This window comes from Stegostoma tigrinum, chromosome X, assembly GCF_030684315.1.
Source record: "Stegostoma tigrinum isolate sSteTig4 chromosome X, sSteTig4.hap1, whole genome shotgun sequence".
Lineage (NCBI taxonomy): Eukaryota > Metazoa > Chordata > Chondrichthyes > Orectolobiformes > Stegostomatidae > Stegostoma > Stegostoma tigrinum.
The window spans coordinates 17,127,098-17,199,186 of record NC_081404.1 but is presented as its reverse complement, the minus strand read 5'-3'; the positions used below and the strand labels follow the sequence as shown (position 1 = coordinate 17,199,186).

At 47.2% G+C, this 72,089-nt stretch overlaps 1 protein-coding gene across 1 annotated transcript; it reads right to left on the bottom strand.

Moving 5' to 3' along the window:
- Positions 1 to 40,112: 40,112 nt before the first annotated feature.
- On the bottom strand, positions 40,113 to 66,835 carry rdh5 (retinol dehydrogenase 5 (11-cis/9-cis)). The gene is made up of 5 exons (XM_048523531.2): positions 66,667 to 66,835; positions 47,646 to 47,976; positions 45,763 to 46,021; positions 43,872 to 44,035; positions 40,113 to 43,150 (listed from the first exon to the last, which is right to left on the bottom strand). The coding sequence occupies exons 2-5, from the start codon at positions 47,956 to 47,958 to the stop codon at positions 42,927 to 42,929; spliced, it is 960 nt and encodes a 319-aa protein (XP_048379488.1). The 5' UTR covers positions 47,959 to 47,976; positions 66,667 to 66,835; the 3' UTR covers positions 40,113 to 42,926.
- Positions 66,836 to 72,089: the final 5,254 nt, after the last annotated feature.

Below are 72,089 nucleotides of genomic sequence, written 5' to 3'. Positions count from 1 at the left end.
TGGCCGTGGGGAATGGCGCCGCAGTGCGGGTTAGGGTGGATTGGCCGTGGGGAATGGCGCCGCAGTGCGGGTTAGGGTGGATTGGCCGTGGGGAATGGCGCCGCAGTGCGGGTTAGGGTGGATTGGCCGTGGGGAATGGCGCCGCAGTGCGGGTTAGGGTGGATTGGCCGTGGGGAATGGCGCCGCAGTGCGGGTTAGGGTGGATTGGCCGTGGGGAATGGCGCCGCAGTGCGGGTTAGGGTGGATTGGCCGTGGGGAATGGCGCCGCAGTGCGGGTTAGGGTGGATTGGCCGTGGGGAATGGCGCCGCAGTGCGGGTTAGGGTGGATTGGCCATGGGAGGCTCTTCAGAGGGGTGGCAGAGCATGCAAACTCCACGCAGATGGTTACGTGAGGTTGGAATTGACCTGGGTCCCTCATGCTGTGAGGCAGCAGTGCTAACCGCAGAGCCACCGCACTACCCCAATGTGGAGAACACAGCAGCCAATTTGTACAGAGCAAGCTCCCACAGACAACAGTGACACTGCAGTACATGTTTTTGTGATGTTAGTTGAAGTGATAAATATTGGTCGGGACAGAATGATGAACTTCCTCTTTGAAATAGCAGCATCCTAGGCAGTAGGGTTTAACATTGCTTGGAAGACAGTGCCTGACAACACAGAATTCCCTCAGTCCCGATATATTGGTGAAGACTCTGAAGCAAGACTTGAATCAATAGCCTTCGTAGCTGAGGCGAGTGTGCTATGTCTAAGCCTGGGATGACACCTCCAACCGTATATAATGTGGGACACTTCAGGAAAGGAGGCACTAGGTTAGCTACGGGCCCAAGGTAGGGCCAAATGCGTTTGGCTAGTCCGCTGCCCCCCTCTGGGTCTTGCTCCTCAACCTCTGCAGTTTCTGAAATGGTTACCTTCATGATGGAAGTTTTTTTCCCATCAGCAGTGCGATCCCTTTACTTACCAGCTCTGTTACGAGTCAGTTCTGATTGCCAGGTTAGTGCATCAGACAAGACCATTTGGAACTAGTGCAAGAAAAATGTGACTACTCACCTCACCAATGGTTGACTGTGTGACCCACTTGGGCATTGATTTTTTGATGAGCGCAAGTAGGTCAGCTCCTTCAGTTCGCTGCATTTCGAGCAACTCGCATTTCTAAGATCAGGCAGTTTACAAGTAAATGAATGAAGCAGAGACTTTGACAGCGAGCTAGTAAACTCAGTGGAAGTGGTACAGTATCATCACAGAGCTTTTGGGCCCAAGGTTGTATGAACTGGGAGCAGGAGTAGGCCATTCAGCCCCTCGAGCCTGCTCCGCCCTTTAACACGACCTCACCTCAGCCTCAATTCCACCTTCCTGCCCGCTCTCCGTAACCCTGCAACCCGTTACTAATTAAAAATATGCCTATCTCCCCCCTCACTCAATGTCCCAGTGTCCACCACAGTCCAGGGGGAGTGAATTCCACAGGTTCACAACCCTTTGACAGAAGTAATTTCTCCTCATCGCTGTTTTAATTCTGCTACCCCTCATCCTAAAACTGTGACCTCTCGTTCTGTATTGTCCCACACAAGGAGACATTCTCTCTCCATCTATATTGTCAATCCCCTTTAGAATCTCATGGACCTCAATTAGATCTCCCCTCAGCCCTCTAACCTCCAGAGTATAGGTCCAAGAGAGTTACTTGAAGAAAGAGGCTTCTCACTGAAAAAAAACCACAAGCAATGACCACCTGTGTACAGATCCTGTAAGTTCTGAGATGTTTCTGTAAATAAGGTGTTAAAACAGATGTCATCATAGCATTGTTCTGGGATAATTTAGGCAGTTAACATAAACAGCAAACCCAGCAAATACATTACAACATCCCACCCAGACCCATACCCCCACCTCTGCACTTCCCATGTCTAACCCACTTAATCTAAACATCCCTGGGCACTATGGGCAATTTAGCATGGCATGATGTTTTGGCAATCAGCATGTGTTGAATCCAGCAATAAATCTACAGGCTCCTCCACTCACAGCGGGGTGGTGCTCCTGAGATGCTGCTGGGCCTGCTGTGTTCATCCAGCTTCACACTTTGTCATCTTGGATTCTCCAGCATCTGCAGTTCCCATTATCACATTACAACAAACTGCCTGAGTTCTGTCATGTCGCAATGTCACTGCCGGGATCACACTGTGATCACCAAAACGGTTGCTTTTACAGTCGTGGGAAGTCCAGTGGTGATCTGTACAAAGCATCAAACAGACACTTGGGAGTCCGTCCATGTACATAGATGATTAAAATATCAGTGACACATACAGAAAACAGTCAGGAAGACAAATAGAGTGCTGGCCTTTATGCATGAAGTGGGGAAGTGGGGTACAGTATTTAAGAGAGTTGAATTCATTCTTCAGCTGGTTAGACCCCACATCTAAGAGACACTGTGAACAGTTCTGGGCCCCACAGCTTCAGAAAGAGATACTGACACCAGAAGAAGAGACCAGAATGATACCCAGTCTTCTAAGGTTTAAATGACAAAGGAAGATTACAAGACCTGTAATCCCCTGGGATTTAGGAAATGAAGTGGCGATCTGATCAAAGTTCTCGAAATATTAAGGTCAGGGAGATAGGGAGGAATGAATTCCTCCCATCTGAGACTCTTGGGATATGAGAAGTAAAGCCAGATCTTTCAGGAATGAAATTTGAGCCCTCATCTGCCAGATCAAAGATTAATTTTAAAGCCCAAGCATTGACGCCTCCTTCCATGAAAGTTGGTGTTTCCCATTCAAGTGCCTCCCAGTGACACAGGGAGAACCCGTCCAGTGGCTCCACTAAAGTACAGGAATGAGTTGCTGCAGACGTCTCCCCGCTACCAAATGGTTTGTACAGCAAATGGTTGAGCTTGTGGCTCTCTCTGTCTGAGCAGAGACTCGAAGCCATTGCATTCGGGGATGAGGATTTGCCATGACCATATTCACAGAACCCCTACAGTGTGGAAACAGGCCATTCAGCCCAACAAGTCCTAATGGCCCCTCCGAAGCACATCCCACCCAGTCCCATACCCCCACCTCTGCATTTCCCATGTCTAACCCACTTAATCTAAACATCCCTGGGCACTATGGGCAATTTAGCATGGCATGATGTGTTGGCAATCAGCATGTGTTGAATCCAGCAATAAATCTGCAGGCTCCTCCACTCACAGCGGGGTGGTGATGGTCTAGTGGTATTATTACTGGGCTTGTTAATCCAGAGCCCTGTGTAATGCTCTGGGGGACCTGTGATCAAATCCTGCCACAGCTGGGCTTTATCTGGAATTAAGAATCTAGTGTCAGGAAAAGCTCATCTGGTTCACTAATGTCCTTTGGGGAAGGAAACTGCCATCCTTACCTGGTCTGAATTACATGTGACTCCAGACCCACAGTAATACTGGCCTAGCCTGCGGTGAATATTTTTTTAAAAACTTTTCGGCCACAGAACTCCAGCTGTTATAAATGCACCCCCACCATGTAAAATTCCAAGAGGCTGGAAAGATGTTAGTTTTCAGCCTGTTGTGAGCATTAATAGATTAGGTGGCCTCATGGAGGATCGATGATGGTGAGGGCAGGTTGAGTCCTACCCATTCTGTTCTCATACTCAGCCACTCCTTTTTTCCCATCATTTTCTTGCCCAAAGTCGCCCTTTTACCTTTCAATCTCAGCGATTCTTCAGCACCCCTACTCCCAAGTTTTGAACTGACGCAGACACGATGGGCTGAATGGACTCCTCTGTTTCGTAAATTTGCTACACTCAAAATAACCACGTAGGTGCTTTCAGCGATGCTCCATATTAATGTTCTAAGGATCTGTCCAAGATGCAGACTATGCGAGAATCCCTTTGCCTACAACGGTGACGGGCGCTGACTGGCACCGACAGACACCATTTGATGCCGACAGGCATTGGCAGATACCAGCAGAGATTGGCAACCTTGGATGGGCGTTTGCCAGGCTTTGAACTATTCGGTTGTCTGAAAACCTGGCCCTGAACCAATTTCCATGGCAATCGGGTATTCATCTGCTTGCTACTTTACCAGAGGGTCAGCGTGCTGTCCATTCTGGCCCAAAATTTGACCATCAGAAAATGGCTTCCATCGGAGGTGGGTGATGGGTGCAGTGCTACTGTCACTGGGGTATTAAGCCCCAATGTTCTGGGGACTTGGGTATAAATCTCGCCATTGCAGATGCCACTCTCCCAGATACTGAAGCAGCCCGTGTCCAAATGAACAAGATCTGGACAATATCCAGGCTTGGGCTGACAAGTGACATTCGTGCCACACAAATGCCAGTCTATGACCATCACCAATAAAAAACAAGGTAACCACCGTCCCTTGACATTTAATGGTGTTACCATCACTGAATCCCCCACTATCCACATCCTGGGGGTTACCATTGACCAGACTCAGCTGGGTTAGCCATACAAATAGATTGGCTGTAAGAGCAGGACAGAGGCTAGGAATACTGCAGTGAGTAACTCTCATCCTGACTCCCCAAAGCCTGTCCCACCAGCTACAAGGCACAAGTCAGAAGTGTGAAGGAATACTCCCTGATTGCCTGGATGGGGGCAGCTCCAACAAGAAGCTTGACGCCATCCAGGATAAAACAGCCCCCGCTTGCTTGGCACCACATCCACAAGCATCCGCTCCCTCCCCCACCGACACCTACATCAAATATCATCAGTACCTACAGCGCATGGACTGCAGCGGTTCAAGAAGGCAACTCAGTACCACCTTCTCAACGGTTAATGAGAGATGGGCAATAAATGCCGGGCACAGGCAACAATGCCCACATCCTATGAATGAATGGGAAAATAGATACTTGCTGAGCTGTATGAAGCAAAGGTACCCATTCAGGCACTGAAGCTGAATTTGCATGGGCTGACGCATATTTGTGCAAGTAGGCAAGCCTTCTAAATCAATAGATTCTGAAAGCAGATGGGAGATTTCTTCAAATGTTAGTTTGTTCACAATGTAAATATTGTAAATGCTTGCAATCAATATAAAACAGTAACCAAATCGAAAACTGACTGTAATGATTGCTTTGCAATCCACATACACAAAGCTCAAAGACAATAGAAGTTTCCTGTTACATTGTTTTGTCCATTACATCTTCCAGCCAATGAAATGCTTTTGTTTTGAAGTGTACTCACCTCTTGTCACGCAGGAAGTGGGACAGTCAATTTGTGAATGGTACGATCCCACAAACAGCAACATGATGGAAACAGAAATGGCCAGATATCTGAAGAAGGGTCCTGACCTGAAATGTCAGCCTTCCCGCTCCTCTGATGCTGCTTGGCCTGCTGTGTTCATCCAGCTCCACACCTTGTTATCTCAGATTCTCCAGCATCGGCAGTTCCTACTATCTCTGGCCAGATATCCTCAGCAGGTCATAGAGTCATAGAATGATACAGCACTGAAACAGACCCTTCGGTCCAACCAGTCCATGCTGAACATAATCCCAAACTAAACTAGTCCTACCTGCCTGCTCCTGGCCCATATACCTCCAAACCTTTCCTTTTCATGTACTTATCCAAATATTTCTTAAATGCTGTAACTGTACCCACATCCACCACTTCCTCAGGAAGTTCATTCCACACACGAATCACCCTCTGTGTAAAACATTTGCCCTTGTGTCTTTATTAAATCCCTCTCAGTGGAGAGAAGCAGCGTTAGTGTTTTATCAGGGCTATTTCGTGATGTTGATTGAGGGATAATTACTGGTCAAAAATACTGGGGAGAACTGCCCTGTTCTCTCCCCATGGGTGAGATGGAATCTTTTACACTAACTTCAGAGGACACACACAGAGTGGCGTGCCTAAACCTCCTAAAGCACAATAGATCTTTAGGTTCAAGCCTGAACTTGGAACTTGAGGCAATACAGTGTGGAGTTGGAGGAACGCAGCAGGCCAGGGAGCATCAGAGGGAGCGGGAACGTTGACATTTTGGGTCAGGAGCCTTTTTCTGAAGAAGGGTCCCGACCTGAAACGTCAACTTCCTTGCTCCTCTGATGTTGCCTGGCCTGCTGCGTTCCTCCAACTCCACACTGTGTTGTCTCTGACTCCAACATCTGCAGTTCTTACTATAACCTCGAACTTGGCTGTGCTCAAACCTTGCTCTCTTCTGCAGAATCTTTTCTTCCCCTTCCCCCAAATTTCTCCCCACTTTAACACTTGGCATTATTGACCTGTAGCCCATGAAGACAGCGATTGCAACAGGCAATTGCATCACAAGAGGGTCACTCCTTGCTGAATCTCAGCTCATCCTCATGCCTTTATGAGCTCAACTCCCACTCCAGCAGTGTCCCAGCCTGAGGCTCCAGGTGAGGGAGAACTGCATTAGCAGGGGCACTGCCTTCCATTAGCCCACTGGCCCACAGCTGCCTGGCGACAGGATGTAAAATGAAATGATGGCAAAGACTTGATGAGTTAGTAACCAGTCCAGGATGATGCCCTGGGTTCAAAGACCCACTTTTTAAAATGACCACAAAGCTTGTGGGTTGAAGCAGGTGATCGAAAGTGTAACTTCAACGCAGGGGGAGCTCAGCACTGCCGGTGGAGGGGGCGGGGGGGGGGGGGGGGTGGCACACCTTCTCTCAATGAGATAGTAAGGAGAGGCCTTGCCTGCTTTCTTGGAGTGTGCAGAAAGACCCTAGTATCGAATTGATGAGCCAAATGGCCTCCTCAGTGCCATTCAAGCAGAGAAACTAGGAGCGGGAGTTGGCCATTCAGCCCTTCGAGCCTGCTCCCCAATGCAATATGTCCCCTATTCCTGCTTTCTCTCCCACACCCTTTGATCCATTTAACCCTAAGAGCTACATTGGGGTGTTACGGTGGCTCATTGGTTAACACTGCTACCCCACAGCACCAGGGACCCGGGTTCGATTTCAGTTTTGACTGACTGCGTGGAGTTTGCACATTCTCCCCGTGTCTGTGTGGGCTTCCTCCGGGTGCTCTGGTTTTCTCCCCCAGTCCAAAGATGTGCAGGCTAGGGGGACTGGCCATGCTAAATTGCCCGTAGTGTTCAGGGATGTGGAGCTTTGGTGAGATATAGGGGGATGGGTTGGTGTGGACTTGTTGGGCCGAAGGGTCCATTTACACTTTGTAGGGATTCTATGAACTATTATCTAACTCCTTCTTGAAAACATTCAATGTTTTGTCCCTCACCTGATTTCTGTGGCAGAGAATTCCACAGGCTCCCCACTCTCTGAGTAAAGAAATTTCTCCTCATTTCAGTCTTCAATGGCCAACCCTGTATCCTTAGACTGTGACTCTCCGGGAACATCCCTCCTGTGTTTACCCTGTCAGGTCCTGTTAGAATTTTATAGATTTCTATGAGATTTCCCCTTCATTCTTCTACGCTCCAATGAATGTAGTCCTAACCGATTCAGTCTGTTTTCATATGTCATAATAACTCAATGATTGAGTGGTTCTCCTGGTCTACATTTGTCCCTCAAAAAGGCACAAATTTTGTGCCACTTATCAGTTCGTGGGTACTTGCTTGTGATCAAGTCACATGCTGCCGTTGAGTAGATAACAAGACTGCACTTTAGAAGTAAATAATTAACTAGGAAGCACTTTGGAATATTCTGAATGTGTAAAAGGTATGTTATAAATCAACATTCTTTCTTTGTTTTGGGCATTATCAGTTACTAGGGAAGATCGGGCCTACTGAAAGGCTTCATAGTAATTCCTTACTTCTCTCCCCCTCTGCCAAAACAAAAAGAACTCAGATTGTGGGACATTCCCAAGCTTTTTACAGCTGCCCAGGTACTTTCTTAATGCGTAGTCGCTGTTGTGATGGAGGAAACTCAGCTGACAATTTATACACAGTAAGATCTCACAAATAGCAACATGATAGCAACCGAAACATCTTGGGTTTTTCTAAGCAATATTGGTTGAGGGATAAACATTGTCCAGAGCACCATGCTGTTGTTTGAATTGTGGCCAATACATTTACCTGAGACCAGACATGGCCTTTGTTTAACCCGAACGAGCACACCTCTGTCAGTGCAGCAGTCCCTCAGTACAGCACTGGCTTTGTCAGCCTGGACTCCCTGAGGCGGAAACCTGACTTCACAGCCATCAAACACTGCCAATGGGCCACAGCTTTGGTTTTAGTGAAGTCACCAGCATCCCACTCTGTCACTGGAGAGTGACAGTCAGTGCTGAAGTTCACCGCACGAGGGGAGAGGTCGAAAAGGAGGGGCTTTCATGGTAATCTTGGCCAGTGTAGGAATTGGACCCACACTGTTGGCATCTCAAACCAGCCATCGAGCCAACTGAGCTAACCAACCCCAGTTCTTCTGTGTTACGCCACTGTTGTCTGGCGGACTCTCAGAGGGCAGATTGGTTCGATCTGTCTATTCTGGTACCACCAGTCCTGACAGCCGTGAGCTTTGAGAGTCGAAGGTCGAGCGTGCGCTGCCGACAGATTGTCCCCTCACGCTGCACTGTCTCCACTCTCTGAGTGTGCTTCCTTACCTGAGGGAGAGAGACTATTGTCCGACTCTCAGGAGATCCGACAAACTCTTCTATTTACACATTATGCTGATCTCGAATACCGGTTCACGCTGCCCTCTCTACGCCATGTTGACAACATTTGACGGCACATGTCAGTGCCGTGTCGAAACACGTAAGATCCTGACAAAGACGCAGGGCCAATCTTGATGAGTAGTCCAGGACAATGCCCTGGGTTCAAAGACCCACTTTTAGAAATGGCCACAAAACTTGTGGGTTGAAGCAGGTGATCTACAACGTTACTTCAACGCACAGGAAGCCCAGCATTGGTTGGGGGAGGGGGTGCAGCTTCTCTCAGTGAGATGGTCAACAGATGTCTTGCTTGCTTTCTTAGGGGAGATGGGAAAGGCTGTTTCCCCTTGTGGGAGAGTTTAGGACCAGAGGATATCATTCAAGTCTGAGATAAGCAAATTTTTAATCAGGTAGGGAATCGAGGGTAATGGGGGAAAAGGCAGGTAAGTTGAGTTGAGGATGATCAGATCAGCCATGATCTCTTTGAAAGGTGGAGCAGACTTGATGGGCTGAATGGCCTACTTCTGTTCCTAACTCTTAAGGCCTCACTGTTGATCTGAGGCAGTGCATTCCCACCATCCACTGCTGGAACACGCCTTTCCTCCTGCCACCATTGGGTCTTCGCAATGTCCTCTTAAATCCTAAACCTTCCACCAATGGGAGCCATTTCTATCATATTCATGGAGTCACAGAGTTGTACAACACGGAAACAGGCCCTTCGGCCCAAACAATCTGTGCTATGCATCATCCCGAACTAAGCCAGTCCCTCCTGCCTGTTCCAGGCCCGTATCCCTCCAAACCTTTCCTACTCATGTACTCGTCCAAGCCACACTGTAGTTGTACCCACATCCTCCACTTCCTCTGGATGTTCATTCCATGCCTGAACCACCCTCTGTGTGTTAAGTTTGCTCCTCGTGTCTTTTTTAAATTTCTCTCCTTTCACCTTAAAACTGTTCCCCCCACTCTTGAAATTCCATCCCAGGAAAAGACACCGACCTCACCAAACGTCCATTACAACCTCAACATGATGTCCCAACTCCCTATACTTGAAGGACTGAGCAATGAAGGCTAGTGTGCTAAATGCCTTTTAACTACTCTATCTATTTGTGACTCAAACTTCAAAGAATTATGTACCTGCACCCCAGGTCTCTCTGTTCTACAACTCTACCCATGGGCGGTACGGTGGCTCAGCGGTTAGCACTGCTACCTCACAGCACCAGGGACCCGGGTTCGATTCCACCCTCGGACGACTGCCTGTGTAGAGTTTGCAAATTCTCCCTCTGTCTGCATGGGTTTCCTCCGGGTGCTCCGGTTTCCTCCCACAGTCCAAAGTTGTGCAGGTTAGGGTGGATTGGCCACGCTAAATTGTCCATCATGGGTTAGACATGGGAAAATGCATGGGTAGAGGAATGAGTCTGGGTGGGATGCTCCTCTTCGGAGGGACAGTGTGGGCTTGTTGGGCCAAATGGCCTATTTCCACACTGTAGGGATTCTATGACTCTCACAGCTTCCTTCACTGCGGCTTGTCACACCCCACATCCTGCAAGGACTCCATCCCATTCCCCCACTTCCTTCGCCTACATTGTATCTGCTTGGATGATGCCACGTTTCAAAACAGCGTTGCTGACATGCCTTCCTTCTCCTGTATCCATGGTTTCTCACCCACTGTGATTGACCAGGCCCTCAACCACATCCAACGTCTCACCTGTGTATCTGTCCTTGCCCCTTTCCCATCACTCACAACAGCATGATCAGTGCCCCCCCACCGTCCTCACCTTTCATCCACATTCAAAGGATCACTCTCTGCCATTTCAGACAGTTCCAGCAGAACGCCACCTCCCTCACTCCCACTGCCTGCATTTCACAGGGATCGTTGCTTCTGGGATATCCTCGCCCATTTCACAAACACCAACACCACCCCCCCTTCCTATGTAACAGCAGAAGGTGCAACACCTGCCCCTTCGCCCCCCCCCCCCACCCCGCTGACCATCCAACCGCCTAAACAGTCTTTCCAGGTGAAGCAGCATTTCGCCTGTCCATCCTTCAACCCTGTGTACTGTACACACTGCACCCAATGGGGCCTACTCTACATCAGAGAGACCAAACGCAGACTGGGTGAACGCTTTGCAGAACACCTCTGGTCCGTGCTCGAGCAGGACCCCTGACCTTCCCACTGCCATTCATTTTAACTCAGTGTCCTGCTCACGCACCCATTTGTCTGAATCGGCTCCAGTGAATCACAGCACAAACTGGAGGAACAATATCTCATCTTCAGACTCAGCACCTTACAACCCTCTGGGCTCAATATTGAGTTCAACACCTTCAGATTGTGAACCCATTCCTTCCCTTTCTTTTAGCATCACTTTGTTCCATTCTCTGTCACCATTTCTCCCCTCCCCACACCCCAATGGGACAGTCTGTCCTTCCCACTCTGGCTGTCAGACACACCATTGTCCTGCCATTCTCACATTCCCATCACTTCATATCAACCATCAGCATCTTTTCTCCCCCAGCACTCCAACTCTCCCCCGCCACAACTTTTGCATAAATGCTGTCCCCTTCACACTTCATGTCAGCTCTGATAAAGAGTGATCTCGATTCGAAACGTTGACTTGCTGTCTCTCCCTGGATGCACTGACCCACTGTGATCTCAGTATTTGTTGTTTTCAGCGTGTTTCTTTGGTTGTTCGTTGAAGACAGAGTGCAGACTGTACTGAACTGGGCCTATTTGCAAGGCCCAAAGCCAAATGCATGCTGTCAGATATGAGAGAGACAGTGCGCGAGTCAGGCAGCATTTGACCACCTTAACACCCAATTCAAGATGATCAGTTCACGGCAGTCACGCATCAATGACATTGCTATCGGTCTGGAGTCACAGTAGGCCAAAGCAGTTAAGGGAATGGTAAATTCAATCACTGGAGAGTAGCACGGTGCCTCGCCAGGGGCCTGCGTTCGATTCCAGCCTCAGGCAACAATCTGTGTGGAGTTGGCACATTCTCCCCGTCCTCCCACAGTCCACAAATGTGCAGGTTAGGGTGGATTGGCCATGGGAATTGCAGGGTTACAGGCATAGGTTGGGTCTCGGTGGGATGCTCTTTGGAGGGTCAGTGTGGACTCGATGGGCTGACTGGCCTGCTTCCACACTGTAGGGATTCCATGATTCTAAAATGGCCTTCCTTTAAGGACATTATTGAACAAGATGGATGCTTTCCAACAATTCATGATTGCTTTATGGTCACTATCACCTCAATTCCAGATTTATTAACCAAATTTTAAAGTTCTATGAACTATAGTGGTGAGATTTGATCTCATGCTCCCAAAGTATTATCATCCACTAAGATGACCACTGTCACCATTTCTGCTGGGAACCACTTGCTATTTTAGGTGATGCCAATAATCACATGGTCCCTATTCTACAAGGGGCTGGGGAGTTAATCCCAGTGTCCTAGGGAGCCACTATTTACACATCAATCAATCAATCTTGTGACAATCATGAGGATTTACTCAGCCGCCTCATTGCTGTGTGTACAAATTTCCCTGCCTTCCGATCGTGCAAACCTTCAGGAGGATTCCAAAGGCTGGAAATCTCTTTGGGATGTCATGAGATGAAGAAAGTTGCCAAGAGAACGCGTGTCCAGCTTTCCCTCCACACAACAAGCTTCGTCTCTGCCCCTCCCCTCGCCCCTGCCAAACTGTGCAACAGTTTAATCAAACCACATTTTCTCTCCTTGCCCCCACTGCGGGGGTGAGAGCTCATGGTGTTTGCAATGGATTTGTGGGGTCCCACTCTGTGCTTTGAACAGAAAGTAGCACTACGTTCGAGGACATAATGGGGTCAAAAGTAAAAGGAAGGGAAAATATCTTTACAGTACATTTTTGATGCGGCACTTCAATCACTGGAGCTGAAGTTCCTTTGCAAAGACAATCAGCAAAGGACTGATCTCTGGAAACTGGTGTTATCACTTTTACAGAGATAGTAGGAACTGCCGATGCTGGAGAATCTGAGATAACAAGGTGTAGAGCTGGATGAACACAGCAGGCCAAGCAGCATCAGAGGAGCAGGGAAGCTGACGTTTCGGGTCGAGACCCTTCTTCAGAAATAGGGGAGGGGGAAGGGGGTTTGAAATAAATTGGGAGAAAGGGAGAGGTGCATAGAAGATGGATAGAGGAGAAGATAGGTGCAGAGGAGACAGACAGGTCAAAGAGGCGGGGATGGAGCCAGTAAAGGTGAGGAGGTAGGGAGGAGATAGGTCAGTCCGGGGAGGACAGACAGGTCAAGGGGACAGGATGAGTTTAGTAGGTAGGAGATGGGGGTGCGGCTTGAGGTGGGAGGAGAAGATAGGTGAGAGGAAGGACAGGTTAGGGAGGTGGGGATGAGCTGGGCTGGTTTTGGGTTGCAGTGGGGGAAGGGGAGATTTTGAAGCTGGTGAAGTCCACATTGATACCATTGGGCTGCAGGGTTCCCAGGCGGAATATGAGTTGCTGTTCCTGCAACCTTCGGGTGGCATCATTATGGTACTGCGGGAGGTCCAGGATGGACACGTTTCTCCTGCTCCTCTGATGCTGCTTGGCCTGCTGTGTTCATCCAGCTCCACACCTTGTTATCTCTTATCACTTTGACAGCAGCCTCTGCATAAACCAGTCAACAACTTCCTCATTCTCTGAAGTTACAACTGTCACTGTACTTCAAGGTCATGCATTGTCTGCAAACTACCTTGAAGTATCCTGAGTCATTGCATAAACATGTGATTTTTTTGTGTCCTTTCCCCCCCCCCTCTTTCATATCTGTTATGATTGCCTCACTGTTTGCACTTTATTTGGACTGCAGCCAGATATAAGCTCTGGCCCTCCCTCCCTTAGCTCCACTCCATTAGTGTCAAGGAGCTAAGTCCATGATTTAGCAAGTCAGTCTTAGAATTGCAGAGATGTGCGTATTCCAGCAAGAGGAGGAGGCATTGTGGCCCTTCAAGATCATGCCAAGCTCCCTGTACAACTGTGAGTGAGTCTGGCTGAGATGGAGTTCAATCTAGGTAAATGCAAGGTGTTGCATTTCGGTACAACAACCGAGGATAGAGCTTATGCAATTAATAGTAGGGCCTTGGGTAGTCATAGATCATAGATTCCCTACAGTGTGGAAACAGGCCCTTTGGCCCAACAAGTCCACACCGAACCTCAAATCATCCCACTGAGACCCACCCCCCTAATCTACACATCCCTGAACACTACGGGCAATTTAGCACAGCCAATCCAGACAGCACCTTCCAAACCCATGACTACTCTCATCTAGAAGGACAAGGGCAGCAGATACATGGAAACACCATCCCCTGCCAAGCAAGTTCCCCTCCGAGCCGCTCACCATCCTGACTTGGAAATATACTGTCATTCCTTCAGTGTCACTGGGTCAAAATCCTGAATTCCCTCCCCAAGGTCATTGTGGGTCAACCCACAGCGCACAGGCTGCAGTGGTTCAAGAAGGCAGCTCATCACCACCTTCTCAAGGGGGCAACTAGGGACAGGGCAGTAAATGCTGGGCCCAGCCAGTGATGCCCATGTCCCATGAGGAAATAGCAAAATACAAGCTTCTGAGTCAGAGCTGACAGCAGCTACTTTCCTTTTTTATTTTCTGGATATGTTAGGAATGTCCCAATCTCTGACTATCAGCTCAGAAATGTCCCCAGAGGAGTGACATAAAGCGGCCGTGTATAGAGGTCACATGCTGATGATTCAAGTCGATGAGACGACTTCAAAGAGACCATTCAGCGGGAGCAGAGGCTGGTCCTGGCGACTATTCCCACCCTGGGTACACACTGCTGAAAGCAGCTGAACTGGGAACACAGCTCATTTCTGTTTGGCTTGGCTCATAGTCAAAATGGTCACCCCGTTTGCCAACAAACATCGCACTTCCAGTTAATTCATGATCTGCAAAGAAGTCCCAGCTGTTTCTGAAACACAATGAAGGTGTCACGTAAACAGAAGTGTAGGCTCCTGGTTCTGACCTGCACACCTTCCTGCCTCTCCAGCACATCTTGAATCCCTACACAATAAAAACAGCTTTCGCTCTCTCTCAGATAACAAAGTGTGGAGCTGGATGAACACAGCAGGCCAAGCACCATCTTAGGAGCTCAAAAGTTGACGTTTCGGGCCTAGACCCTTCTTCAGAAAAAGTTTTCGCTCTCTCTCTCATATTTTCTAATTGGTCCAGTGTCATCAGCTTGCACTGGACAGAGAGAGAGAGGGAGACAGAGAGACAGAGAGAGAGAAAGAGAGGGAGAGGACAGAAGGGATTTACAGGAATGGTTCCAGGAATGAGAAGCATCAGCGATGAGGATGGATTGAAGAAGTTGGGGCTATTCTCCTTGGAGAGAAGAATGCTGAGAGGGAGATCTGTTAGAGGTTTTCAACATCATGAGCGGGGGCTGGACACAGTAAACAGGGAGAAGCTGTTCCCACGTGTAAAAGGAACTAGAACGAGAGGGGAGTGGATTGAAAATGATGAGATGGAGAATGGAGAAAACAGGAGATTGGCGCTGGGTAATGATGCCTACCTGAAGAGCTGGCACAATGTGCTGATGTCTGTAATAATTCTGAGATTGGAATTGGCTGGGCCAGTGACATAACCACACCAATACAATTTCACCTGTTTGTAAGAACGATCATGTATTTCAGAGCAAATAATATTTCAGAACTGGACGATGAAAACAAAGGAAGCCACGGTCAGATGAAGACAATTTCTGCGAACGAGAAAGTGACTGCCAACAGAGATGCGCTGCTCTGCAGCACGGTGGCTCAGCGGTTGGCACTGCAGCCTCACAGCGCCAGGGGCCCGGGTTCGATTCCAGCCTCGGGTAACTGTCTGTGTGGAGTTTGCACATTCTCCCCATGTCTGCGTGGGTTTTCTCCAGGTGCTCCGGTTTCCTCTCTCAGTCCAAAGATGTGCAGGTTAGGGTGGGTTGGCCATGGGAAATTGTCCCATAGTGCCCAGGGATGTGCAGATTAGGGTGGGATTGGCCGTGGGAAATTGTCCCGTAGTGCCCAGCGATGTGCAGATTAGGGTGGGTTGACCATGGGAAATTGTCCTGTAGTGCCCAAGGATGTGCAGGTTAGGGTGAGCTGGCCACGGGAAATTGTCCCATAATGCCCAGGGATGTGCAGGTTAGGGTGGATTGACCATGGGAAATGCAGGGTTACAGGGATAGGGTAGAAGGCAAGTTCCGTTGAGGATTGAAGAGGGAATTGGATGGTTCTTTGGATAGAAATGGGGCACAGGGATATGGGGAAAAGGTGGGAGATTGGCACTGGGTAACGATGCTCATTTAATGGGCCAAATGGCCTCCCTGTGCCATAGTGATTCTGTGTCGAGGTGTATTACAGCAGTCTCACTTTCTCCATCCTGGAATGAGCTAACTCATCACAGACCAGAGATTAAGCTTGCTCCTACACACCTCAGTATGGCCATTTCACCTTGGAAAACCAGCCTCAACTTGACACAGCAGTCACAGCAAACCAGACACAGCATTCTTTCAGGAGACAGTCAAAAGGATGATATCTCCAAAACCCGGAAGAGCCTAAAAACACTGACTCACTCAGCTCAGAAGTGCCAGTGGTTCAGAGATGGGGAAGGGGCATGTTACCTGATGGAGGTGTTTCAGTCGAGAAGTGATTGAATTCAATTATTTGTGACAGAATTATTCTGTTAGCCTGGGCTTTGATTTGATTTGATTTATTTATTGTCACGTGTATTTTGTTATAAAAAACAATGAAAAGTATTGGACAGTGTTGCCGGTCTCTGACGCCATCTTAAAACACAGAAAAACAACCCAAAACATAGAATATAAAGGCAGCAAAATAAAGAAATAAAGAAAAGATATCCAACTTTACAGTCCTTCTTTTTACATGCTTCGTCATGGGCCTAGTGACCAGGCACAACTCCCCTTCACTGTGCCACTGTCACTGGAACAAAAGTTGCCCACTCTGGGTGCCATCTTGCCTCCACCGATGCCCTGGCCACTGTGTGTCCTCGCTAGGCCTCACCAATGCAGGTGCCACCGATGCCGCCCCGGCTCAAACCTGACTCCACCATTGCCATATGTCCGCTTTGGGGCCCGCCACGCCACTGCCCGCAGGGTAATTCAGTTGAATGGACAGAAGGACCAGGAACCATTGCACAGAGGCTACAGGTCAGCAGTTCCTTCATTTGCCAGCGAAGGTGGGCTGAGGAAGCTGGCTGTCACCATGATGATTTCATCACATGCAGTTCCTGGCTGGGCCAGAGATAATTGGATATAAAAGATGGGTGGAACAATAAATAAAATAATTTGTGGTCAGCGCTTCTGTCTTTGAGAAGTTCCGCTTACTTAAGCGGGTGGAGTGCAATTTTCTAGATTAAGCAAGTGGGGAGTATTCCCTCACACTCCTGGCCCGTGCCTTGTAGATGATGGACTGGTTTTGGGGAGTCAGGAGGGGAGTTATTTGCTGCAGGATTCCTAGCCCCTGACCTGCTCTTGTAGCCACAGTATTGATGTAGCGAAAAACCGAAAGAACTACAGAAGAACTGTAAATCAGGAGCAAAAACAGAAATTGCTGGAAAAGCTCAGCAGGTCTGTGGAGAGATATCAGAACGTTTTGGGTTGAACGACCCTTCCTCAGAACCAACTGTAGCTAGAAAAATATTAGTTCACATGTAGAAGATAGAGTGGCGAAAGGGGTAAGGAGTAAATGATAGGTGGGGTTAGAGCCCAAAGAGAGAGAAGAACAGTTGGAGAGACAAAGGAGAGAGTAAAGATTAGTTTGGGGGGATTAATAGCTGCCAATGAGGGCCAGTGGTTGCGGACAATGGGTTGTGCGCAGTAGTAGCCCATGTGATGACAAGGTCTGGTGTGTGGGGCTGGGGTAAGGACTAGACTCAAGCCCTAACATTGTTGAGCGTGATACTGAGCCCAGAAGGCTGCAGAGTTCCCAATCGGAAAATGAAGTGCTGTTCCTCCAGTTTGCATTGAGCTTCACTGGAACGCTGCAGCAAACCTGAGGCAGAGATACTGGTCAGGGAACAGGGTGGTGTGTTGAAATAGCAGGCAACTGGAAGCTCAGTGTCATTTTTGGACACAGAACGTAGATGTTCCGCAAAATGGTCACCCAGTCTGCTCTGCGTTTCCTCAACGTAGAGGAGACCATCATAATGGTAATGCCATTGAATATCAAAGAGAGATGGTACTGATTCTCTTTTTGTTGGAGATGGTCATTGCCTGACACTTCCAGAGTGTGAACATTACTTGTCACTTGTCAGCCCAAACCTGGGTATTGTCCAAATCTTGTTACATTTGGACATGGACTGTTTCAGTCTCTGAGGAGTTGCGAATGGTGCTGAACATTGTGCAGTCATCGGCAAACATCCCCACTTCTGACCTTATGATGGAGGGAAGGTCATTGACGAGGAAACTGAAGATAATTGGGCTGAAGATACTTCTTGGACGAGCTGGAAGTTTAAGTGAGGTCGTGGGCCACCTGAGAACTGCTCTCTAATCCATTGATGTTTCCTATTGGGTGAGTTCATCAATAACGTCTCTCTATAGTGGATGGAATTGCTGACATTCACAGTCTGTACTTCTGCACTAGGAACAGGAATTGTCCATTCAGCCCCTCTACCTGTTCGACCAACCAACAAAACCATGACTGACCTCTGAATCTGAGCTCACATGCACAATGTGTGTATCAGCAAAGGATTATGCCAGGGAGAGGAGGGCAAATAATGCCTGTGGCACTGCCCATCAGCCAGGATTTGGAACCTTGAATACAAGACGGGAGAAAGCTGGTTATTTGCAGTGAGGGACAGCTGTAGGAGTAGGGAGGAGATTTACATAACAACCAAGAATATTCCCATCGAAACTGTCTGAGTGTCTCATTGCGGTCTAATTCACGCAGTCCATGGTCAGAACCATTGATGTGTGATATTACCAGTATGGACACGCTGAGCCGAATAAGCCAATGGGATTGATTGTGACAGATCTCCCCTAATGAGAGTCCAGGCAGACAGAAAGTAGCAATCATATTCTCAATTACACGGTTGCATAATGTGCCTTTCAGTTTTGCAAACCTTTACAGCAGACACTGTTCTCTTCCACTTGTAGGAGCAGACGCATTGCATTGAGGCCACAGCCCAGCAACATCAGTATTTGTGTTAACGCCTATTCCACACGACCCTCTATTCCTTTCTCTGCCATGTGTTTATCTCGCCTCCACTTAAAATGCATCTGTACTATTCACCTCAGCTGCTCTGTGCCGTAGATTTCACAGTCACACTGGACAGATTGAGGCCGTTCACTCCATCCAGTCCTTACTGGCTCTCGAAAGAGCGATCCAGTCAGTCTTGCTTCCCTTCCACCGTGGTGCCAGTGTAGTGACACTGCCACTAGACTAGTAACCCTCGGGCGTAATGCTCTCATTGGTGAGTTGGAGGACATGGGATCATATCCTGCCACAACAACAGGTGGAATTTTAATGAAATTAGTATATCTGGAATTGAAAGCTTATCTCAGTGATGGTGTCCATGATAAGTACCATCAATTATTATACAAAACCCATCTGGTTCACTCATGTCCTTTAGGGATGGAAAATCTGCCCTCATTACCCAGGCTAGCCTATACATGGCTCCAGGCCCACAGCAAGGTGGGGTGACTCTTAACTGCCCTCTGAGATGGTCAAGCCAGTCATAGAGACATAGAGCATGGAAACAGGCCCTTCGGTCCAACTCATCCATGCCACCAGATATCCTAAATAAATCTAGTCCCATTTGCCAGCATTTGGCCCATATCCCTCTAAACCCTTCCTATTCATGTACCCATCCTGATGCCTTTTAAATATTATAATCATACCAGCCTCCACCACTTCCCCTGGCAGCTCTCTCCATACATGCACCACCCTCTGCATGAAAAAGCTGCCCCTCAAGTCCCTTTTATATCTTTCTCCTCTCGCCTTAAACCTATGCCCTCTGGGCTCCCCTCCCCTGGGGAGAAGACCTTGTCTATTCGCCCTATCCATTCTCCTCCCGATTTTATAAGCCTCTATCAGGTCACCCCCTCAGCCTTCGACACTCTGAGGAAAGTAACCCCAGCCTATTCACCCTCTCAAACCCCACAACCCCGGCAAATCTTTTCTGAACCCTTTCAAGTCACTCAGTCCAAAGGGCAAGTAAGAATGGGCAGGCCCAGTCAGCGATGCCCATGCCCCATGGAAGAATGAGGGTGGAAACTCGCCCGTTCTTTCTGTTCATTTCCTTCAGTGACCCAACTAATTTCATTTGCTTCTTAATCAGCTGCTGTTTCCATTTCTTCCCCATCTCGTGGGTGGTGAGTTTTTGGCTATTACCATCCACTGCATAAAGGAATCTTCCTCATATCTCCCTGAATGCTTTGCCTTTCACCTCAAATCTGTGCCCCCTAGTCCCTGTACCAGCGATTAATGGGGTCAACCTCTCATCGTCTACCTTTTCTCAACTCTGATGCGAAGGTTATAGTCCAACAGGTTTATTTCAAATCACAAGCTTTCGGAGCGCTGATCCTTTGTCAGGTAACTTTATCTCAACCTATCATGTATCTTTGGATCTTTGGGTAAAAGTAACATACTGTGAATGCTGGAGATCTGAACTAAAAACAGGAAGCGCTGTTAGAAACTCAGCAGGCCTGGCAACATCTACAGAGAGAGAAACAGCGTCGACGTTTTGCATCTGGTCTGACTCTTCTTCAGAAGAATCTTCACAGTCTTCAGTTCTGAAGAAGAGTCATTGCAGATCGAAACGTTAGCTCTGTTTCGCTCTCCACAGATGCCGCCGGACCTGCTGAGTTTCTCTGACAATTCTCTGCTGTGAGTTAAAATGCCAAACTGAGTTATTAGTGACTGTTGTCTATGTATAACCTGCCCCTGAGTTCTGGAGAAAATGTTCCCGAGGAAGCAGTCTGAGGGAATGTCCTCTCTCTCACAATAACGGTCAGCCAATTGGGAATTACATTTCTCTCCTTGATGGGGATCCATGCTTTAGAGAAGACCCCTTGCTACCTTGTTTTGCCCAAGTTGCCACACTCACTATTCGAGCTAGCTGTTTGACTGGGTGGGCCTTCGCAGCCGACCCCACCTCCCCCCCCGACCCCTGCCGACCCTCGCTCCTCCACCAAGAAGGGTGTTAACTGCATTGCAGACACAGCAAGGAGCGTGCCATCCCCTCCACATTGAGATCTAATTGCAGCTTGGCAGCCACACCCACCCGAGGCAGAGGAGACAGGATGCTGGGTTCGCAATGATGAGATCATCCCAGAAAAAAATGTAACAACTCTCTCTCTCTCTCTCTCTCTCTGTGTGACTAATACACACTAATTACAGAATGGAAACAAACTGTGGCAACATGCAATTTTCCAACACACTGCAGTTTGGGTCTCCTTATCTGAGGAAGGATGTTCTGGTGATGGAGGGAGTGCAGCGAAGGTTTACCAGACTGATTCCTGGGATGGCAGGGCTGATGTATGAAGAGAGACTGAATCGGTTAGGACTATATTCACTGGAGTTTAGAAAAATGAGGGGAAATCTCATAGAAATCTGTAAAATTCTAACAGGACTAGACAGGGTAAATGTTCCCAATGACCAGGGAGTCCAGATGCAGGGGGTCACAGTCTAAGGATATGGATTGTACCATTTAGGACTGAGGTGAGGAGAAATGTCTTCACCCAGAGAGTGGGGAGCCTGTGGGATTCTCTGCCACAGAAAGTGACTGAGGCCAAAGCATTGAATGTTTTCAAGAAGGAGTTAGATATAGTTCTCAGGGTTAAAGGGATCAAAGGGTTTGGGAAGAAAGTGTGAACTGAGCTGGATGACCATCCATGAGCAGATTGAATGGGGGAGCAGGCTTGAAGGGCCGAATGGCCTTTGCCTGTTTCTAGTTTCTATGTTTCGTTCTTCCTTAGTCTAAGCACATTTGGGAGAAGGGAAGGGATTTGCAATAAGTGAAGTGGATTGGGGGCAAGAGGGTGTTTGTGGTTGGGGGGAGTGTGGCAGGGCAATGATACAGAGCACCTCTGGATGATTTAACCCCCATCCTTCCTGCCAAAACTGTTTGTAAAGAAGGCACAGAACCACTTTCAGCTGCTGCTGCCATCCTGCATCGGCATTTGTCACATCAACCTGCTCAGGGATGTTAGGATGCACCTCTAGGACTTGAGCCTGGGCCTCCCAGCTCAGAGGTAGGGACGCTACCACTGTTACCACAAGAGCTGCTCTTGCCATCATATTATAGCGGTGGAGGCTGATTGAAGGGCTTAAAGAACAAGTGATTGGCTCCTTAAGGGACATGCTAAGTCTCTGAGAGCCAAGCCATACTCTGCTCATGGGGACTGAGTCAGAGGTGGACATGCCTATCCCACCCTGTGGTGTGCATACCACCCTGCAGTGCCCATCTCAACCTGTAGCGCCCATCCCACATTGGATAGGTAATGGTACACATTGGATAGGTAATGGTACACATTGGATAGATAATGGTGCACATTGGATAGGTAATGGTGCACATTGGATAGATAATGGTACACATTGGATAGATAATGGTGCACATTGGATAGGTAATGGTGCACATTGGATAGATAATGGTACACATTGGATATGTAATGGTACACATTGGATAGGTAATGGTACACATTGGATAGGTAATGGTGCACATTGGATAGATAATGGTGCACATTGGATAGGTAATGGTACACATTGGATAGATAATGGTGCACATTGGATAGGTAATGGTACACATTGGATAGGTAATGGTACACATTGGATAGGTAATGGTACACATTGGATAGGTAATGGTACACATTGGATAGATAATGGTACACATTGGATAGATAATGGTGCACATTGGATAGGTAATGGTGCACATTGGATAGATAATGGTACACATTGGATATGTAATGGTACACATTGGATAGGTAATGGTACACATTGGATAGGTAATGGTGCACATTGGATAGATAATGGTACACATTGGATAGGTAATGGTGCACATTGGATAGGTAATGGTGCACATTGGATAGATAATGGTACACATTGGATAGGTAATGGTACACATTGGATAGGTAATGGTGCACATTGGATAGGTAATGGTACACATTGGATAGGTAATGGTACACATTGGATAGGTAATGGTGCACATTGGATAGGTAATGGTACACATTGGATAGGTAATGGTGCACATTGGATAGGTAATGGTACACATTGGATAGATAATGGTACACATTGGATAGGTAATGGTACACATTGGATAGGTAATGGTGCACATTGGATAGATAATGGTACACATTGGATAGGTAATGGTGCACATTGGATAGGTAATGGTACACATTGGATAGGTAATGGTACACATTGGATAGATAATGGTACACATTGGATAGATAATGGTACACATTGGATAGGTAATGGTGCACATTGGATAGGTAATGGTACACATTGGATAGGTAATGGTGCACATTGGATAGGTAATGGTACACATTGGATAGATAATGGTACACATTGGATAGGTAATGGTGCACATTGGATAGGTAATGGTGCACATTGGATAGATAATGGTACACATTGGATAGGTAATGGTGCACATTGGATAGGTAATGGTGCACATTGGATAGGTAATGGTACACATTGGATAGATAATGGTGCACATTGGATAGGTAATGGTGCACATTGGATAGATAATGGTACACATTGGATATGTAATGGTACACATTGGATAGGTAATGGTACACATTGGATAGGTAATGGTGCACATTGGATAGATAATGGTACACATTGGATAGGTAATGGTGCACATTGGATAGGTAATGGTACACATTGGATAGATAATGGTACACATTGGGTATGTAATGGTGCACATTGGATAGATAATGGTGCACATTGGATAGATAATGGTACACATTGGATAGGTAATGGTACACATTGGATAGATAATGGTGCACATTGGATAGGTAATGGTACACATTGGATAGATAATGGTGCACATTGGATAGATAATGGTACACATTGGATAGGTAATGGTGCACATTGGATAGGTAATGGTACACATTGGATAGGTAATGGTACACATTGGATAGATAATGGTGCACATTGGATAGGTAATGGTACACATTGGATAGATAATGGTGCACATTGGATAGATAATGGTACACATTGGATAGGTAATGGTACACATTGGATAGGTAATGGTACACATTGGATAGGTAATGGTGCACATTGGATAGGTAATGGTGCACATTGGATAGGTAATGGTACACATTGGATAGATAATGGTACACATTGGATAGGTAATGGTACACATTGGATAGATAATGGTACACATTGGATAGGTAATGGTGCACATTGGATAGATAATGGTACACATTGGATAGGTAATGGTGCACATTGGATAGGTAATGGTACACATTGGATAGGTAATGGTACACATTGGATAGGTAATGGTACACATTGGATAGATAATGGTACACATTGGATAGGTAATGGTGCACATTGGATAGATAATGGTACACATTGGATAGGTAATGGTGCACATTGGATAGGTAATGGTACACATTGGATAGATAATGGTACACATTGGATAGATAATGGTACACATTGGATAGATAATGGTACACATTGGATAGGTAATGGTACACATTGGATAGATAATGGTACACATTGGATAGGTAATGGTGCACATTGGATAGATAATGGTACACATTGGATAGGTAATGGTGCACATTGGATAGGTAATGGTACACATTGGATAGGTAATGGTACACATTGGATAGGTAATGGTACACATTGGATAGGTAATGGTACACATTGGATAGATAATGGTGCACATTGGATAGGTAATGGTACACATTGGATAGGTAATGGTACACATTGGATAGATAATGGTACACATTGGATAGATAATGGTACACATTGGATAGGTAATGGTACACATTGGATAGGTAATGGTGCACATTGGATAGGTAATGGTACACATTGGATAGGTAATGGTGCACATTGGATAGGTAATGGTACACATTGGATAGGTAATGGTACACATTGGATAGGTAATGGTACACATTGGATAGGTAATGGTACACATTGGATAGATAATGGTACACATTGGATAGATAATGGTACACATTGGATAGATAATGGTACACATTGGATAGGTAATGGTACACATTGGATAGATAATGGTACACATTGGATAGATAATGGTACACATTGGATAGATAATGGTACACATTGGATAGGTAATGGTGCACATTGGGTATGTAATGGTACACATTGGATAGATAATGGTACACATTGGATAGGTAATGGTACACATTGGATAGATAATGGTACACATTGGATAGGTAATGGTGCACATTGGATAGATAATGGTACACATTGGATAGGTAATGGTGCACATTGGATAGATAATGGTACACATTGGATAGGTAATGGTGCACATTGGATAGGTAATGGTACACATTGGATAGGTAATGGTACACATTGGATAGGTAATGGTACACATTGGATAGGTAATGGTACACATTGGATAGGTAATGGTGCACATTGGATAGATAATGGTGCACATTGGATAGATAATGGTACACATTGGATAGGTAATGGTACACATTGGATAGGTAATGGTACACATTGGATAGGTAATGGTGCACATTGGATAGGTAATGGTACACATTGGATAGGTAATGGTACACATTGGATAGGTAATGGTACACATTGGATAGGTAATGGTACACATTGGATAGATAATGGTACACATTGGATAGATAATGGTGCACATTGGATAGATAATGGTACACATTGGATAGGTAATGGTACACATTGGATAGATAATGGTGCACATTGGATAGGTAATGGTACACATTGGATAGGTAATGGTACACATTGGATAGGTAATGGTACACATTGGATAGGTAATGGTACACATTGGATAGATAATGGTGCACATTGGATAGGTAATGGTGCACATTGGATAGGTAATGGTACACATTGGATAGGTAATGGTACACATTGGATAGATAATGGTGCACATTGGATAGGTAATGGTACACATTGGATAGATAATGGTACACATTGGATAGGTAATGGTACACATTAAAAGAGCATTTAAGCAAACTGCAAGAATTCTTCCTTGCAATCTGGTAATCAAATGAAATGGGAATGGTGGCCTAATAATGGCTAACAAGGGAAATTAGGGATAGCACTAGATGTAAATAAAGGCCATTCAAATTGACCAAAAAAGGAACAGCAGACCTGGGGAATGGGAACAGTTTAGATTTCATCTAAGGAGGGCAAAGGGACCAACAAAGAGAATGGGAAAATAGAGTATGAGGGAAAGCCTGCAGGGAACACACAAACTGATTGGAAAAGCTTCGGTAGGTAAGCGAAGAGGAACAAGTCGTGAAGGTTAATGTAGATCCGTTGCAGTCGGAAAGGGGGGAAGTTATAATGGGGCACCAGGAGCTGGCAGATCAATGAACTACATATTCTGGTTCTTCCTTCACAAAGGGGAACACAAATAATGTGCCAGAAACGTTGGGGAACACCAGGGTCTCGTGAGAGGGAAGAACAGAATGAAACCCGCATTAGTAGGGAAATGGTGTTAGAGAAATTGATGGGACTAAAGGCAGATAAATCTCCAGGGACTGGTAATCTACATTCCAGAGCCCAATCAGAAACTGCCCTAGAAATAGTGGAGGCATAGGTGGTCATCTTTCAAGATTCTGTGGGGTCTGAACAGTTCCTATGGATTGGAGGGTCACTCATGGGCCCACTATTTAAAATAAATGCGGTGGAGAGAAAACTGGGAATTATAGACAGTTTACGCAAACATCAGTAGAGGGGACAATGCTACAGTCTGTTATAAAATATTCTGTCACAAACACTCGCTTTGCCCAGAGAATGACCCCAGATTTGACTCCTTAATCCTGCTCCATCATTCAATAGGATCATGGCTGATCATCCAACTCAGTGTCTCGTTTGTACTTTCTCACGCACTCCCTTTGATCTCTTTAACCCTAGGAACTATGTCGAACTCTTTCCTAAAGACGTTCAATATTGTGGCCTCAGTCACTTTCTGTGACAGAGAAATCCACAGGCTCCCCACTCTCTGGGTGAAGACGTTTCTCCTCACCTCAAGTCCCTTCATCCTTGGACTATGAGCCCCTGGTTCTGGACTCCCTGGGAACATCCCTCCTGTGTTTATGCTGCCTAGCTGTATTAGAATTTTATAGGGTTCTATGAGATTCACATCCTCATTCTTTTAAACTCCAGAAATAGTTGAAACCTGTCTGAGACATCAGACAGTTGCTGCCTAAGTCTAAATTTTTCACATTTCAGAAATATACAGTCAGAAACCAGAATGATTGGAGAGGCATGTCCCTGAGTCATGATGGAGTGGGTGGCCTCTCCAAGCTGTGAAGCAATATATTTTTGATACGCCTTAGGGAGGTGCCATTACTCAGTTCAATTCTTGAAGGAAGCAACAATGAGGAGAGAATGGTGTTCAGAGGCCCTTATGACAGCATCCAACAACAAAAACCTTTCACATGGACTTTCGCCCACTCTACATCAGTCAATGAAAGCAAGCATGCAGGTACAGCAGGTAGTGAAGAAAGCTAATAGCATGCTGGAGGAATTGAGTATAGGAGCAAAGAGGTCCTTCTGCAGCTGTACAGGGCCCTGGTGAGGCCGCACTTGGAGTATTGTGTGCAGTTTTGGTCTCCCAATTTGAGGAAGAACATTCTTGCTATTGAGGGAGTGCAGCGTAGGTTCACAAGGTCAATTCCTGGAATGGCGGGACTATCATGTGTTGAAAGATTGGAGCGACTGGGCTTGTATACACTTGAGTTTAGAAGGATGAGAGGGGATCTGATTGAGATGTATAAGATTATTAAGGTATTGGACACTGTGGAGGCAGGAGGCATGTTTCCGCTGATGGGTGAGTCCAGGACCAGAGGACACAGTTTAAAAATAAGGGGTAGGCCATTTAGAACAGAGTTGAGGAAAAACTTCTTCACCCAGAGAGTGGTGGATATATGGAATGCTCTGCCCCAGAAGGCAGTGGAGGTCAACTGTCTGGATGCTTTCGAGAAAGAGATGGATAGAGCTGTTAAAGGTAGTGGAATCAAGGGTTATGGGGATAAGGCAGGAACAGGATACTGATTGTGGATGATCAGCCATGATCATAATGAACGGTGGTGCAGGCTCGAAGGGCCGAATGGCCTACTCCAGCACCTATTGCCTATTGTCTATTGTCTATTGTCTAATGACACCCTCTGATCCTGTCCCTGCTCCCGCATCCCCGTGTTCGCGTCTCCAATAAGAACAGGAGGAAGACATTCAACCTGTTTTCACATTGACACAATCATGGGGGACCTTAATCCAAACTCCATCCATTCACCCTGGTTCCCAAAGCACTGGATTCCCTTTACCCAGTAAAGATTCCAGCAATCCCTGAGATCAAGCATCCCATCCTGGGAATGTTATTCGCCTGGTAACTGGTGGCGCCATTGTCCCTCTGACTGAACTGGGATTTTTTTTATTGTTGAGATTTCCATTTGGGCCTTTACTATTTCTGTTTTGTCATCATAGCCCCCTGGGACGTTCCTTTTGCTTCTCCCGAATGTGTTGACTGACTCTAGTTGGCCAAGTGGCAAATGTCAAGATCCGGATGGAATTCCAACACTTCCACTCAAACCTGTGGCCTCGAAAACCCTTGCTGTTTCTAACATAGCTTCGAATCAACATGCTCAGCAATGTCGTGACACAACTCTGGGGCAGGCAGGATTTGAACCCGGGGCCTCCTAGGTCAGAGGTAGAGACACTACCGCTGTGTCACGAAACCAGTGCTTCCTACAAGTTTGGCCCATACTGATTAGAATTGCCCAGGTTTAATCCTGGTTTGTGGTTAATCTCAGCCAGCTCCTATCCAAATAATGGCACTGAGCCAACCCCACACCCATCAGCTGCAGACCCTGAGCTGGACCATTGCCCAGCTGCCCGGATGTGTGCCAGGAGGAAGGTTCCCATTCCCGAGATCTCCCCAGCGTTCCCCTCCACACCCCATCTGACTGAAAAGGGCCGAAACGTCAGCTTTTGTGCTCCTGAGATGCTGCTTGGCCTGCTGTGTTCATCCAGCTCCACACTTTTGTTATCTTGAATGGCTTTTCCTACTAGAGATGGTAATGCAAGATGGTGGGTACGATTGGAAGGTCTCATTACAGTGGGTGAAAGCTTTATGCCAACAGCAAATGCTTCCTTGGCCAAATTACAGGGAGAAAAGTCCAAAGATGTGCACGGTAGTCTGGATTGGCCATGATGAATTTCCCAAAGTGCCCAGGGATGTTTAGATTAGGTGGGTTAGACATGGGAAATGTAGGGGTAGGATAATGGATCTGGGTGGGATGCTCTTCAGAGGGTCGGTGTGGACTTGTTGGGACGAAGCCTGTTTCCACACTGGAGGGATTCTATGATTCTATGATCTTTCGACCACATGATCAATAAAGAGAGGTGGCGGGGGCGGGGAAGCGGTGCAAGGCAGAAAAAGACAGCAGTGGGGGAGTTGGGCCGAAGGGCCTGTTTCTGTGCAGCATGACTCTGTGAGTGGGGGCATCGAAGTGTTCAAACGGGACAAGATGACCTAGGAGCTACACATAATGTGAAGGAAAGACAACGATGTCTGATTTCCCTGTTTTTACAGAATCACTTTGTCAAGTGGTTTCTCTCTGTGCTACGCATCCTGGTGATTCACCGATGGGATTTAAATTGCCTACGTTCGTTGCATTAGTATGACTGAGGCTTTAGAAATGGAGCTGTCACTTAATAAGTGCTTAATACACATCACTTTGATCCACAAAGGCAGGGCCACACTTTACTCTTCGAGTGATGTTTACTTAATTAAAAAGAAAGCTCCCACGCTTTCGTGCCATAATTACTTTTTAATCACGCATTTCACAGCGTTCTCATGTTTCGGTGTCAAATACAGACACCTACACGCATGTTCAAATTTTCCGAGGGGCTGCAAATTCAGCTGATTAAAGGTCTGGAAACTTCCAAAGAGTTTTACGTCTGGCTTTTTTTTTGTAATTCCCCCTCGAACCGGGCTCCTTTCCTGTGCGACCACTCCCTGTGCACCACTGGAAGCAAGGCAGGCAGGATATTCGACATTGTTTGGCATCGTGCTGACATTAATCCCCAGGGCGTGACAGGACAGCAACTAAAAACTGCAGGCCGAGACACCGAAAGGGTTGGTTTGCCAAACTAATCTAGTCCCATGTATCTGCGTTTCGCCTATATCCCTCTAAACCTTTCCTAGTCATGTACCTATCCAAATGACTTTTAATGTCATAAATATTCCTGTGGAAGCTCATTTCACACACGGACCACCCTCTGTGTGAAAAAGTTGCCCCTCAGCTCCCTTTTAAATCTTTCTCCTCTTGCCTTAAACCGAGTTCTTTGATGGTGAAAACACAGGAAGATGCCATTTGGCCCATCGTATCTGCACTGGCTGATGGCAAGATACATAGTGCCACTCCCCCGCTTTTTCCCTGTGCATTCCCTCTTTTCAGAGACTTATCCAATTCCTCTTGTGGAAGTTTCAATCGATTCAGTCTCCCCCACACTCTCAGGCTGTGCACTTCTGACTCTAAATCCTTCCACCGACGGGAACCGTTTCGCCTCCAGCCGCTCTATCCTCATGATTTCGAAAACCTCGATCAAATCTCTTCCCAATCCTCTCTTTTCCAAGGAGAACAGACCTAGCTTCTCCAGTCAATCCACATCACTGAGTTTTTGCTACCTTGGAAGCGTTTTTGTAGGGTTTTTTCCCCTAATCCTTTCACGTCCTTCATAAAATGTGATGCACAGAACTGGGCGTGGTCCTCCAGCTGAGGCTGGAATCGAGTTTTATACAAGTTTTACCATAACATCTTCGCTTTTATAGTCAATTCTCCTATTGATGATACAGAAACATCGAAACTAGGGGCAGGAGGAGGCCATTCGACCCTTCGAGCCAGATCCATCCATTCAATAGGATCATGGCTGTGATCATCCAACTCAGTCCCCTGTTCCCACTTTCTCCCCCCCCCACCCCATATCCTTTGATCCATTTAACCGCTTAGAACTATATCTAACTCCTTCCTGAAAACATTCAATGCTTTGACCTCAATCACTTTCTGTGGCAGAGAATCCCACAGGCTCCCCACTCACTGAGTGAAGACATTTCTCCTCATCTCAGTCCTAAATGGTACAATCCGTATCCCTGTGTTCCCTGGTTCTGGACTCCCAGGCCATCAGGAACATCCTTCCTGCATTTACCCTGTCTCATCCTGTTGGAATTTTACAGATTTCAATGAGATTCCCCTTCATTTTTCTAAACTTCAGTGAATACAGTCCTAAATGATCTGGTCGCCCTTCATACATCAACCCTACCATCCCAGGAATCAGTCTGATAAACCTTTGCTGCACTCCCTCCATCACCAGAACATCCTTCCTCAGATAAGGAGACCCAAACTGCCCACAATACTCCAGGTGTGGTCTCACCAAGGCCATGTACAATTGCAGCAAGACATCCCTGCTCCTGGACTCGAACCCTCTCACTGTGAAGGCCAACAGAGCATTTACCTTCTTCACCGCCTGCTGCACCTGTGATGCTGACTTTCTGCATTGCTTACAATCTCATGTTGTGTTGGGGAAATTAGGAATAAGTGAGCTCCTTTTGATGGGCTGAATGGCCTGTGTACTGCCTCAGGGAGCAATCTCTTAACCCTGCAGGGTTAGGGCCCTGAGTCTGAAACCTGAGGGCAGTGAGGAATAGTTAGTGAAGCTCTGTATCAGTAAATTTCAGGGAGACCAGGGCAGGGTTTAGAGGTGTATATTTGAAGAGTACCATACAGTGACAGTGTTCCTGAAACTATGCCCTAACAAGATTAGATTCCCTACAGTGTGGAAACAGGCCCTTCGGCCCAACAAGTCCACACCGCCCCTTGGATCATCCCACCCAGATCCATCCCCCTGTAACCCACACACCCCTGAACGCTATGGGCAATTTCCCATGGCCGATCCACCTAGTCAGCACATCTTTGGGCTGTGGGAGGAAACCAGAGCACCCGGAGGAAACCCACGCAGACACGGGGAGAATGTGCAAACTCCACACAGACAGTTACCCGAGGCTGGAGTCGAACCGGGCCCCTGGTGCTGTGAGGCTGCAGTGCAAACCACTGAGCCACCGTGCCACCCACAAGAACCAGGGTGTTCAGCAGAGGAGCAGGAGAGAAACTTAATTTAGTGCAATTCTGAAGACTACTTCTCACAAAATGCGAGAACATTTTCAAATATGAACTATCAGCTCCTGGCTAAGACTCTGGGAGTGTCACAAGGAGTTTCTCTCGTGTTCTGCCTTGTAGACAGTTTATGAGCTGCATCCTATCCCAGGCCCAGCAGCCAAATACTGGGCCACACTTTGGAGATCACCTTTGGAGACAACATTGGGAACAAGGGCTATATTGTAACTTAACAATTGGTAAAAACGGCTCACCTTTCATGTCAAAAATAACCTAAATATTTTTCAGGGCATTAGCAAAAGTACAAATGATACCAAAAGGTGACAGACGTGGTTGAAATTGCAGACAGCGAAAGAAAACTCTTAGAAAGTGACTTTCAGAGAAAAGATACAAACCGTTTCACACTGTCAATTTATATTTACACTGTATCTGCTGCAAGAGACTTTGAACTGTAGGATTTGCACAGAGTTTAAATTGAATTGCTATGAATATATTAGAGTCAGAGAGCTGTACAGCACAGAAACAGACCCTTCAGTCCAACTCGTCCACGCTGACCAGATATCCTAAATCAATCTCGTCCCATCTGCTAGCATTTGGCCCATATCCCTCTAAACCCTACCTATTCATGTCCCCATCCAGATGCCTTTTAAATGTTATAATTCTACCAGCCTCCACCGCTTCCTCTGGCAGCTCATTCCATTCATGCACCACCCTCTGCGTGAAAAAGTTGCTCCTGCAGATGAGGAGAGAGTGCTCACAGTATCATTATGGCCTCACACTGGTCACTGTAGGGTAGAAGGCAGTGGTAGGCAGCCCCTGAAGTGAGGCAGAGAGCGCAGGCTGATAAAATGAGCTTTTTAGATACAAGCTTCTCCCGTTGGAACAGGCAGAGAGACAGTAAAAGTGGTCAATGAGGTGAAAGGTTTACACTAAAAACTAAACTGGTGTATATTTGAATTAGCAGGTTCACTTCAGCAGTGATATCACCTCATCAGGGGTACACATCGAATCAGATTAAACCAGTAGAGGGAATTCAGAGAGGGGCCTTGGAACCAGAGGAGATTTCACACTTTAAGTGTGAGGGAGGAAGATCAAAAGGCCTCAAAACCTACCAGGCGAGGGGATGAGGGCAGCTCATGAGATACAGAAATTATTAAAGAGTGAACAGATACCATTGCTTCAAAGTCAGATGAGAAAGCAAGAGGATAAATTGAAATCAATGTCCAACAGGTGTTAGGAAAACTTGCTTTATTCAGTCAGATGACTGGAGCTCAACATCACAGTCCTGTGAATGAAATGGGACTTAAAGTCCCAGAGAGCTGGGTTACACTGAGACAAACTCATTCTTTCTATCATCAAAAACAATGCTCTTATCTCAGCTGTAAAACTGAATTGAACCATCCGTTATCAGTACCAGCTTCCCTCAAGCTCTCGGCCTCGCCTTTAAAATACTTCTTAGCACCTTCCCTTTTGACTGTCTCATGATGTGGTGTCACAGCCAATCCCAATAACGCTCCTGGGAGCTGCCTCTGGGACATGTACAGTACACTGGGGAGGCCTCTTCTGCAGCACTGCGTCCAGTTCTGATCGCCCAGCTATAGCAAGGATATGAATAAACTGGAGAGGGTTCAGAAGAGATTTACCAGGACGTTACCGGGTATGGAAGGTTTGAGTTATAACGCAAGGCTGGATATGCTGGGACTTTTTTCACTGGAGCCTAGGAGGCTGAGAGGCGACCTGATAGAACTTTATAAAATCATGAGGGGTACAGATGGAGTTAATGGTGGTTACCTTTCCCCTAGGATGGAGGGTTTCAAGACAAGGGGGCACATTTTAAAGGTGAGAGGAGAAAGATTACAAAAGACAGGAGGGGCAAACTGTTTTATACACAGGGTGGTTCATGTGTGGAATGAACTTCCTGAGGAAGTGGTGGATGTGGGAACAGTTACAACATTTAAAAGACATTTGGATAAGCACATGAATAGGAAAGGTTTGGAGGGATATGGGCCAGGAGCAGGCAGGTGGGACTAGTTTAGTTTGGGATTATGCTCAGGAGGGACTGGTTGGACCGAAGGGCCTGTTTCCGTGCTGTATGGCTCTAAGTTGTTGTACCACAAGCCAGGGCAATCCAAAGGGCAGTAGCAGAGCACCCAACTTACAAATTCCTCGTAGAGTTTTAGCATCCAATATTGATGCTGCTCCCTTTTTCGCATCTAATTATCGAGACATGGAAATATCACCCAAATCCTTTTCAAGTGGCCGACAGCGAACGGGGAATACGCTCATCTGCTGCCCTCTAGTGGATAGTGACGTTCAAACACCCGCTAAGCTGCTGAAATGCCCTGTGCCTGATGTTCTGACTAAAGGGCACCAACTCTTGCTGGGGCACATGCCCACTTTGTCACCCAAGTACCAGGTGCCATCTCACCTGCAATTCCGTTCGGAGTGGCTGTTTTACCACCCGCTGCCCCAAAAGCAAATGGCTCTTCTAATAAAATGAACAAAGGTCATGGAAGAATTGAGACAGAGGATCTTTCCCTCATGCCCTGCGCTGATCGCGAGGAATCAACCCACGGCTAAAGGCACCAAGTTGGCATCAGTGAATGAAATAGCACATTGAAAATCCAGGTCAGATTAGCATCGAGGGTTACAAAGAAAAATGCCGACCAGAATGACGCTGCCCGCTCGTACCTCACAGCTACCAGCAGTTATAATTCAGAAAGAGCAGGTGAAGCAGAAGGCTATGTTGGGGTGGGCAGTAGATAAGCAACTTGCCAGCAACGCCCACAACCTGAGAAACCTGTCGAGGAACTGACACAAACCTCACTTGAGGAGGTGAGGGAGATGATTTGGAAGCAGTTCAGAGGCTCACAGCATTGATTCCAGTAAGGTGGCTCAGTGGTTCGCACTGCTGCCTTACAGCGCCAGGGTCCTGGGTTCAAGTCTGTGCGCAGTTTGGAAAGGATGCTGTTCAGAGGGTTGGTATGGGCTGAATGGCCTACTTCTACAGCATAGGGATTCTATGACCTGATGGAAGATGCTAAAGGGCTTTGATGAAGTAGAGAGAGGATGTTCCCTCATGTGGGATGATCTAGAATAAGAGGTCAGAGCTTTTGGATAAGGGCGTGCAGATTCAAAACAGAGAGGAGGAGAAATTGCTTCTTTCAAAAGGTCAGGGTTTGAAATTCACCCCGCTACAGCGCGGTGAGTGCTGGGGCTTTGAGTAGATTTAAGGAGGCAATTTGTTAATCAGTGGTGAGTTGAATGGTGACAGAGCATGAGAAGGAAAGTGAACTCGAGGTGAGATCAGCCACGATCGTGTTAAATGGCACAGCAGGCTCTAGAGGCTGAATGGCCTCCTCCTGCTCTTTGTCCAGAGATGTGCAGGCTAGGTGGATCGGCCATGCTAAATTGCCTGTAGTGTTCAGGGGTGTGTGGGTTAAAGCGGGATGGGTCTGGGTGGGATGCTCCAAGGGGCGGTGTGGACTTGATGTTCCCACACTATAGGGAATCTAATCTAATCTATATAAAGCATGCTAAGAAGATGGAGAGGCAGATCTTTGCTGAGCCGACCTGTTCTCCACATTAACCTCGACCTCATCTTTCAAACTGTGATAGAATTCCAAAAGATTGCAGGTTCCAGATTCCGACAGTTTTTGAATTAAATTTGGTCGCAATCAAACGAGTTGTGTTTAATTTTAACAAATGATGTGCCTGTTCACACAACAGGGACTGAGAGAAGCGAAAAAGGGTCACTGGGCTAGGGAACTGGAACTCTGCTTTTCCCTCTCTATAGATGCTGCCAGACCTGCGGAGTTTCTCCAGCAATTTCTGATTTGGTTAGACAGAAGTGAAATCTCTCCTCCGAGCCGCAGTGGGTAGATGGGGGGCCGGAGAACTTCTGTTCAACATGCATTGGTTCTGTTGTGAGCAGTCCTTAGGTGTTTCTCTGTAAAGGCTACAGACTATGTGATTAACTGGAAGGACCCAGCTTGCACTGGGGACTAGGGGTGTGCAGCAGAACTTCGGGGGAGCATTGCTGCTGGCGTTCAGGGGACCTTGCAAGAGAAAGAACTTGCAATTAGTACAGAGATAATAGGAACTGCAGATGCTGGAGAATCTGAGATAACAAGGTGTGGAGCTGGAGGAACACAGCAGGCCAAGCAGCATCAGAGGAGCGGGAAGGCTGACATTTCAGGTCAGGACCCTTCTTCAGAAAATTCTGACCCGAACTTTCCTGCTCTTCTGATGCTGCCTGGCCTGCTGTGTTCCTCCAGCACCAGACTACATTTAGATAGCACCTTTCACAACCTTGGGACGCGCCAACAAAGTGCCGCAAAATCACAAATTTCTCTGATATGCGTCAAAAAAAGTGACCACAAAAATCAAGATAATAAAATGTGAGGCTGGATGACAAGGCAGGCCAAGCAGCATCTCAGGAGCACAAAAGCTGACGTTTCGGGCCTAGACCCTTCATCAGAGAGGGGGATGGGGGGAGGGAACTGGAATAAATAGGGAGAGAGGGGGAGGCGGACCGAAGATGGAGAGTAAAGAAGATAGGTGGAGAGAGTGTAGGTGGGGAGGTAGGGAGGGGATAGGTCAGTCCAGGGAAGACGGACAGGTCAAGGAGGTGGGATGAGGTTAGTAGGTAGCGGGGGGTGCGGCTTGGGGTGGGAGGAAGGGATGGGTGAGAGGAAGAACCGGTTAGGGAGGCAGAGACAGGTTGGACTGGTTTTGGGATGCAGTGGGTGGGGGGGAAGAGCTGGGCTGGTTGTGTGGTGCAGTGGGGGGAGGGGACGAACTGGGCTGGTTGAGGGATGCAGTAGGGGAAGGGGAGATTTTGAAACTGGTGAAGTCCACATTGATACCATATGGCTGCAGGGTTCCCAGGCGGAATATGAGTTGCTGTTCCTGCAACCTTCGGGTGGCATCATTGTGGCAGTGCAGGAGGCCCATGATGGACATGTCATCAAGAGAATGGGAGGGGGAGTGGAAATGGTGATGGTTTGTTAACAACTGCACCTCCCAGTCGCAAACCATTTCCACTCCCCCTCCCATTCTCTTGATGACATGTCCATCATGGGCCTCCTGCACTGCCACAATGATGCCACCCGAAGGTTGCAGGAACAGCAACTCATATTCCGCCTGGGAACCCTGCAGCCATATGGTATCAATGTGGACTTCACCAGTTTCAAAATCTCCCCTTCCCCTACTGCATCCCTAAACCAGCCCAGTTCGTCCCCTCCCCCCACTGCACCACACAACCAGCCCAGCTCTTCCCCCCCACCCACTGCATCCCAAAACCAGTCCAACCTGTCTCTGCCTCCCTAACCGGTTCTTCCTCTCACCCATCCCTTCCTCCCACCCCAAGCCGCACCCCCCGCTACCTACTAACCTCATCCCACCTCCTTGACCTGTCCGTCTTCCCTGGACTGACCTATCCCCTCCCTACCTCCCCACCTACACTCTCTCCACCTATCTTCTTTACTCTCCATCTTCGGTCCGCCTCCCCCTCTCTCCCTATTTATTCCAGTTCCCTCCCCCCATCCCCCTCTCTGATGAAGGGTCTAGGCCCGAAACGTCAGCTTTTGTGCTCCTGAGATGCTGCTTGGCCTGCTGTGTTCATCCAGCCTCACATTTTATTATCGGAGAGAAAAGAAGATAGGTGGAGAGGAGAGTATAGGTGAGGAGGTAGGGAGGGGATAGGTCAGTCCAGGGAAGACGGACAGGTCAAGGAGGTGGGATGAGGTTAGTAGGTAGGAGATGGAGGTGTGGCTTGGGGTGGGAGGAAGGGATGGGTGAGAGGAAGAACAGGTTAGGGAGGCAGAGACAGGTTGGACTGGTTTTGGGATGCAGTGGGTGGAGTGGAAGAGCCACAAAAATCAACATCTGTGTGTCGCTACGATTTTAAACTTATTTTTAACTGACATTTCAATGAGTTCCACACTTGCAAAGTTCATTGTTAAGAGGGCTCTCAGAAAAGGATACTGAGGAATATATCTTTTTGTCATGTGTGGTAACTCTTTTAACACAGGCAAGTTCACATGTAGCAAGGTGAGAATGGCATGCAAACTCTTCAGTACAAAGAGACTTGGATGGCCTGGTACTGCAATGACAAACTTAGAATGCAGACACAGCAAGTGATTAGGGAGGCAAATGGAATTGAATAAAAATATTGTAACATTTCGCTGCAAAAACAAAAGCTTTGGTGAGATCGCATGTCGAATACCAAACCATTATCAGACTCGGAATGTTATCTCTGTTTCTCTCTCCACAGATGTGGAGTTTCTCCAGCAATTGGTGTCTTGTTAAATTTCTGGAGCACTGTGTACAGTTTTGGTCTTCTTTTTTAAGAAAGGATGTAAATGAATTCGTTCAGAGAATGGTTTATTACTTGGATCACATCTTGAGAAATAGGAATGATGTTATCAAACTCGGGAGGGCTCAGAAGGGATTTACCAGGATGTTGCTGGGACTGGAGGGTTGGTGATTTAAAATAGGACCTGAAAAGCTGGGACCATTTTCCACTGGAGCGTAGGAGGCTGAGTGGTGACCTTATAGAGGTTTATAAAGTCATGAGGGGTGTAGATATGGTGAATAGCCAAGGTCTTTTCCCCAGGGTGGGGGAGTTCAAAACTAAGTTCGTCTGTTCGTCATTTTTATAAACAACCTGGATGAGGGCTTAGAAGGATGGGTTAGTAAATTTGCAGACAACACTAAAGTCGGTGGAGTTGTGGATAGTGACGAAGGATGCTGTAGGTTGCAGAGAGACATAGATAAGCTGCAGAGCTGGGCTGAGAGGTGGCAAATGGAGTTTAATGCAGACAAGTGTGAGGTGATGCACTTTGGTAGGAGTAACCGGAAGGCAAAGTACAGGGCTAATGGTAAGATTCTTGGTAGTGTAGATGAGCAGAGAGATCTCGGTGTCTATGTACACAGATCCTTGAAAGTTGCCACCCAGGTTGACAGGCCTGTTAAGAAGGCATACAGTGTTTTAGCTTTTATTAATAGAGGGATTGAGTTCCGGAACCAAGAGGTTATGGTGAAGCTGTACAAAACTCTGGTGCGGCCGCACTTGGAGTATTGTGTACAGTTCTGGTCACCGCATTATAAGAAGGATATGGAAGCTTTGGAAAGGGTGCAGAGGAGATTTACTAGGATGTTGCCTGGTATGGAGGGAAGGTCTTACAAGGAAAGGCTGAGGGACTTGAGGCTGTTTTCATTAGAGAGTAGTAGGTTGAGAGGTGACTAAATTGAGACATATAAAATAATCAGAGGGTTAGATAGGGTGGATAGGGAGAGCCTTTTTCCTAGGATGGTGACGGCGAGCACGAGGGGGCATAGCTTTAAATTGAGGGGTGAAAGATATAGGAAAGATGTCAGAGGTAGTTTCTTTACTCAGAGAGTAGTAAGGGAATGGAACGCTTTGCCTGCAACGGTAGTAGATTCGCCAACTTTAGGTACATTTAAGTTGTCATTGGATAAGCATATGGACGTACATGGAATAGTGTAGCTTAGATGGGCTTGAGATCGGTATGACAGGTCGGCACAACATTGAGGGCTGAAGGGCCTGTACTGTGCTGAAATGTTCTATGTTCTATGTTCTATGTGTGTGAGTGTGTGTTGTGTGAGTGTATGTGTGTGCGCATGAGTGTGTGTGTGTGTGTAAGTGTGTGCGTGTGAGTGTGTGTGCATGTGAGTGTGTGTGTGTTGTGTTGTGTGTGTGTGGGTGTGAGTGTGACTGTGTGTGTGTGAATGTGTGAGTGTGCATGAATGTGAGTGTGTGTGTGCGTGAATGTGTGTGTGTGTGTGTGTGTGTGTGTGTGAGTGAGTGTGTGTGGGTGTGAGTGTGACTGTATGTGTGAGTGTGTGTGTGTATGTGAGTGTGTGTGTGTCAGTGAGTGTGTGTGTGTGTGTGAGTCTGTGCGTGTGTGTGTGTGAACGTGTGAGTGAGTGTGTGTGTGTGTGTGTGTGTGTGTGTGTGAGTGGGTGTGAGTGTGAATGTGAGTGTGTGAATGTGTGTGTGTGTGTGTGAGTGAGTGTGAGAGTCTGTCTGTGTGTGAGAGTGTGTGTGTGTGTGAGTGTGTGTGTGTCTGTGAATGTGTGAGTGAGTGAGTGTGTGTGTGTGTCAGTGAGTGTGTGTGTGTGCGTGAATGTGTGTGTGAGTGTGAGTGTGTGTGTGTGTAACACTAATGTAGGCATGGAGCTGTTAGGTCTATTTCTGTACTGTAGAAATGTGTAATTCTGTTGAAAAAATAACAAGATGTGAAATTAAACAAGTGTTAGAAAATTTATTGCACCATCTATGTATTTCCACCTTGATTCAAATAATGTTAGTTGAAATAATTCATGACAACCTGGAAGATATAACCCACAGGTGTGGAGCTGGGCACCCTCCAGCACTTTGCCAGTTTCAGAATGACTCCTGCCTGAGGTTAGACAGTTGGCATTGACGGCCTATTCGATGGTAGGGATTTCTGAGCAATCCTGAGATGTGAGCTCAGGCTGACTGGATGTGTGGCCTCCCCTGGCAGTTTATCTTTCTCCCTCCCAAGCCAGCTTGATGATGTTCATTATCCTGCCTGTGCTATCAACCAATTCCCCACAGCCTAGAGATTTAATCCTGGGCACTTCCTCAAAACAAAGGCTCATCCCAGAGCACTGTCGAGGAAGCTAGCAGTTATTTCCAAACAAGTTTGTGATATGAACTCAAAATTATACAATATAAAACGGGGGTACGATTCTAAAGGGGGTGCAGGAGCAGAGGAAGCTGGGTGTATCTGTGCACAGATCATTGAAGGGGCCAGGAGAGGTGGAGAGAGCAGTGAATAAAGCACACAGTGCCCGCAGCTTCATTAATTGGGACACAGAGTACAGGAGCAGGGAGGTGATGCTGAACTTGTACAAGACACTTGTTAGAGCTCAGCTGGAGGGCTGTGTACAGCTGTGGGCCCCACATTATGGGCAAGATGTGAGCGCATTGGAGAGAGCGCAGAAGGGATTTACAAGAATGGTTCCCGGAATGAGAAACGTCAGCGAGGAGGATGGATTGAAGAAGTTGGGAATGTTCTCCTTGGAGAGAAGAAGGCTGAGAGGGAGATCTGTTCGAGGTTTTCAACATCATGAGCGGGGGCTGGACAGAGTAAACAGGGAGAAGCTGTTCCCACATGTAAAAGGAACTAGAACGAGAGGGGAGTGGATTGAAAGTGATGAAGCGAGGGGGATGTGAGGAGAAACATTCTCACCCAGCGAGTAGTTAGGGTGTGGAATGCACTGCCTGGAAATGTGGGGGAGGCAGGTTCCATTGGGGCATTCAAGAGAGGCATTGGATGGTTATTGGGACAGAAATGGGGCGCAGGGATACGGGGAAAAGGCAGGAGATTGGCACGAGGGGATTTGCTTGCATCTGCACCGAAACAATTATGTGATTCTTTGAAGTTTGCTTCACCATTTCCTGCTCAGCCCAGTTTCTTCACTCAACGACTGGAGGCCTGTGACCACCGGTGTCCCACAAGGATCGGTGCTGGGTCCACTGCTTTTCGTCATTTATATAAATGATTTGGATGTGAACATAGGAGGTACAGTTGGTGAGTTTGCAGGTTACAGGCAGTGAAGAAGGTTACCTCAGAGTACAACGGGATCTTGATCAGATGGGCCAATGGGCCGAGGAGTGGCAGATGGAGTTTAATTTAGATAAATGTGAGGTGCTGCTTTTTGGAAAGGCAAATCAGGGCAGGACTTATACATTTAATGGAAATGTCTTGGGGAGTGTTGCTGAACAAAGAGACCTTGGGGTGCAGGTTTATAGTTCCTTGAAAGTGGACTCACAGGTAGACAGGGCGGTGAAGAAGGCATTTGGTACCCCTGCCTTTATTGGTCAGTGCGTTGGGTACAGGAGTTGGGAGGGCATATTGCAGCTGTACAGGACAGTGGTGAGGGCCACTTTTGGAATACAATGTTCTGTTATTTTTCTCCCTGCTCTAGGAAGGATGTTGTGAAACTTGAAAGGGTTCAGAAAAGATTCACAAGGATGTTGCTGGCGTTGGAGGGTTTGAGCTATGGGGAGGGGCTGAATAGGCTGGGGCTGTTTTCCCTGGAATGTCAGAGGCTGAGGGGTGACCTTATAGAGGTTTATAAAATCATGAGGGGCATGGATAGGGTGAATAGACAAGGTATTTTCCCCAGGGTAGGGGAGTCCAGAACTAGAGGGACATAGGTTTAAGGTGAGAGGGGAAAGATTTAAAAGGGGCCTGAGGGGTAACTTTTTCACACAGCAGTTGGTGTGTGTATGGAATGAGCTGCCAGAGGAAGTGGTGGAGGCTGGTACAGTTACAACATTTAAAAGGCATCTGGATGGGGACATGAATAGGAAGGGTTTGGAGGGATATGGGCCAAATGCTGGCAAATGGGACTAGATTAATTTAGAATATCTGGTCGGCATGGACGCGTTGGACCGAAGGGTCTGTTTCTGTGCTGTACAGCTCTGTGACACTGGATTAGTAATCCAGACACTTCGGCTAATGCTCTGGGTCATGCCCTCAAATGCCACCACAGTGGCTGGAGGTATTTCAATTCAAATCCCAAGCAAAAATAATTCAAAGCTATTTATCATTACTCACATGACCATTAACTGTCTAAAACCTGCGTGGGTCGTTCATGACCTTATCCAATGGGGCCAATGTCTGACTCCAGGCCCACAGAAATATAGCTGGCTTTCAACTTCCTTCTGAAATGGCTGAGCAAGTCAGTGAGCTCGAGGACAGCTAGGGAGGGTCAGAAATACGCCAGTCCCTTTCCACAGAAGGATTTCAAAAGAATCAGATCTATCCATTTTCAGCCCTGACCTCAATGAATGGGCCGATTGCTTTCCATCTGTCCCTATGTCTTAGGGTTTTATTTGATTGAGGGTTGCATCTGAAACAGGCAAATGTTCTGGCTGCCCATGGCCACCAGGGATCGAGAGAGGGGGATTGGGTAGTAGGTGGGGTCATTCTGCTTTTGATGGTCATCCCAGCAAAGTAGTGGTCCCTGCCAACCAGCCCCTAGGGTAGTGGTGCACCATTTGCTCCAACGACCGGCCTGCGCATCTGTTTATCGGACACTCTGCGAAGGCTTTGGCACTAGGAGACTGAGCAGGAAGTCGCTGAGAACCGTTGGCATGTAGGAGAGGGGGATCCAGAAGAGCTTGGCATCCCATCCAGCGGCATAGCGTGTGCGAGGGTGGTTGGCAGTTAGAGCATGCTCCATGCAATTGGTGACTTTGGACAGGTCGCCATCGCATAGCGCATTAATGGAAAACCGCTGGGACTTCACATCTGCAAAGGAAAGGAAACGGGCTTGGATAGACTCTACCTCACACCTACCCGAAGATACTCAATGATCATAAAATAACCATCCCCTTGTTTCTTTGTGAAACCCCTCCCCCTATCCCGGTGCCGATGAGAGACATTTGTTCTGAGGTAGGCTGCGACAATGAGCTCCCCTCACTCTAAATGAACTCAAATCTGTGGAAAACAAACAGTGATGGCATGAGGAGACCAAAATTCTGTTCATCCCTTCATGGGCTACAGCAATAAGAACCACCAACCCGAGACAGATGCTCTCAGCCACACAAACTTGGGGATGGGGGCAGTCCATCCAGCCGCCAAGGTGCCACAGTTGACAAGGAAGGCTGGATGGACTGCCCCCATCCCCAAGACTTGACTCACATTCAGTCCCCACATTGGCTCACCTTAACCCCAGGGGCAACAGCTGGCCTCACTCCTCAAGCGTGGGCATCCAAGATTGTGCATAAGAGAAAAGTAAAGGATAGGATGTTCAATCCTACGATACTAACCTAGAACATGAAAAGAATACCAAGCCCCTTTGTAACTCAGTGTCATTTTGTGCTCACCCCCGGGAGGTGGCCTATCTCCAACAGGAGGATCTCCTCTCTCATGCCAGCTGCTGAACTTCACTCAACTCCTGAAGAGGATCCTGACACTCAGGGTCAGAGCACAGTTGGTACGGTCAGGCTGAACTATGGAAGTCACTTACACTTTGCCAAGTAATTCTGCCCGTAACTCTCGCGGACTTCAGGAGACAGTCTGTCCCACAGACGCTGCAAGTCATTTTCGATGCCTTCCAGGTTTGTCACGGCTGTCTTGAAGAAGCCAGGCTCAATGATGCAGATGTGGACACCAAAGTGACGCATGTCCCGTCTAAGGCAACAAAAAAAAACAAGACAATGGAAATGTAGGTGATCAGGAAAGCTCATAGAATATAGTATTGTGAGGGAATTGAATGCAAGAGTAGGGAGGTTACGCTTCAGTTATACAGGACCACATCTGGAATAGTGTACAGTAGTGGACACTGTATGTACAGAGGGGCATTAAAGTGTTTGAAGCAGTTCAGAGAAGATTTACTAGACTGATACCCGGTACAAGCAGATTATGAGAAAAGGCTGGGCCTGTATCCTCTGGAGTTTAGACGAGTCAGAGGGGACTGAATTGAAACACATAAAACCCTGAGGGGACTTGACCGGGTGGATGTGGAAAAGGATGGTTCCTCCTGTGGGAGAATCTAGAACTGGGGGTCATCGTTTAAAAATGAGGGGCTGCCCATTTAAGACAGGGATGAGGAAATGTTTTTTTGCTCTCTCCCACGGGGAGGTTCTGAAACTGACCATATCCTTTTAACTAAACATACACACTTTTGAACAGCTGCTTGCATCTACATAGCGCCTTTAAATGCAGTGCAAAAGTTCCAAGATGCTTCGCGTTCTGGGAGATCGGGTCAGGTGGCAGACAGGTCTGTTTCCAGGGGCGACTCAGAGGGGGAAGGTTTTTATGGGAGGGCATTCTGGAGCTGAGAGTCCCCACCAGCTGAAGGCGTGGCCATGGGCAGGGGAGTGATAAACACCAGGGAGCACCCAAGAGGTGCAGTCCTCACCCAAAATTTTTACCCTGGCACTTCGCTCGGTGCTGCAGTGTCGGCCAGACATTGTGTTCGATTCACCCAAGAGGAACTTAAGAATGCTACGTTCCAACATAGCTGTGAGAGAGCTACCAACTGGACCTTGACAGACACCATCCAAATGGAGGGAATCTAGTGACAACGGCCTTGCAATGATCAGCAATAATGGGTAAAATATTTTAAACATTTTTATTCATTCATGGTGTCACTAGTGTTTACTGTCCATCCCTAATTTCCCAGGGGGCAGTTAAGAGTCAACCACATTGCTGTGAGTCTGGAGTCACATGTCGGCCCAGACCAGGTAAGGATGGCAGTTTCCTTCCCAAAACATGACATTAGTGAACCAAGATAATAAAATGTGAGGCTGGATGAACACAGCAGGCCAAGCAGCATCTCAGGAGCACAAAAGCTGACGTTTCGGGCCTAGACCCTTCATCAGAGATCATCTCTGATGAAGGGTCTAGGCCCGAAACGTCAGCTTTTGTGCTCCTGAGATGCTGCTTGGCCTGCTGTGTTCATCCAGCCTCACATTTTATTATCTTGGAATCTCCAGCATCTGCAGTTCCCATTATCTCTGATACTACATTAGTGAACCAGATGGTTTTTTGTTTACAACAACGGACACCTTTAGCCTAGCATTTTTCTCAATTCCAGATTGCTACTGAATCAAGATGCCACCAACCACCCCAGTGGGATTTGAACCCAGTCCTGAGAACATTAGCCCGGGGTTCTGAATTCCTAGCCCAATGACATTACTGCTGCGCCACAGCCTAAATAAACCCGAAAGCCAGCTGTTGAGACAAATTTCTCACTTGTCGACAAGGACTACTCAGAATGAGACAGGTCAGAGTGCTTTTGGGCTGAAATGCAAGGACCATTTCTGCTTGCTTGGGGTGACTTACAAATGACAGGTATGCAAAACCTTTCTGCTCTGACTGTGCAAACAGCAATGAACAGGAATGGAAAAGCTCACCTCAGGCTGTCAGAAAAAGACTCCACCCCACATTTGGAGAGGCAGTAGCCACCACCTATAAGCGATATCCTCCCCAGAATACTAGCCACATTCACGACCCGGCCCCTGGCCTTCTTAACCAATGGGAGAAAGGTCAGCGTCACCTCCATCAATCCAATCAAATTCACATTCAGCACTTTCAAATAATCGTCCATCTTCATCCATTCTGTTGGGCCAATGGGAATGGCTCTCCCTGCATTGTTGACCAAGCCCCAGAGTCCTGTCAGGGAAACAGGTCAACAGTGTGAGGAAATTGCCGGATTTGCAAGTGTAATGGAAGCAAAACAGTGAGGGCATTAGCGTTCTGAATTACAAAACAGAAACCGCTGGAGAAACTCAGTAGGTCTGGCAGAAGAGAGAAAAATGAGAGTTAACCTTTGAAATTCAATATAACTTATTCAGAACTGAAATGCTGAGGAAGGATTGTTTTAGACTTGAAATGTTGACACTATTTCTCTCTCGCTGCCAGGCCTATTGAGTTTCTCCAGTAATTTCAAATTTTGCAAATGTGCTTATAGAGTCATAGAGCTGTGTAGCATGGAAACAGACCCTTCAGTCCAACTTGTCCATGCTGACCAGATATCCTAAATAAATCCAGCCCCATTTGCCAGCATTTGGCCCATATCCCTCTAAACTCTTCCTATTCATGTCCCCATCCAGATGCCTTTTAAATGTTGTAATTGCACCAGCCCCCACCACTTCCTCTGGCAGCTCATTCCATACACGCACCACCCTCTGTGTGAGAAGTTGCTCCTTAGGTCTGTTTTAAATCTTTCCTCTGTCACCTTAAACCTATGCCCCTCTAGTTTTGGACTCCCTCACAGCAGGGAAAAGGCCTTCTCTATTCACCCTATCCATGCCCTTCATGATTTTATAAACCTCTATAAGGTCACCCCTCAGCCTCCGACATTACAGGGAAAATAGCTCCAGCCTATTCAGCCTCTCCCTAGAGCTTACAACCTCCAACCTCAGCAACATCCTTGTAATTTTTTTCTGAACCCTTTCAAGTTTCACAACATCCTTCCTACAGCAGGGAGACCAGAATTGTACACAATACTCCAAAAGTGGCCTCACCAATGACCTGTACAGCTGCAATATGCCCTCCCAACTCCTGTACTCAATGCACTGACCAATAATGCCAAGCATACTAAACACCACCTTCACTATCCTGTCTCCCTCTGACTCCACTTTGAAGGAATTATGTACCTTCACCCCAGCTCTCTTTGTTCGGTGACACTCCCCTGGCCCTTACCATTAAGTGTGTAAGTACTGCCCTGATTTGCCTTTCCAAAAAGCAGCACCTCACATTTATCTAAATTAAACTCCATCTGCCACTCCTCGGCCCATTGGCCCATCTGATAAAGATCCCGTTGTACTCTGGGGTAACCTTCTTCACTGCCCAGTAACCTCCAATTTCAGTGTAACCTGCAAACTTACTAACCGTACCTCTTATGCTCACATCCAAATCATTTATATAAATGACGAAAAGCAGTGGACCCAGCACCGATCCTTGTGGCACACCGGTGGTCACAGGCCTCCAGTCTGAAAGGCAACCCTCCACCACTGCCCTCTGTCTTTTACCTTTGAGTCAGTTCTGTATCCAAATGGCTAGTTCTCCCTGTATTCCGTGTGATCTAACCTTCCTCTACCATAAGTCAAACGCCTTACTGAAGCCCACATAGATCATGTCTGTTTGGTCTGTGCCACATGACCTGCCGCACCTGCAGCATCATGGTCTATTAATGGTGATAGCAACGCAAGAACTGAACTGGCTTTGTCATTCGCCACCCCTGTGTTAAAGGAACAAGAAATGAACGAGGTCAGCGCATTACGCTCACGGCTACCTTTCTCTCCCACCTCTGCCTGGACCCAATCCGCTGCCTTCCTTATGCTGCTGCAGTCAGTCACATCCAGGAGGATAGCTTTCAGTCTGGATGAGCTGTTCCTCTGTAGGCCGTCCACTCCTTTTTGGGTCAGGCAGCCAGCAAGGACCCGGAATCCTTGCCGCTCCAGTTGCTTCGCCAGGAGGTTGCCAAAGCCCGTGTCGCACCCGGTGATAAATACAAACTTGTCTTTCACATCTCCGATTTGCTGACGGTCTCTGATTAGCCACCAAACGGCAAGCAGAGCAGCAGCAGTGAGGAGGTACACCCACATGGAGTCTGTTTGGAGGAGCTGAGGGGAAAAGAACCAATAATAATGAGTGAGGCTTCGCTCGCCAGTTCACAACACTGGTTGGCAAGGGGTTGCCATTCTGAGGCGAATGGAAGGAGGGGATTTGAGGGTCATTCTTTTCACCCAGAGGCTGGTGGGGTCTGAAATGTGCTGCCTGGGGAGGGTAGTTGAGGTGGGAAACCACAGAACCTTTCAAAAGCACTTGAATGAGCATGTGAAGTGTCAATATTCACTTGAATATCCAAGGCCTAGTGCAGGAGGTGGGACTAGTGTAGATTGAGAGTTGTTTTTGTTGGTGCAGACTGGATGGGCAGAGTGGCCTCTTCTGTACTACATGATTCTATCATCCTTCTCTTTTTCCATGGAATGTGGGCTCCATATAATCTGCCCCAAATGACTTAATTGGCAAATACAGTCCTCAATGTTACCAATGAGTCAACCAGAACAGCAAGGTCCCCAGTTTGAGAAAGCAGGACCTGCCAATGCTGGAGAATCCGAGATAACACGGTGTTGAGCTGGAGGAACACAGCAGGCCAGGCAGCATCAGAGGGGCAGGAAAGCTGGCGTTTTTGGGCCTAGACCTTTCATCAGAGAGGATGAAGGGTCTAGGCCCGAAACGTCAGCTTTTGTGCTCCTGAGATGCTGCTTGGCCTGTTGTGTTCATCCAGCTTCACATTTTATTATCTCGGATTCTCCAGCATCTGCAGTTCCCATTATCTCTGATTTCAGGCCTGGATCCTTCTTCAGAAAATTATCCAGACCCGAAACGTCAGCTTTCCTGCTCCTCTGATGCTGCTTGGCCTGCTGTGTTCCTCCAGTGCTACACCTTGTTATCTCAAGGTCCCTAGTCTGATCCCTGCTCTGCCACAAGAAGGGCAAGGCTGTGTCCAGTGTGGGAAGGCAAGCAAAGTCATTTGCATCTATTGTGATGACAGTTTACAAAATCACTTCAATATACTTCAAAGGGGGCTGGCAAGCAGAAACATTGTCAAAGCAGAGTCCAGCGTAGATGGTCAAGATGCACTGCCTGCTATTCCCTGTTTTACTTGGGAAGGCAGTGGTTGGTAACGTTACTGGCCTGGTGCTCCAGATCGCCGAAAGTGACACAATGGCTAGCACTGCTGCCGCGTAAAGCCAGCGACCAGGGTTTGATCCCACTCTCGGGCAACTGTCTGTGTGGTGTTTATGTATTCAACCCCATGTCTGTGTGGAGTTTGTGTATTCTCCCCGTGTCTGTGTGGAGTTTGTGTATTCTCCTCGTGTCTGTGTGGAGTTTGTGTATTCTCCCCGTGTCCGTGTGGAGTTTGTGTATTCTCCTCGTGTCCGTGTGGAGTTTGTGTATTCTCCCCGTGTCTGTGTGGAGTTTGTGTATTCTCCCCGTGTCTGTGTGGAGTTTGTGTATTCTCCTTGTGTCTGTGTGGAGTTTGTGTATTCTCCTTTTGTCTGTGTGGAGTTTGTGTATTCTCCCCGTGTATGTGTGGAGTTTGTGTATTCTCCCCGTGTCCGTGTGGAGTTTGTGTATTCTCCCCGTGTCCGTGTGGAGTTTGTGTATTCTCCCCGTGTCCGTGTGGAGTTTGTGTATTCTCCTCGTGTCTGTGTGGAGTTTGTGTATTCTCCCGGTGTCTGTGTGGAGTTTGTGTATTCTCCCCGTGTCTGTGTGGAGTTTGTGTATTCTTCCCGTGTCTGTGTGGAGTTTGTGTATTCTCCCCGTGTATGTGTGGAGTTTGTGTATTCTCCCCGTGTATGTGTGGAGTTTGTGTATTCTCCCGGTGTCTGTGTGGAGTTTGTGTATTCTCCCCGTGTCCGTGTGGAGTTTGTGTATTCTCCTCGTGTCTGTGTGGAGTTTGTGTATTCTCCCCGTGTCTGTGTGGAGTTTGTGTATTCTCCCGGTGTCTGTGTGGAGTTTGTGTATTCTCCCCGTGTCTGTGTGGAGTTTGTGTATTCTTCCCGTGTCTGTGTGGAGTTTGTGTATTCTCCCCGTGTATGTGTGGAGTTTGTGTATTCTCCCCGTGTATGTGTGGAGTTTGTGTATTCTCCCGGTGTCTGTGTGGAGTTTGTGTATTCTCCCCGTGTCTGTGTGGAGTTTGTGTATTCTCCTCGTGTCTGTGTGGAGTTTGTGTATTCTCCCCGTGTCTGTGTGGAGTTTGTGTATTCTCCCGGTGTCTGTGTGGAGTTTGTGTATTCTCCCCGTGTCTGTGTGGAGTTTGTGTATTCTCCTCGTGTCTGTGTGGAGTTTGTGTATTCTCCCCGTGTCTGTGTGGAGTTTCCTACCACAGTCCAATGATGTGCAGGTTAGGGTGGATTGGCCGTGGGAAATTGCCCACAGTGCCCAGGGATGTGCAGGCTAGGTGCAGGCATGGGAAACACAGGGATTGTGTGGGTCTGGGTGGGATGCCCTTCCGAGGGTTGGTGTGGATTTGATGGGCCAAATGGCCTATTTCCACATTGCAGGGGGTTCTATGATGATTCTAATAACCTGGGGGACTTGGATTCAAATACGCTACAGCAGACGATGAAATGCACATTGAGGAGCTGTCAGTTGCTATAAAAACACATCTGGTTTATTCATGTGCTTCAGGGAAGGAAATGCTTATGTGTGACTCCAGACCCACAGTGATGTGGTTGATTCTTAAAATGCCCCCTTGGCAAATAGGGATGGGCAATAAATGCTGGCCTAGCCAGTGATGCCAACGTCTCATAAACAGTTTTTATTAAAAAAACACAAGGTACTTCCTTTCTGTTTCAGTGACCAATTTAAGACTGTACAGCTGTTTCATTGAGCTGTGATTAAGATCCAGTGTGAATAAGGCAGAAGTGACAGGAAATGGGAGACAGGACATTCTTGTCTTGTTTAAATGCAGCTTCCCATATTGAGGCGAGGAGATCCAGCATAGAGTGAAAGTAACGGCAAAAGTTAACCAGACAAAAAAATAGAAGAGGTTCTGTATAAAGCCACCCTGGTGCCCATCCATCTAACTGTCACCTAGAGATGAAGTCCTACCTTACAAACTTCATACTCAAGTTTCTTGGAGAAACAATAGAAAACAACAAAGATCACAATTTTGATTGAATTTGATTCAATTTAGTATTGTACTCAGGTACAGTGAAAAGTGTTGTTTTACTTGCTTTACAGGCAGACAGATGCATCAGGGTAACAGAACAGAACGCAGGATACAGTGTTATAGCTGCTGAGAAAGTGCAGAGAGAAAGATCAACATTAACATCAAAGAGGTCCATTCAAAAGTTTTATAATAGCACTGAAGAAGCTGTTCTTGAATCTGTTCGTACGTGTGTGCAAAATAGAATGTATCAAGACAACACCAGAGGCCTGAACAACAGTGAAAACGTGGAACGGTTATCTGATAGTCGTCCGCCAAAAGTGATTTAAAATTAGTTTAAAACATGTGTCCAGTATTTCAAGAGATAATGGGAACTGCAGATGCTGGAGAATCCAAGATAACAAAATGTGGAGCTGGATGAACACAGCAGGCCAAGCAGCATCTTAGGAGCACAAAAGCTGACGTTTCGGGCCTAGACCCTTCATCCTTTCTGATGAAGGGTCTAGGCCCGAAACGTCAGCTTTTGTGCTCCTAAGATGCTGCTTGGCCTGCTGTGTTCATCCAGCTCCACACTTTGTTGTCTTGTATTTCAAGCTTTTGTTCTTGGATTTTGAAACAGAGGAAGCTCACTATCTCATTGGAATAATGGTTAACATCCAGCTTTGTCACTCAGACTCCAGTCCTGTGAGCAGCTCTCACTATTTTTCAGCCTTTTACTGCACAGAGCTTGCCTCCATGGGAGGATCACTCTCTAGATTGTAAGGAGCTCATGTTTTACTAATCTCTTTCTACGCAAGATTCTCAGCTGACTTGCAATGTTCCAGCATTTACAGGGAGAGGCTAAGTTTGCCTGTCGGTTATCGGGGCCTGATAAATTCCTAGGCTTTCCTTTGGTGCATTTCATGTGACCCTGGAACATACCGCAGCGCATGATCAGATTTGGTCACATGTAATATACTGAAGATTGCACCTGGATTCCAGAAAGAATTAAGTCAAGGGTTTAAGGACCACAACATCCCCCCACCGGCAGTGGTCAAGAACGCCCTCAACCGTGTCTCCCGCATTTCCCGCAACTCATCCCTCACACCCCGTCCCCGCAATAACCGCCAAGAGAGAATCCCCCTCATCCTCACACACCACCCCACCAACCTCCGGATCCAACGCATCACCCTCCGACACTTCCGCCATCTACAATCCGATCCCACCACCCAAGACATTTTTCCCTCCCCACCCTTATCTGCCTTACGGAGGGACCACTCTCTCCGTGACTCCCTTGTCTGCTCTACACGCCCCTCTAACCCCACCACCCCTGGCACTTCTCCCTGCAACCACAGGAAGTGCTACACCTGCCCCCACACCTCCCCCTTCACCCCCATCCCAGGCCTTAAGAAGGCTTTCCACATCAAGCAGATGTTCACCTGCACATCTGCCAATGTGGTATACTGTATCTGCTGTTCCTGTTGTGTGGCCTCCTCTACATTGGGGAAACCAAGCGGAGGCTTGGGGACCGCTTTGCAGAACACCTCCGCTTGGTTCGCAATAAACAACTGCACCTCCCAGTCACAAACCATTTCCACTCCCCCTCCCATTCCTCAGACGACATGTCCATCATGGGCCTCCTGCAGTGCCACAATGATGCCACCCGAAGGTTGCAGGAACAGCAACTCATATGCTGCTTGGGAACCCTGCAGCCCAATGGTATCAGTATGGACTTCACAAATTTCAAAATCTCCCGTCCCACCTCTGCAACCCAAAACCAGCTCAGCCCGCCCCCGCCTCCCTAACCTGTCCTTCCTCACACCTAGACCCTCCTCCCACCTCAAGCCCCACCTCCATTCCCTACCTACTAACCTCATCCCGCCCCCTTGACCTGTCTGTCCTCCCTGGACTGACCTATCCCCTCCCTACCTCCCCACCTACACTCACCTCTACTGGCTCCATCCTCGCCCCTTTCACTTGTCTGTCTCCTCTCCACCTATCTTCTCCTCTGTCCATCTTCTATCCGCTTCCCCCTCTCTCCCTATTTATTTCAGAACACCTTTCCCCTCCCCCATTTCCGAAGAAGGTTCTGGGCCTGAAACGTCAGCCTTCCTGCTCCTCTGATGCTGCTTGGCCTGCTGTGTTCATCCAGCTCTACACCTTGTTATCTCTAAGTGAAGGGTGTAGTGCTTGTGAATAGGCAGGAGACTTTTTACTGCCAATTTTCTGCCAATGAGGTACTGGGTCACACCAGCCACTAGCTCAGTGTAACACGGGCAAGATGGACAGGGTTGAGGAGGATTTTTCTCTGAGAGGGTCATTAATCTGTGGAATTCTTTTCCCCAGACAGCGATGGGAGCTGAGTCATTGAATATTTTCATGGCACTGTTAGATAGAGTTTTGATCAATGAGGGAGTTAATGTTAACGGTGTTGAGGTCACAGACAGGTCAGCCATGATTTTATTAAATGGCAGACAGGCTCAAGGGGCTGAATGGCCTACTCCTGCTCCTAATTCATGTTCCTATGGAGACCATGCAGCACCCCCCTTGATCACCCAGTCATACTATCATGGCGTATTTCCTCCTATTGAATATGGGACAAGGAATGGGTAAAATCTACGCGTATCATTGCAAACCCTGGGAGATGCGCCGTTTCTCTGCCGCACCTATGAAGAGTGACTTTAAAAAAAGCCCTCAGCCAATTTCAGGAGAAAAGAAAATCCCGGGAAATTCCTTTCCTGAAGCAAGGCAAGTTCCAGGAAATTGTAACGACCACGCAGTTCACTGAGCAACAAAGTAACGACCTCAGCCAGCTCCAGAAGAAGCCTGAGCTCAGTCTTAAATTGGTACTACAAGTGTGCATCAAATAAAAAATCACCCACCTGGGTTAGCTGACAACCGAATGCAATGTTTTTTGAGTTTCAGAGCAAAGAAAATCCTCCCATCATTGAACCTGGTTCTATGGCTTATGTGGTTTCTCTTCAACTTATCAACTTCATATCAAAATGTATGCAATTTCAATCATTTGTTCACGCACCCCTGTATCATTTTAAACATGTAACCAAGTTTGTCCAAAGTCCTAAGCCCCAGACCCTCAACCTATTATAATAGCTAAGTGCTCTTAGCTTAGCCCTTACTAGGGCCTGCATAGCTTCCACTATGTAAGGGGCCAAAACTGGACACTGTATTTTAAATGGGGCTCAACCAAGGCATTGTTCAGGGTTGCCAAGGTTCTTATCACTGATCATGAGCCTTCAGAGATCAATGCACTATTTCATTCAAGTCCAGCACAACATACATATATGCTTGGCACTAGCCCTACCAATGAGCACCATGCTTTATTTATCAATGTTATGTGATCCACCTGATGTGGGCTCATTTCCCCATCGTATCTAGCTCAGGTTGTGATCTTTCCTTTTCAGGAAGGCTTCTGAAACCAGTGCAGATTGTAAGGTGTTTGTCACCAATGTCCATGCTACTAATACAAATCCTGAACAGTAACAATCCAATGAGGATGTGACCCCCAATTCCAACACAAGACCTGCCAAACACTCCCACAGCACTCTCTATGATATGGCAATCTACTGTGAGGTACATACCTTATCGAAAGCATTCGACAGTAAAAATGTACAAGGTAGGAGCAAATCCCTGCAGATGCTGGAATGTGCGCTGAAAGCAAGAAATTGCTGGACATCACAGGGGGTCAGGCAGAATCCATGGAGAGAAAGCAAGCTAATGTTTCGAGTCTAGTCTTGAAATGTTACCTTGTTCTCTCCCCACAGGTGCTGCCTGACCCGCTGAGATCTCCAGTACTTTATGTTTGCAGTAAAAATACACAATGCTGACTGGGTTACTTTTATTCATCAACTTGGTGATCTCTGTAAAAGTTCTACCAGATTAATAAGCCCTGACCTTCTTATCTAGAAGTTATGTCTGACTCTCTTTAGTCTGTCAATGTCGTTACCATCTGAAAAATCCTGCCAAGCAGAATTCCTGCAATTGACATTAAACAAGAGAGTCTTTCATTTTCTGACTTATTGTCTTTTTAGAACATTGTGCAACACTAATTTCCTTCCAGCGATGGCCTCTAGATGCAAACGATGGAGTAGAGTTTGCACATCTTTCAGTACGCTCGGGGAAATGCTGTCTCAGTCAGCAGCTCAATCTGCTTTAGGAACTCTTAATCTTTTCAAGGAAATTCTCCTTCAACGTTAATAACCACAGTGTGAAATGCTCACTCCATTAGTGGCAACTGAGCACAGTCTACAGGAGTAAGGATTGCTTCAAACCTCCACCAATGTTCTGAAAGTCCATCGCATGCTGCCCTGAGAAATGCTTTAGTCCCCTTATGTGGTCCATTAACTGCTGGGTGGTTGGTTAGCTCAGTTGGCTGGATGACTGGTCTGTAACACAGAGAGGCACCAACAACATGGGTTTGATTCTTATGACCAGCTGGGGTTACTGTGAAGGGCTCTCCTTCTCAATTGCTTCAGCCGCTGCCACCCCCCCACCCCCCGCTTGCCTGAGGTGACCCTCAAGTTAAACCACCACCATTTGTAAAGTCATATGAAACAGCCCCTTCTTTCCATACTGAACAAATATCCCAAATTAATCCACTCCTACTTCACTTGAAGCCCTTCCTATCCATGTCCCCATCCAGATGCCTTTTAAATGCTGTAACTGTACCAGCCTCCACCACTTCCTCTGGCAGCTCATTCCATACACACATCACCATTTCACCATTTCTCCCACAGTTGCCTTCTGACTGACTTTATGGCAGCTTTAAGATGGGTACAATTCCAATTCTCACGAGTTGTTTTTCTTTAATCTGTCCATGTGCTGCTGCTCATGTTTGAATGGTTCTCACATGTGGCACTTTGGCTTGCTTTTACTCTGGGCCCTTCCTCCAATTTAGGGGCTCAACATGTCAACAACTGAAGTCATTGGCCTAGTCCCGATCAGCCTGAATGACCTGAAACAATAGGCTTAGCCCCAATCAAAATGAGCAGGACCCTGACAAGTCAGCATGAAGCTTCAAAGTTACTCAATTGCTCTGTAAGCTGCAGAGAGCTTTCGCTTGTTTTATAATAGTTGCAGAGAATGCTGGAGACGCTCTGGCAATCTCTGTGGAAAGAGAGAAAGGGACTCTCCTTTGGAACTGAAACTTGTCTAACCTGTTTTATAAAGCATTTCAGAGCAGCTTAGAAACAATTCCTTTCTTGAAACAATGTGTTACTTCAACAAGATTTAGGTGCTGATGTCTAAATTGATAATCGAGAAGTTGCATTAGGATTAACTTCATGGAAACCTTCAGATAAATCCAGAATCACAAGGTGCCTAGAATCTATTGCGATCCCAGGACAAGGAGGTTTAAGGCAAACGAGGATTTGTCATTCAGTCAAGTGCATGGAATGGTGGAAATGCATGTATCGGGACTGTGGTTAAATGACTAAGGTCATACAGCACAGAAACAGACCCTTGGGTCCAACCAGTCCATGCCAACCATGTTCCCAAACCAAACTAGTCCCACTTACTTGCTTTTGGCCCATATCCTACTAACCTTTCCTATTCATGTACCTGTCCAAATTTCTTTTAAATGCTGTAATCATGCCTTTATCTACCACTTCCTCTGGCAGTTCATTCCACACATGAGCCACCCCCTGTGTGTAAAAGTTGTCCCTCAGGTCCCTTTTTAAATCTTTCTCCTCTCACCTCTAGTTCTGAACTCCCCTAGCCTGGGGAAAAGACCTTATCTCTGCTCCTCATGATTTCACAAACCTCTATAAGGTCACCCCTCAGCCTCCTACACTCCAGTGAAAGAAGTCCCAGGCTATTTTTATACCTCAAACCCTTTATCCCAAGCAACATCCTGGTAAATCTCTTCTGCACCCTTTCCAGTTTAATAACATACTTGCTATCGGTAAGGCAACCAGAATGAAGGGAAGCAGGTATTGGTTGGAAAAGGACTGAGCTTGACTGGGTGCAGGGCAGTATAGATGGCAGTGTTGTGAGCATTAGGACTTTCTCATAGTGATGTGGGTTATGTGACTAGAACGAGAACCAATCAGAATATTTCCCAGACGTCGTCTCCAGACCGTCACTGTCCACAATGCTTTCTATTTCTGCTGTTCCACGTTATTTGCATGAGCCGGGCCATTTGGTCGATGGCTCATAGCAGAAAAGCACTTCTCCTTTCCGTCCTGGTTGATTCCACTGGGACCATCAGCTGCCTGGCCCCCAGTTGTCACACAGCTCCTTAGTCTGCGTGCGCTCATAAACTTCTGTTTGCTGTTGCTTAGCTGACCCCATCCAAGCCACTCAATTTAAGCTAAGCCGGAGAAAGCTGATGTGAAAGGGAGCATAAAATGCTCCACATGTTAGCGCTCAGACGCTGTGTTGCAGTTCCCAGTTTAGCTTAGAGTCGCAGTTGCTGCAGAATGAGCGAGGACAATATTTCCATAGGCATTACCCTCCTGCTGTTCTCCAGTAAAGGAGCTGGGCACCTGCATGGAATTGTTGGGAGTTTCCATTCAGCTCCCAAACTGTGCCCAAACTATTCCACCGGCAGCATTCACAAATGGAAAAGGTCTAGGCATTTGGAATTTCTAACCACTTTGTCAAAGGGGTAAGCGATGGCCTAGTGGTATTATCGGTGAACTATTAACCCTGACATGCAGGTAATGTTCTGGAGACCTGGGTTTGAATCCCACCATAGCAGTTGGTGGAATTTGAATCCAACGATAATCTGGAATTAAGAGTCTAACCATGACCATGAAACTATCACCGATTGTCAGGGGAAAACCCATCTGATTCACTAATGTCCTTTAGGGAAGGGAATCTGGCCTATGTGTGACTCCAGTCCCACAGCAATGTGGTTGACCTTTAACTGCCCCTTGAGCAATTAGGGACGGACAATAAATGCTGCCCGGCCAACAATGCCCACATCCCATGAATGAATAAAAAAAAATACAGACTGTATGGGAATCAAAGGTTATCGGGGAAAGAGCAGGAGAGGGCGTTAAGGATGATCAGATCACTGTGCGATCTCAGTGAATAGCAGACCAGGCCCAATGGACTGAATGGCCTACTTCTTCTACTATATCTTATGGTCTTACACAGCCAGCAGCGAAACTGCACTGGGCATTCTTGGCATATTCGAGCAGCAAGGAGGCTTTGCAAAAGGTGATGGGCAGCCGAGCCTGGCAGTGAGTGCACAATGGTTGGATTTCTTGTGCTTGAACATCTGGCTGTGATTGGGAGAAAAAACATCCTCCGGCTTTGATCCTGCTGGCCAGACTTTCTCTTGTGCTCTCAGCATTTAACCTGACCTCGCTTCCAGACCACTCTCACAGCTCAGTAAATCTTATTACGCAAGCACTTGCTCAGTGAAAATGGCATTCGCGGAGGATTAGATTTATCTTGTTAATCTTGTTTAAACCCGAGCACATGCAATAAACTATGTAACGCTTGGCAACCAGGCCCCAATTAACACAGAGCACAAGAAAGCATTCTTGTGTGGTGAAGAAAATAAACACAAAGCATCAATAGATTAAAATCTAAATCTGTAATCACTAAAGAATGGGAATGGTCTCATTTTAGAGATCGTGTTGATCCATTTCTATTATAATTAATCAGCCTGGATCATTTTTGACCTTCAGACATTACCTCTTGCTATTTCACATACAGACAACAGCAGGAAATGAAAGGGAAATATCCCTGAAGCTGTCAGTTTAACCAACAATTGAAGCAATTCAGCTTGGATCAGCATAGGCCAGTGAGTGACATTGACTTCGTCTCTGTCCTTTTTGTGGGGGCGAGGGCTATCTTTCTGACAAACCAGTCAAACAGAAACTGACAAAGTGTGACACATGGGCAAACAAATTTTTCCCAGCAAGGTTTTCAACAGTGGCCTGGAGCCAGGGGACGAGTGGACGGGGAGAACAAAAATAAAATCAAACCTTCAGCTCAAGAATTTACCCGTCCATTTCTGATGGCCTTCAACGAAGGAACAGATGCGAACATTCGATTGAAATGTCAAATGTCAACAACTCACTGTGGAGGGAACTCTGCACACTGCCCATTGTTCAACGTCACCGCGTTACTGAAGGTGATGCACTGGCGAGTTTTGAGGGCACTCTGTACAAATTAATGTTTAAACCAGGAAGACCCAAACATTTTCTGAAGAAGGGTCTAGGCCTGAAACATCAGCCTTCCTGCTCCCCTGATGCTGCTTGGCCTGCTGTGTTCATCCAGCTGCACACCTTGTTATCTCAGACCCAAATGTGAGATGGTTGAATGTCAGTAATAGGTGAAATTAGCCAAGTATTAACTTGCCCTGAAGCTTTCAGCAATGTTTGCTAGAATTACTATTTTGCTAAGGCGCAGTGGGGAAAGACCACTGTCTGAGCTCTTCCTGCTGAAGTTAATTGGGGGTCTGTTCAGTTTTTGGGCCCTCCTCGTGCCTTAAACACATGTAAAATATCGTCTTGTATGTGCAGGATATGTCCTCGGTTTGTTTGAATAGAGTCAAACTGCAATGTTTGTTCATTTCCTCGATACGCTACTATACAGAACCAAAGTGCATTTGTGACAACGTATGTATACAAAGATAGCTTTTACAAACAAAGCGTGTTTTTGAAATTAAAAAAAAAATGACATTGTCTTGCCAGGAGAAGTTGTACCTGTTGTTTTGATTGGAAATGCATTGTAATATTTGCCCAACATCGAGCCCAAAGGTGTGCAGGTTAGGTGGATTGGCCATGCTAAAAAAAACTCCCCCCGTAGTGTCCAGGTGAAGTGGGTTACCCACTGTAAAATCCCCACGCAGGGTTACGGGGATAGGGTAGGATGCTCTTCGGAGTGCCTCTGCAGACTCGATGGGCCGAACGGCCTCTTTCTGCACTGTGGAAATTCCACGATTCTATGACTTGGCTTCGGTTGTCAAATGCGCAAGTGATGATGGGCATCGACCGGCTGGATGGTGTGGCATAGTGTACCCGTTATAAATGCCATAATGAGTGGCCAAAGGCAGGAGAAGTTGATGGTGAGAGGTCCATAATGACAACGTTTCCCAGCCAGGTCTATTGCTTCATTGAAAGGTGTGATCCGCAATACTGCCTTCAATGCCAAAAAGGTTACAATGCCTTCTTTAGAGATGCCAAAAGGCGAAGGATAGTGGGGGGGGGGTTGCAATGGAGGGAAGGGCTACAGGCCCGCTGGCTGTGGGTAAACGAGATGCAATAGGTTTTTTTATAGGGAGAAGGACAACATTTCACACAGATTTTCTTTCCCCAGGTCCAGTTTACATTTGGCACCTCAGGAGAAAGCTTACACATGAACTACTCCCATCGAACGGGAGTGTCCCCGCAAAACCACGCCTTTGCTTCTCCTGGAATGGAGGCACACAAGAATGGGGAGCTTGTGTTGTACAGATGTATTTGAAGGTCGGTCTGGTAGCAACCCTATCTCTGGGACAAAAGACTTAGGTTAAAGTTCCAATTGCCCTTGAGGGGTGTTATCACGTGTCTGGATAGCTGATCTAAGGCAGTGCCCCTACCCCTCAACCACAGAGGCCTGGGTTCAAGGCCCACCTGCTCTAGACGTGTGTGATAAGGCTGGTCTGGAAATTTTTAAATTAAAAAGCATTCTTTACAAAGAATTCAGGTTGCTCATGACTACAGATCCTGGAGTGAAGTATGTTTATATCAAAGAAGCAGGCCGTTCGGCCCAACTAGTTCATACTGGTGTTTACACTTTATAAAAACCTTCTCCCACCAAGCATTCACTATTTCTGGTGTGTAGTCACAGGTGTGTTGGCTAACATCAGAACTAATTTGGGCACCAGGACCCACAAGCAGCAAATGCGATAACATCTGGTCAACATCCTGGGGGTTACTATTGACCAGAAACTGAACAAGACTAGCCATATAAATGCAAGAGCAGATCACAGGCTTGGAATTTGGCTTCAAGTAACTCCCCTCCTGACTCCCCAAAGTCTGTTCACTACCTACAAGGCAAAACTGTCAGGAGTGGGATGGAATACTCCCCACTTGCCTGGACAGGGGCAGCCCTAACAACACTCAAGAAATTTGACACCATCCAGGATAAAGCAGCCGCCTGATTGGCTCTGCATCCACAAGCATCCACTCCCTCCCCCACCGACGCTCAGTAGCAACAGTCTGTACCATCTACAAGATGCACTGCAGAAATTCACCAAAGATGCTCAGGCAGCACCTTCCAAACCCACGGCCACTTCCGTCTAGAAGGACAAGGGCAGCCGATACACGCCTCCCCTGCAAGTTCCCCTCCACTCACCGTCCTGACTTGGAAATCTATTAATGCATAAATCTTTCAAGATAGTGACAGAGTATTCGGCTGAACCCAGAGCTTATTCACTCCCATTGGCTTTCTTTCTCTGTTTTTTTCTTCTTTTGCTCTTTTTCTTTTCTTCTATTTTGTTTCTTTACAGCCTGGAGAGCGGCGGGTGAAGGGGGAGGTCTCTCGTGGCAATGCCAGGACAGGCTGAACATAGATTCACAAGCAAGGAGCAGGTCCGTGACTGTCTGCCCCGGCCCAGCCCCACAGGCAAGGCCATTGCTCCTTAATTGGCTTTTCCTGAGTCCGGGAGCCATTAACCAAACTGTGATGAACCTGGTCTTGATTTCATTTTACTTTATCATTATGTATGACTTCTGCCGTTGATGTAGGCCCCATGCTGGGGCGACTTATACCCTTTTCACTGTATTTTTCATGTAAAAGCACACATGACAATAAATTTCTATTATGTTCTATTCTATATCGCCGTTCCTTCAGTGTCTTTGGGTCAAAATCCTGGAATTCCCTCCCTAAGGAATCTTAGTGGGTCTACATAGAGTACATGGACTGCAGCGGTTCAAGAAGGCAGCTCACCCCCACCTTCTCAAGGGGGGCAACTAGGGACGAGGCAATAAATGCTGGGCCCAGCCCCATCCTGTGAAAGAAACTGAAGAGATTAATCTGGGAGAACCACAGGCTTTTCTTCCGATTGTACCGTGGTTTTATAATGCCAGCCGCACATGGGTTAAAGTCACATTCCAATAGAAAGAGGGAAAGTGATTTCAAATAATTTTGGCCTTCTACTTTGGTCTAACCTCCATCGCGTAGGGCATGTAAACCATAGTCTCATGGTTTTTTTTGAAGAGGATTTCAATACCACGGGGTAATTTGGACTGGATGATGTCAATCCATCAGCCATTACACATTCCTCTCAATTGGAATCAATGAATGTAGAAGCATGGAGAACTGTAAAATGGATGGCTGATTTAATATAAGAACAAAGAACTGGGAGCAGGAGTAGGCCATTCAGCCCCTCGAGCCTGCTCCGCCCTTTAACACGACCTCACCTCAGCCTCAATTCCACCTTCCTGCCCGCTCTCCGTAACCCTGCAACCCGTTACTAATTAAAAATATGCCTATCTCCCCCCTCACTCAATGTCCCAGTGTCCACCACAGTCCAGGGGGAGTGAATTCCACAGGTTCACAACCCTTTGACAGAAGTAATTTCTCCTCATCGCTGTTTTAATTCTGCTACCCCTCATCCTAAAACTGTGACCTCTCATTCTGGGATAATTTGGTGTAGAGCTGGATGAACACAGCAGGCCAAGCAGCATCAGAGGAGCAGGAAAGCTGACGTTTCGGGTTGAGAACCTTCTTCAGAAGTGGGGGAGGGGAAGGGAGTTCTAAAATAAATAGGGAGAGAGGGGGGAGGTGGATAGAAGATGGATAGAGGAGAAGATAGATGGAGAGGAGACAGACCAGTCAAAGAGGCGGGGATGGAGCCAGTAAAGGTGAATGTAGGTGGGGAGTTAGGGAGGGGATAGGTCAGTCTGGGGAGGACGGACAGGTCAAGGGGGCGGGATGAGGTTAGTAGGTAGGAAGTGGGGGTGGGGCTTGGGGTGGGAGGAAGGGATAGGTGAGAGGAAGAACAGGTTAGGGAGGCGGGGACAGGCTGGGCTGCTTTTGGGATGCGGTAGGGGAGGGGAGATTTTGAAGCTCGTGACGTCCACATTCATACCATTGGGATTGAACTGTCAACTTCAAGCGAAAAGAGAGATTACATGGAGACAGTAAGAACTGCTGATGCTGGAGGAACACAACAGGTTGGGCAGCATCAGAGGAGCAGGAAAGCTGACGTTTCGGGTCGGGACCCTTCTTCATTTCTGAAACTTCAGTTTTCTTGCTCCTCTGATGCTGCCTGGCCTACAGAGATTACACAAATTCCCAAACATATAGCTTGATCTGAAAGCAAATGGTCCTCAAATCAGCATCCCTGTCCGGAATTCCATTCAGTCCATAATGTCATGAACTTTTGGCATTTTACTGGCATGTGAATTACACTGGCATATTAGGAATTATATTGGGCACAGATTGAAGGTAATTGGCAAAAGAGGAGGAGAAACAGAAAACAACAAATACTGAGATCACAGTGGGTCAGTGCATCCAGGGAGAGACAGCAAGTCAACGTTTCGAATCGAGATCACTCTTCATCAGAGCTGACATGAAGTGTGAAGGGGACAGCATTTATGCAAAAGTTGTGGCGGGGGAGCGTTGGAGTGCTGGGGGAGAAAAGATGCTGATGGTTGATATGAAGTGATGGGAATGTGAGAATGGCAGGACAATGGCGTGTCTGACAGCCAGAGCGGGAAGGACAGACTGTCCCATTGGGGTGTGGGGAGGGGAGAAATGGTGACAGAGAATGGAACAAAGTGATGCTAAAAGAAACGGAAGGAATGGGTTCACAATCTGAAGGTGTTGAACTCAATATTGAGCCCAGAGGGTTGTAAGGTGCTGAGCCTGAAGATGAGATATTGTTCTGTGATAATGGGAACTGCAGATGCTGGAGAATCCAAGATAATAAAATGTGAGGCTGGATGAACACAGCAGGCCCAGCAGCATCTCAGGAGCACAAAAGCTGATGTTTTGGGCCTAGACCCTTCATCAGAGATGGGGATGGGGTGAGGATTCTGGAATAAATAGAGAGAGAGGGGGAGGTTCTTCAAGGACCGAAACTTTCCCCCCACTGTGGTCGAGAACGCCCTTGACCGCGTCTCCCGCATTTCCCGCAACACATCCCTCACACCCCGCCCCCGCCTCAACCGCCCAAAGAGGATCCCCCTCGTTCTCACACACCACCCCACCAACCTCCGGATACAACGCATCATCCTCCGACACTTCCGCCATCTACAATCTGACCCCACCACCCAAGACATTTTTCCATCCCCACCCTTGTCTGCTTTCCGGAGAGACCACACTCTCCGAGACTTCCTTGTTCGCTCCACACTGCCGTCCAACCCCACCACACCCGGCACCTTCCCCTGCAACCGCAGGAAATGCTACACCTGCCCCCACACCTCCTCCCTCACCCCTATCCCAGGCCCCAAGATGACATTCCATATTAAGCAGAGGTTCACCTGCACATCTGCCAATGTGGTATACTGCATCCATTGTACCCGGTGTGGCTTCCTCTACTTTGGGGAAACCAAGCCGAGGCTTGGGGACCGCTTTGCAGAACACCTCTGCTCGGTTCACAATAAACAACTGCATCTCCCAGTCGCAAACCATTTCCACTCCCCCTCCCATTCTTTAGATGACATGTCCATTATGGGCCTCCTGCAGTGCCACAATGATGCCACCCGAAGGTTGCAGGAACAGCTACTCATATTCCGCTTGGGAACCCTGCAGCCCAATGGTATCAAAGTGGACTTCACCAGCTTCAAAATCTCCCCTTCCCCCACTGCATCCCTAAACCAGCCCAGTTCGTCCCCTCCCGCCACTGCACCACACAACCAGCCCAGCTCTTCCCCTCCACTCACTGCATCCCAAAACCAGTCCAACCTGTCTCTGCTTCCCTAACCCGTTCTTCCTCTCACCCATCCCTTCCTCCCACCCCAAGCCGCACCTCCATCTCCTACCTACTAACCTCATCCCACCTCCTTGACCTGTCCGTCTTCCCTGGGCTGACCTATCCCCTCCCCACCTCCCCACCTATACTCTCCTCTCCACCTATCTTCTTTTCTCTCCATCTTCGGTCCGCCTCCCCCTCTCTCCTTATTTATTCCAGAGCCCTCTCCCCATCCCCCTCTCTGATGAAGGGTCTAGGCCCGAAACGTCAGCATTTGTGCTCCTGAGATGCTGCTGGGCCTGCTGTGTTCATCCAGCTCCACACTTTATTGTCATGAGATATTGTTCTTCCAGTTTGTGCTGTGATTCACTGGAGCTGAGGACAGACATGTGGGTGTATGAGCAGGACACTGTGTTAAAATAACCAGCTCTGGAAAGGTCGGGGTGATGCTTGCGTACGGACTGGAAGTGTTAGAGAAAGGGAGAAATGCTTTCTTTTGCCTATGCAACGAGTTGTTTCGCTCTGGAACTGAAAGACTAGTGGAAGTAGAGTCCAAAAGAAAATTGGAGAGAGACGGGGAGGGCGGTGGGGGAGGGGGAAGGGTGGAAGGGAAAGTGTGCGGAGGGTGGTGAAAGAGCTGGGAAGTCAGCCTAACTGGATAGAATCATAGAATCCCTACAGTGTGGAAGCAGGCCATTCGGCCCATTGAGTCTAGGCTGACTCTCTGAAGGGCAATCCACCCAGACCCACCCTCCTACCCTGTCCCTGTAACCCTGCATTTCCCACAGCCAATCTCCTCAGCCTGCACACCCCTGGGCACTACGAGCAATTTATTATGGCCAATCCACCCAACCATTTGTTAATTTCAAAAATATACTTTATTCATAAAAACTATCTTAATGTATGTACATGGTCACATGGCAGTTCAGTTCTGTACAGTAGCATAATTAAGAAAACAAACAAATATTGGAGTTCGAATGTATCCGAACAAACCAAACTTTCCTTTCAGTGTTTATATGCATTTGAGGCCCTGGGACGGTCCGATACCTGAACCGACCCCCGGTTACCTTCAGCAGAAAGATCTCAGACGGTGGTCTTTCCCCACTGCCCCTCGGAGAAAGCTGCCCCGAGCTTTAGTGTGTCCCTCAGCACATGCAGTCCTGGAGCTTGGCATGTGCCAGTCTGCCGCACTCTGTTGGGGTCAACTCCTTGCTCTGGAAAACCGACACGTTTCGGGCAGGCCAAAGAGAGTATTTCACCAAGTTGCTGGCCGTCCAGGTGCAGGTGCAAAGAGACAGCACTGGGGTCTGTGGCACAGGTCTGGGCTGAATGAGCAGATTCTTAGCCTCGACAGCAAGCAGGCCGCTCATTACAGGTGATCCCAAGCTTGAAGGAAGGGAAAACTGTGAAGCAGTTCGGTTTCCCAGTCCTGACAGCCATCCAGGGACCACACCCCACCATCGGCCTCAGCTGCGAGATATATGTGAAGAGCATGTCACATAACAGAGAATTGGTACTGGCTGAGAAAGCACCTTCTTGTTGAGGCATATGTTGCCCTGGTTACTGTCATTACAGAAAGCAAATAAAAACCTGAAACAAACAAAGAAAAACTCATGTTTTGCTTAATTTAGTTAACAAGTCACCCTGACTGAATTGTGAAAACTTTCTGCAGATATCCACCGTGCAGAGTTCATCGGTATCTGTGCCTATAGTTTCAACACAGATTCTGACAATTCTCTTTTGCTCGCGATTAATCATTTTGATTTGATTTACCTGGACAATAAGGAGATGAAGACCGTTTCTGCTCCCCACGTTCTCCTGGTTTCCAGTAGTTTGGAACAATCCTAGCGCCTTTCCTTCCCTAAGTTTTCCACTTTGAATGCAGATAAAGACGAGACAATGTGAAAGCACTTAGCATTTAAGGAAAGCTTACGCAACAGGCTGAAACGAACACTCCCCAGAGGGTGGAGTCTGAAAGTCATAAAAAAGCTAATCACTGCAGATCCATAGGAGTGCAAATACGTTCTGCATTTTCAATGAGGAGGAGCTTTTAAGTGAATTGCACTGAAATAAGAATGAGTGAAATCATAACAAGGTTACAACTAGAATGAGAGAGACTTGGAATACATTATTGTACGTACCAGACTCCAGGTTCCCTATGGGTTACCAGTTGAGACACGTTGGTGTTGCTCTGGTTTAGAGAAGAAATATGTAGCAGATGCAATAACACCATACGATAACACCCTGTACACCAGTCGCTGAAAGTCAGCATTGCAGGTGCAGCAGGCAGTGAAGAAGGTAAATGCTCTGTTGGCCTTCACAGTGAGAGGCTTCAAGTACAGGAGCAGGGATGTCTTGCTGCAATTGTACATGGCCTTGGTGAGACCACACCTGGAGTATTGTGGGCAGTTTGGGTCTCCTCATCTGAGGAAGGATGTTCTGGTGATGGAGGGAGTGCAGCAAAGGTTTATCAGACTGATTCCTGGGATGGCAAGGCTGTTGTATGAAGAGAGACTGGATCAGTTAGGGCTATATTCACTGGAGTTTAGAAAAATGATGGGGTGTCACATGGAGCCCTATAAAATTCTAACAGGACTAGACAGGGTAAATGGAGGAAGGATGTTTCTGATAATCAAGGGGTCACAGTCTAAGGATACATAGTATGCCATTTAAGACTGAGATGAGGAGAAATGTCTTCACCCAAAGGTTGGTGGGGGGGGGGGGGGGTGCTGTGGGATTCTCTGCTTTCAACAAGGAGTTAGATATAGTTCTTGGGACTAAAGGGGTCAAAGGGTGTGAGGGAGAATGTGGGAACAGAGGACTGAGTTGGATGATTAGCCACGATCAGATTAAATGGTGGAGCAGGCTTGAAGGGCTGAATGGCCTGCTCCTATTTTCTAAGTTTCTACGGTGTATTCAAAACAATAAATTGTGATGGACAAAATTTGTTGAAGCCAAAACATTGCGCAGCAGAAGGGAATACGGGCAATACAATTGCTTCGTGAAATGGTGTTGAAATAGTTAACGCTAAAGCTGAACAAAATCCGAGAGTCCAGGGTTGAGTCATTGGTCAACATGACCTATGAACAAATCAAACAGAAATTGAACAGCATGGGCAAAACAGGAGAGCACAAGATAGAGGAAGAGGGTACAAGGCTTCTGTCAGGCTGCCTAGACCCGTTTTCTCTGATTTCTCTCCACAGATGCTGCCAGACCTGCTGAGCTTTTCCAGCAATTTCTGTTTTCATCCTTTTTTTTGTTGCTGGTAGATGGAAGAAACATTCAAGAACCGGAGGTAGCACAGAGATAAACAATAAGATATACCCGCGGAGTATTAGAAGGGTTTAGTTATGCAGAAAGACAGAAGATTTCACCCAGCTATTAAATTATGAGAATGAAAAAGGACAATTAAAAACATTACATTGAATCGTGCAAAACATGAGTTTGAATTTGCAAAACATGAGTTTGAATTTGCAAAACATGAGTTCGAATTTGCAAAACATGAGTTCGAATTTGCAAAGGCAACGTTGGGATTAGTATCAGGAAACTCTTCAAAAATAGTAATCGGCATTTGGAGTAGGCTCCAGAGACAGAATAGCATGCAAGTCTTAGAATTATTCAAGAGACAATGTCATAGGATAACAATGGAGCATTAAGTATCTCCAGATGGATGAAATTATCACTCACGAACCTCATTGAGTCTGTGTTTGCACTGATTAAAGTTTTTCAGTTGTGAGTTTTTTATTTGGTGTGTGGGGAACATGGGGAGACATTTTTTCGGAGAATTGGCTTCATTTAGGGAGGGCTGCACTTTCCCACCCCACTGAAAAAGACCCAAACGCTTTGCCAATCGGGTCAGTGATGAAATCAATCCTTTACCTTACAGCGCATTTCATTCAATGTTGAAAGCTCAAACTCACAGCAGTGCTAATAAGAACATGATTTCCAAAACAGCCACAGCTAAAAGCAGAAACATGAGTTTTTTTGACAAACTAAATGAAATAAAAACAAAAGACTGCTGTACTTGAGTGACCAATTCTTCAGAAATACAATAATACTTTCCTTAAAGGCATGTGTGCAGCAATAACACCATGCAGCCTCTACCTACCATGATAGGCCTTTGGTTAACATGTAGTATCACGGAGAGAAAATCCCAGAAATTCTCGACAGCCTCTGTAACAATTGAAATGAACAGTGATAGTTTTAAAAATGGAATCAGCCAGGGTGAAAAATTTCCTTTTTCCAACTTGTCCAGTTTTGATGAGGGTCCGGAAACACGGCTTCAGTGTATTTATTTTCCCAATGACTGTGTCGTGGTTTCCTGACCTACTTTCCTGGGATGCCTTACTGCTTTCAGACTGTTACAATTGTCCTGTACCCCATACAGCAGATAACTCCACAAAGGAGAGGTGTGGTTTCTTTCTTCCCCTCACCCCCCCAATCCTCATTTAACTATCAAGTTTGTACCTTCAGGAGAGGTGAGTGCAAATGAAAAGATTGGGCATAAAGACTAGAGTTATAAATATAAAGCCTGCCTGCTGACAAAGTTCAAGAGCAAAAGAACAAAGGAGAAGCACAGCACAGGAACAGGCCCTTTGGCCCTCCAAGCCTGTGCCGATCACCAAGCCCTGAGTAAACTAAAAAACAAGCCTTCTGCCCTTATTTGATCCATGTCCCTCTATTCCCTCCCTATTCACGTAACCATCCAGGCACCTCTTAAATGCAGCCAATGTGCCTGCTTCCACCATCTCCTCTGGAAGTGCATTCCAGGCTCCTACCGCTCTCTGCATGAGAAACTTCCCTCGCACATCTCCCTTAAACTTTCCCCCCTCTGACCTTGAACCTGTGTCCCCTTGTAATTGAAACTTTAACCCGGGGAAGAAGCCTCTGACTGTCCACCCTATCTAACTGTCTCTCAGAATGTTGTAGACCTCTATCAGGTCTCCTCTCAGCTGCCGTCTTTCCAGTGAAAACAATCCTAGTCTTTTCAACCTTTCCTCATCACCAATGCCCTGGAGACCAGGCAACATCCTGGTGAACCTTCTCCATATTCTCTCCAAAGCTTCCATATCCTTCCGGTATTATGGTGACCAAAACTGCACATAGTACTCCAAATGCAGCCTAACAAGGGTTTTATACAGCTGCGACAACAAGGTGTGGAGCTGGATGAATACAACAGGCCAAGCAGAAGGGTCCAGGCCCGAAACGCCAGCTTTCCTTCTCCTAAGATGCTGCTTGGACTGCTGTGTTCATCCAGCTCCACACCTTGTTATCTCGGATTCTCCAGCATCTGCAGTTCCTACTGTCTCTGTTAAATAGCTGCAACATGTTTTGCCAACTCTTGTACTCCACGCCCCAGCTGATGAAGGCAAGCACGCCATATACTTTCTTAATCACCTTGGCTACCTGCGTTGCCACTTTTAGGGAACTGTAAGCCTGCATGCCCAGTTCCTTCCACAGCAAGGTCCTGAGCTCAGCTCGGGTTAAGTGAGGCACAGTGGAAGGAACTAGCCTGAGCCTCTCCTACCAATGTTTTAGACATCTGCCCAGTCAATTTCTCTTGCCCTCCATGCAGCAATGACATGCAGGATGCAAAGAGCAAGCCAGGAAGACATTGCGTTTGTGCTGCTCTGTCAAGATTGAGTTGATGTCAGCTGGGAGGGGGCTGGGACAGCTAACTCTGGCCTGTTTCTCTCCCCCTGGCAAGGGAGGCAAACACTTGGGGTTCCTGAGTCTGATTGCAAACTTGAAACGCACACGTTCCCATCATCAGTGCGAACTGCAACAACAACTTGCGTTCAAGTGGTGCCTTTCCAGGAGAAACCCTCCGCTCCCCCCAAGACAGAGCTTGACACTGAGCCACATAAGGAGATATTAGGTCAGGTGACCAAAAGCTTGGTCAAAGAGATTGGTTTTAAGGAGTTTCCCTCAGGAGGATGGGGAGGTGGAGAGGAGTGGGGGGGTTGGAATCCCAGAGCCTGGGGTCCAGGCAGCCGAAGGTGCAGCCATCAATAGCACAGCGATTAAAATTGGAGCTGCTCAAGAGGCCAGGATAGGAGGAACGCAGAGATCTGAGGGTGTGTGGCCGGAGGAGATAGGGAGAAGCGAAACCGTGAAGGAATTGGAAAATGGGGATGGAACGCTTGAGCTCAAGTTGTTGCTTAACTGGGAGCTATTGTAGATCAGTGACTACAGGATCAATAGAGGAACAGGATTCTCTGGAAAATCACCTCAAATTTATGAAGGGTAGAATCCAGGAGACCAGACAGGAGAATAGTCACATCGAGAGTGACAAAGGCCAATATAGTAAAGTTGTGAATGGTCGGATTCAACTTGCAACAGTTGCCTGGGAAAAACAGGGAGTCTGCAGTCTAAGGACCAAGCCTACATGTGATGCCTCTACTGCTTTGGCTCATATTCAGAAAATGGGCTCTCAAGTGAGCCATGTGACGGCTATCAGGTGCCAGGGAATTTTAGCATGAGTTAACAGCTCCAGAGGAGGAAAGCGAAATTCAGATAATTGGGGGAAGATACAGAATAAGCCTCAAAGTAATAAATATCTAGAGAGATAAGATGTAAATATTCTGAAGGTTCATTTTCATTGATCAGGCATGCGGCATATTTGAATGAACCTGTGTAAGGGAATTGAGGGCGGTGTGCTGTGTCGCCACCAGCAGAATCATCAAAACCAAGTAGCACACTGAAGGAAGCCTCAATGTTTTTTCGACGTGAGCATTACGAAAACTGAGAGGTAGAGAGCGATGCCAGCTTGCAAAGCACTGTCAAGTGCTGAGAGATAGTAGGACGATGCTGGAGTCTGAGATAACAAGGTGTGGAGCTGGAGGAACACAGCAGGTCAGGCAGCATCGGAGGAGCAGGAAAGCTGACGTTTCGGGTCAGGGCCCTTCTTCAGCTTAGTGATAATGGGAACTGCAGATGCTGGAGAATCCAAGATAATAAAATGTGAGGCTGGATGAACACAGCAGGCCCAGCAGCATCTCAGGAGCACAAAAGCTGACGTTTCGGGCCTAGACCCTTCATCAGAGAGGGGGATGGGGTGAGGGTTCTGGAATAAATAGGGAGAGAGGGGGAGGCGGACCGAAGATGGAGAGTAAAGAAGATAGGTGGAGAGGAGAGTATAGGTGGGGAGGTAGGGAGGGGACAGGTCAGCCCAGGGAAGACGGACAGGTCAAGGA

Excerpts from the sequence above, each read along its gene's own strand:
- rdh5 (XM_048523531.2), bottom strand. The coding sequence starts at position 47,958 with ATGTGGGTGTACCTCCTCACTGCTGCTGCTCTGCTTGCCGTTTGGTGG. Across the intron at positions 46,022-47,645 it reads GGCAGAGGTGGGAGAGAAAG|GACTCTGGGGCTTGGTCAAC; the intron begins GTAGCCGTGAGC and ends TTTCCCTGACAG. Across the intron at positions 44,036-45,762 it reads TCTTTTTCTGACAGCCTGAG|ACGGGACATGCGTCACTTTG; the intron begins GTGAGCTTTTCC and ends TTGTTGCCTTAG.